The 72,089-nt window shown below is 39.4% G+C and overlaps 1 pseudogene; it reads right to left on the reverse strand.

Annotated features, from left to right (window-relative positions):
* Positions 1-613: 613 nt before the first annotated feature.
* On the reverse strand, positions 614-39,036 carry LOC127197585 (solute carrier organic anion transporter family member 1A5-like; annotated as a pseudogene).
* Positions 39,037-72,089: the final 33,053 nt, after the last annotated feature.

The raw sequence follows: 72,089 nt of genomic DNA on the forward strand, positions 1-72,089 counted from the left end.
TCCCTTGCTACCTTCCTCCCAAATCAAAATACACACACACACACACACACACACACACACACACACACACAAATAAAACAAAGCATAGGAAACATCTCATCATAAAGCTGTAGTGTATGTATCACAGTATGTCCCACAACCTGATTAAATCGGTCAGTGTTCCTAACAAAACGATCAATTGTATGACAATAGTAATGAAAGAAGGGATTTTCAATGACACATTAATGAGAAGTCTAATCTTGGAAGCATTATGTCTATAATAAAACAAAGAGAGTTAGCAACTCCTAAATAGATAAAGACAGATGCAGATGCTTATTTTCAGCTCTAAATACCTCCACTATCAAACCATAACATCAGTAGAATTAACTGATGTTTTATGAATAGGGAAAATTTAAAGCTCTTTGAAGTTAGGTGAGAAATACAGACTTCCCTTGATTGAGTTAAAAAAGAAAATGGTGTTTGAATAGGAAGGCTGTTTTACAGTACAGTGTGAGGGTCACCATGGAAGTCTTTCCTTAGAAGATCTTAAGTTCTACCCCAAAGTCCCGAAAATGCTATCAGTAACTATTTTATCATGAATAACATAATTTTGAGGTCCTTAAAGAAAAGAAAATATCTCCTATAATATCTCTCATGATTCAAAGCAAGTGAGATGTACATTCTCTTCATGGGTTTGCACAGGTCAATAGAAAACTCACTATAGTTTGGTTTTCAGTTCTCTGACATTCTCAACCTCAGGACTTCTGTGCACATCCATGCTTTCCTTCTCCGTGAGCGTCATCTCTGCAAGTTCAGTTTCTGAAGAGCTGATTTCTCCAGGGAGTTGGAGCTTCCTCATAAATCTTAGGATGAAGAATGCTGGGAGATAGCTTGATCCTGTTAGTGCTGCAGGCACCCCAAAGTAAATGCGCCTGTGGAAAAGAATTAGTTGAGCTGGGCATGGTGGTGGTTTATGACTGTAATCCTAGCAACTGGGGAGGCAGAGGCAGGCAGATTTTTGTGAGTTCAAGGCCAGGCTGATCTACAAAGAGATTCCAGGTCAACCAAGGCTTTACAGAGAAACCCTGTCTCAAAAACAAAGAAACAAACAAACAAACAAAAACCAAGAACAAAACAAAACAACAACAAAAATAACTAATCTGTATTAAATCTTAACGTGTTTAGTGAAAGCTAATTTTGTATATTTTTACAGATCCTTTATTCTTTGAAGAAAAACATCTGGTGATTATTTTTCCCATGTACTTTACATAATCTTTTTTGGAGCGTTAATAATTACGTTTGTTAAAATGCCATAAGATGACTTTTACCAGCAAAGTTTAAATGCATTTTTTCATGTTGGTGATACCAAGTTTCCATTGTTGACCTGACTGAATTTAAGACCATACAGAAATACATCTTGGGTGCATCTAGGAGGATGGTTTAGAAAGGTTTAGTTTTAAAATATGGTCCGATGCGTAGTGCTGTCAATTTCAGACAATCTAGAATTATAGGCCACCAGGTTATGTGACTACCTTAAGGGTGGCAGAGGTGAGAGTCACAAGGCTAGATACAGGCCCATAACATGGAGGGAACAGTTCTATTCCTGACAGTCTCATGACAAGATTTTCAGGTTTGGATACATCTTGAACTCACTCCTGCTCCAGGCCAGCTCCAGCAGTTTCACAGTTCAGCTGTCACAATTTTAGACATACAAGGGTTTCAATATCAAAAAAAAATCTATTCGTGGAACACAGCATATCAATATTTTAAAACATATGTCCTTTTTCTTTATAAGGGAAATGTCCAGCAAAGCACCTAGAATGCCTCTTCATGCAAATGAAACATTCCCAGCACCTTGGTCCCAGCCAATGATGTACCCTCACCTTGAAAACCCCTATCCACTCACCAAGGTTTATAGAATCTTTGTTCTCCCTCCAATAAACAGAGCTGTTTCAGTAAAAACTGTCTCCAGAGGTTATTTCTTCAGCACTCGTGCCAACCAAATCCTGTGTCCACCCACCTGTCCCAGCTACGCTTCAGTGTGCAATGTGCCTGGATACCCTTAGTGGAAAAGCAGACCTGGCCTGCATAAAATATGTCCTATTAGTCACTGTCATATATTAGTAGATTTGAGTTGTTCATTTTCATGTATAATTTTTCATGTTTAAGCATGAAAACTGTACAAGCTTCCTGAAATGAATTAGGTAATTTTTCCTTTTGTGTTTTTTTCAGTTACTTGTATTCTGTTATAAGGTATCTATTCTTTGTAAATTTGATAAAATATGCCTTAATGAGTTTGGAAGTAGTGTGTTTGGAAAATAGGTGTTTTTGACATGTGCACATTTCTAAATAACTATGAAAGTCTTCCTTCATGTTCTCAACATATTTATAATAAAGTATTGTGTGATGTACAGTCCTGTCAATATACAATCTAGAATATCCTGGAAAGGATGTTTCAGTGAAGGCCTGTGTGGATTACCTTGACTTGTGAAAATGACCATGGGACATTTTCTGATTACATTAATTGAGGTGAGAAGATCTAGAACACAGTGAGAGGTAACACTCTTCAGATACAAAATTCAGGACTATATAAGAAGAGAAAATATTCATGGCTATTTTTATGGAAGGAATATATAATTACAATATATATGTATATTGTACTTTAGATATATCAGTCTAGAAATATAATTGTCTTTTTTTCTAGATGTATAATAGATTAGGAAATATCTTAGCTTATTTCCTTGTCACTGTTTTGAAAGACCTTGATAATTTGTCTCACAATTCTGAGACACAGTCCACCATTGTGGGGATGTCAAGGCAGTTGAAACTTTAACACACAGAGATACACTGACTGCACTTGAGTCCTTCTACACTGTTACTATGGGCATACCAGGCCAGGAATGGAACCTCAGCTACTTCCAGACATACACATATTGGAACAGGGTAATAACCAGCACTTTCCCCTCCCCTACCCCCCAGAACTGTTCAGTATAATGCTCACCCTGAAACATCAAGTGGGAAAAATTCCTTTTGGCTGAAGAGGTTATAGAAGCAAAAGGAGTCTTTGCTACAATACACTCTGTAACAAACAAAGTTTCTCTGCTGGCTTCATTGGGAATGCAGCCCTAGAGAGCAACAAGGTAACAGTCTTCTTCAGGATCAGACTGTCATAACCCCTGGAGGTGGGGCAGCAGTGATCCCACACAACTTTTTTAGTGTACTGTTAGTGAGGTCCCTGCTTAGCTTGGAAAGTGGTGGAAACCATGTCAATAATAGTGTTTAGAACAAATAATAGCATGAAAACACCCACAACTGGATGTACCCCAATCTCAAATGGTGGGTACCCATGTGTCTTGGTTCTTCAGGGTAATGGCTCCAGGTATTTCTATCTGTGGCAAACTACTCTTGTGACACTCTCAATGTTTTGTTTCTTGTTCCCACAGTCCCTCTTCTGAGTTAAGTTGTGTTCATAAGCAGCCAACTACTAAGTGCAGTGTAGCATCTATAGATTCACAGAGATGAGACTGTTCGTCAAATATAATAAGTTGCCTTCTCAAGATAGGCTTTGGCTACAGCACCCAGAACAGTTTGTTAAGCTGCATGGCCCTGCACAGATTTTGGGTTCTCATCTAGTTAGGCTGCAAGCATGAGAGGGCTGTGAATTTTCCAGGAACTAGATGCCAGAATCCATGCTGCATGAATCTTCTGAGAGTCTGTCTTCCCAACCCCTGCAGAAGGGAAAAGTCCCTTCTCTCTGTCCATAGGTAAAGGATGGTAGGAAATATGAGATTTTGTTCCTATCTGTATTATCCTTGTCCCAAGTCATGAATCTTGTTCTTCTATTTATTTCTTGTGTTCTGCCATGCTAACTCAGCTCAAGATGTAAATTTCCCTTCTGCTCCAGGGCCTCTATGCTGATATCTGCTCCCTTTCTAAAGTATTCTGAAAGGATTTTAGGAAATCCACCCATGATTAAATGTATTAAGCACCGTAGAAATAATGGGAAAATATTAAAACATAAATAAGGAAGTTATACCATCTATGTACTTTCTGAAAAATAAGTGAAATGTGATTTTATCACTCTAGAAAAGTTTAGATGTGAATAAGGGCATTTTATGCTACAAAACTCCATCTCAGATTTATCATTACCTGAAGCTATTTATATCATACATCCTGCACGCCCCAGGCTCACCACATTTCAGAGTTCCCCAATGTAAACATGTTCTGTCTATCAAAGCACCAATGTAAACAGGTGCAGGAATGCCAGCTGCAATGAAGAGAGAAAAAAGAAATAAACCAAACCCCAAACAATCAACAACAACAACAACAAACTTAGCCTATTTATAAGAAGAAAGAAAGGAGAGACAGAGAGAGAGAGAGAGATGTAATTCTACTTGGAATTACATCACTTTCCATATTTAAAAAGAACAACATAACAGTTTATGAACCAAATGCTGTAAACTTACTTTTAAGAATTATAAATTAAAGGAAAGTTTCTAGATCACAACAAATGAAAGCTATATATAAGTTGAGAAGAATATATTCATTGAGTTCATGATCATGACACTCATGCATTTTCTGAAATGTCTTCTATTGGTTTTCTGTACCTCCAACTAACAAAATCCTTTCCACTCCATTTTACTCTTGAATCCACTAAGAGATGAAAGGCATAATTAGAGTCAAGTAAGGTCTTTAAAGTCAAGGGGAAGTGTTTTTCATCTGTGCAGTTACCTCATTCTCAGACTAATTACAAGAAGCCATTTCCAAACATAAGTGCTTGTACACTGACATTCAGCAAAAACTGGGTAGAAAACACCCTATATTAAAGATGCTACAAGGTTATTGGATCTTCCTGGCTGTGGAAATTGGGATAATGCAGATCCAGAGACAAATTATCTTTACCTCTCATACTGATCATTTATTGCCCCATCCCTGTGTCTGAACACATATCCATGTCACTATCACATGAAGCCTTTGAGAGTGTGTTGACTGAAGAGGTCACTAGCCTCCACCCACACAAACACTAAGAATGCCATCAGATAATGTCTGAACGTACAGCAGAAAATTCCCTGCTTTACAGTAGCCAACCTACCTGATGTACCCACAGATATATTTCAGAAGTGCTTTGTTCTTGAGTTCCTTTGTTCTCTAACTATAAATATCACTAAACAGTTCTCCTATTGTGATATGATATTTTGGTGACCTGAATCTGTGTGCCCATGTCATGGTCCCTCATGTTTGATTCCAGATAAGCCCTTATTCCCTTTAAGGCTAGAGTTGTATTTTGGGTTGACAAGATAGTTGCTTTCTTCTTATTATGAAAAATTAATTGGTTTACTAAACACTTAATATTGGTCTTATATGTTGGAAAATTCTTCATACCAAATACTCTTATGCAAAATGTATGTAATCCAATCCCAAGTGACTTCTCTTCGGACTTGATGCACCTGAAAAATACATATATACATATGAACATACATACGCACACAGACATGCATTCCTACATACATACATAAAAGTTCATGACACAAATACAAATCTGCCTTGTCATCCTCCTATGACAGTGAATGATAGCTCATGATTCCAATGCTTAAGCTTTTCATCCTCACTTGAGACTGGCACAGCTCTACCTCTGTTAAGCCCACATAGAGGAAGGAGAGTAAGGACTTCTGAAAGCTGGCCTCTAACCTTCATATCTGAAGCACGCATAAGCCCATTAACAGCGATTGTTGCTAACCTAGATGAATAGTCTCCTGGTTACCATGACAAACACCATGCCATGCCTACTACGATGGACCAAAACCTCTGAAACCACAAACCAGATAAATCTTTACTCTCGTAGGTTGTTTGCCAGCTTTTTCTCATGTTGATAAAAAAGCAAACACAGGTCACATAACAATTCAAGGTACGGTAAATACAGTCCCATAGATAAACAGAGAATGTACCCCTTATGTATGCTATGAAATTAAGAAAATGACTCTGTTATATGGATTTAACAACTTTAGAATTTGTCTGTTCTATTCCACCTAAAAGAATAGATTTGAGATGGTTTTGATAACTACATACAAAGGGAGGCCTATAAAACCGTAAAGATAAAAACTGAAAAATATGCTATACGTTAGGACTATGAAAGACCTTTTAAAATGTGTTCTTTTTCCTGACCAAATATACCCTTAGGCAAGAAAATAATTATATGTAACTGTTTGGATTTCATTTTAGAAACAATTTCATGAAAAATATTTTAAATGGTCATACATTAAAACCTCATCCAGCCACACTTTCTTAGACCCAGTTGAACAGTCAACTTTAGAAAAGAAGAAACTGAGCAAGTGAGCGTGGGATTGAAGTGGGAGCAGATACACAGCAAACATGAGAGCATCTCTCCAGAGCATGTTGGAGGCTCTAACAGGAGGGTTCAGCTGCTCATCTGCCTTCACCTATGACCATTCTCCTCTATGAGGAAAAGTCCTCCTTACCAACCGAGCATGCGGCTTTGGAACCGAGGCATCAGGAGTAGTGAGGAAGAAAGGGGACACCACTGACCAACAGCAGCTGAATCTGCCTGGCATGTGGGGGTGACAGATGTCCAGCCAAATGTCCCTCACTTGCAAGAACTTAAGATGTAAAAACTAGCAATACTTGGTGCCTTTATCTGTCCATGAACCTATGAACTGAAGCAAAGTATAAACTGCGTCTCCATTTGTATGAATGCAAAATGAATACATAAGGACATATGTTTAGCCTCTTCCACTGAATGTGCACGATGAGTAGAAGCAGATGAAGGAAGTTGAGAGGGGAGGGAAGAGTAGGTAGAGAGGGGAGGAGAGGGGAGAAGAAGGGAGGGGGAGGGAAGGGGAGGTGGAAGGGGAGGAGAGGGGAGAAGGGAGAAGGGAGGGGAGGGAAGGGTAGGTGGAGGGGAGGAGAGGGGGGGAGGGGAGAAGGGAGGGAAGGGAAGGGTAGGTGGAGAGGGGAGGAGAGGGGAGGGAAGAGGAGGGGAGGGGAGGAAAGGGTACGTGGAGAGGGGAGGAGAGGGGAGGAGAGGGAGGGGGGGAAGGGTAGGTGGAGAGGGGAGGAGAGGGGAGAAGAAGGGAGGGGAGGGAAGGGTATGTGGAGAGGGGAGGAGAGGGGAGGAGAAGGGAGGGGTGGGAAGGGTAGGTGGAGAGGGGAGAAGAGGGGAGAAGAAGGGAGGGGAGGGAAGGGTAGGTGGAGAGGGGAGGAGAAGGGAGGGGCAGGAAGGGTAGGTGGAGAGGGGAGGAGAGGGGAGAAGAAGGGAGGGGAGGGGAAGGGTACGTGGAGAGGGGAGGAGGAGGGGAGAGGGAGGGAGGGGAGGGAAGGGTAGGGAGGGGAGGAGAGGGAGAAGAAGGGAGGGGAGGGGGAAGGGTAGGTGGAGAGGAGAGGGGGGAGAGGGGAGGAGAAGGGAGGGGTGGGAAGGGTAGGTGGAGAGGGGAGGAGAGGGGAGAAGAAGGGAGGGGAGGGAAGGGTATGTGGAGAGGGGAGGAGAGGGGAGAAGAAGGGAGGGGAGGGAAGGGTACGTGGAGAGGGGAGGAGAGGGGAAGAAGGGAGGGGAGGGAAGGGTATGTGGGAGGGGAGGAGAGGGGAGAAGGGAGGGGAGGGAAGGGTAGGTGGAGAGGGGAGGAGAGGGGAGAAGAAGGGAGGGGAGGGAAGGGTAGTTGGAGAAGAGAGAAGAGGAGGTGAAGGGTGGGGAGGGAAGGGCAGAGTAGGGGAGGAAAGAGAAAAGAAGAGAAAGAGAAGTGTGAGGGGAGAAGAGGAGGGAAGCAAAGGAGGAGAAAAGGAGGAGGAGGAGAAGGGGCCACAAAGGGCATGTGGGCAAGGAAACAAAAGAGCACAGGAAAGGAAAGGAGACTGGAGAACCTTGGTGCAGTGTATGATGATGATCATAGCGATGCAACTTTACTTCTGAATTCCAATGAGAAAAGAAATGTAGAGTTGAACCTTTTCCCATTGACAGTGTGTGTGAGTTTGCTAGATTGAAAAGAACACATAATAATAATAATAATAATAATAATAATAATAATAATAATAATAATAATAATAATAATAATAATAATAAAAACTTTGAAATGCAACTTCCTCCGTTGTGTTAGGGAGATGAATATCTACACTGCTTTCATGTACTCCTGTTAGAGAGGATCTATTAACGCATTCATGTTTTCTGTTAAAGACAAATTGACAGCAGAATGTCAAGGGGGCCTGGTCCCTTTTTACACCAGAAAGTTTCACACTGCCAGTCAGTTAGCTGAGCCATAGGGACTGAGTGCCAGGCAACTAGTGTCGAGCTGCAAAACGAAGTTTGTTCACTTAGGGGCAATTAGGGAGAAAATGGACAAGGACAGGAAGAAAAATTTCAGTGAACTTTAAATTACTGTTAATTTGGCAATGCTTAGCATAAGAGTCTTGATAAAGGTATCTTAAAGCCCTGATGTTCTAGGAATCATGACTCCAAAGCCTTTATTGGGAAAGGTAATAAAATAAATGGCCAAAACATATCTAAATGACATCTGTGGCATGGCTCAATGGGTAAAGTGCTTACTCCAAAAATTCGATGACTGAGTTCAATCCCCAAAACCAGGAACAGATGTAAAAAAAATAAAACGGAGAAGTCCAAATCAGTGACATGCATCTATAATCCAAACATTCTCACAGTGAAGTAGGAAAGAAAACAGAATTTCTTGGGACCTTGAGGCCCAGATAGGCTGAGTACACAGGCAGCACATCAGCAGAAATAACAAGAGAGACCCTGCCTCAACACTGTCTTTTGAACCAGGAGCCCACATCCACATTCACACACACCACACACACACACACACACACACCACACACACACACACACACACACACACACACACAAACAGGCACACAGGCATGCAGGCACCCACGCAGGCACAAATGCCCGCACGCATGCACACACATTTGCACACTATGAAGAAGGAAAAGAAAAAGCTAAATGAAGGGGCTGGGTTACTTATTACCTCAGGGAGAACCATGTACCCAGGAATGGCCTGCTAGAGAGTAGATGAAATAGAGAATTACTGACAGGATTAAAAAGTACTGCCAGCATCTTAGCACAGTCAGGGCCCTTGTTACACAGCCCGAGGACAGCAGATGAGTTTCCTGATGAGCGAATGCAGCTGCAGTTTTGAAACACCTGTCAAAAAACAAACGAAAGCAAGTGTGCTATGAAGGAAGAAAAATACTGGGACCAAACCGTCATAATTTTCTACACAGCTAGTTAGATTAAATGGAGAGTGTTGTGGCCAATGACACTGTTCAGAGGAGAAGAACACTCATACAGTTCAAATGAGGACCCGTGTTGACCACAAACACCATTAAATAATAATACTGACAAAAAAGGAGGTTCCTTGTTTATTTCTATGTTTCTTCTGCTATCTCAGAAATCATAAAATATAAAAAGGTATATTTTAAAATAGTATTATTCTTCTCTAAATACACTGAAACAAATGTGCAAAAATTCATATTCTGAATTCACGCCTTATTTTAATTTTATTTGTTTACTTGGTTATCTTGTATCTATGTGTGCATATATGTGTAGGCATACATCTGCATGAGTGTGTCTATGTGTGGATATGTGTGTGCCATGGCATGCATGCACAAGTCACAGAATAAGTTATGCGAGTTTAGTATTCTGTTTCTACGAAGTGAGTCCCAGAATATAATTCTGGTGTTAAGGCTTAGTGTCAAATACCTTACCCATTGCTCCAACTTTATAACTGCCACATAATCTTTTTAAAAAGCAAAAAAAATATGCATTTTTAACCTACTACTAAGTACTCAAACAAAATAACTTTCAGAATGTTGATGGAATACTTAGTTGCTTACTAATAAACAAAGTCATGCCAACAAATAAAAGTGTTTATTTAAAAAATAAGACCTGGTGGCACTCAGAGGAAGGACAGCAAGTAGCCAAGAGAGACTTGATACCCTATGAGAATATATAGGGGGACATTAATCCCCCTCAGGAACAGTCATAGGGGAGGGGAATAATGGGAAAATGGGGGGGGAGGAATGGGAGGATACAAGGGATGGGATAAACATGAGATTGTAACAAGAATAAATTAATAAAAAAAATGGAAAAAAAATAAAGTCAATTTTTAAAATATATTTCATGGTCTGATTACCCGCCCAACTGTAAGTATTACAACATGTTTAAGGCAAGAAAACTTGCTTGGCTCTTTATCTTGCTAAACTGTCATGGCGAGCGCCGGACAGGTGGAACAGTCAGTAAAGACCTGCACAAGCATGAGGACCTGAGTTCGCATCCCCGGAAACATGGGAAAATGCATGCACAGAGGATGTGCTTGCAACACTGGTGCACTGAAGGTGAGGACAGGTGACTTCCTGGGCTCAGTTGCCAGATGGTCTAACAGAAGCAGCAAACTCCAGGCCATGAGATCCTGTCTCAAAAGTACCAAGTGCGTGGGGCCTGAGAGTCAACAGCTGAGGTTGCCTTATGGCCTCCATATGCAACAGGCACCTGCACACCACTAAATAAATAAATAATACCTATTGTGATACAAAAGGTAAGTGTTCTGTCCACCTCAACTACACAGCAAGCTTGAGGCCAGCCTGGGCTTCATAAGTTCCTACCACAACAAAGGTTCAAGTTCTGTCCAGAGTAATTTACAGTTTCAACTTTAATGTGGATTTACGTGCATGCTTCTGTATTTGTGTGTACACAAACAGGTACATGTGGGTGCCTGAGGAAGACAGAGGAGGGTGTCAGATGGCCTGGAGCTGGCATTGTGAGCTGCCCCATGTGGGGTGCTGGGAACCAAACATGTCCTCTCAAAGAACAGCAAGTGTTCTTTACAGTGGAGCCATCTCTCCATCCTGTCCAGACATTTTAACTCAGATCACTTGAATAATGTTCTCAACTGCCTTGAAGTCACAAAATGATGCTCAGACTCTGACGAGGCTTTACATACTCTCTAGGAATTGTAGCACCCAGTATGAGTATGTGGATTAAATTGATTTGTTCCCAAAAAATATTAAACTATTTTAGGCATGACTATTTTTGCTTCTTAGCAGATGTAGGCTTAGGTCACAAGCACATGTTAGTGCAGCACACAAACAGCAGCCCAAACACTGAAAGGGGTGTTTACCATGTTGATTCCTGTTCCAGCAGACTTCTCCACAGCCTGCAAGGCAGGCTGACATGTACGCTATGCCATTGTCACCACACACTGGATCCCATGTTTTTGTTAAGCAGCTACACCTGGTGTTGCAATCAGCAAGGACCTTATTCTCCACATATGGAGGCTGCTGAACTCTGAAATGATTTAAAATATTGTTATGGGTACTGAAAACCCATTCAAATCTTTATTTTTTTTCTTCATTCACCATGTACACACCACACACACCACACACACACACACACAACAGGAGAGAGAGAGAGAAAGAGAGAGAGGAGAGAGGAGAGAGAGAGAAAGAGAGAGAGAGAGAGAAGAGAGAGAGAGAGAGAGAGAGAGAGAGAGAGAGAGAGGAGGAGAGAGGGGAGAGAAGAGAAGAGAGGAGGAGAAGGCGAGGAGAGGAGAGAGAGAGAGAGAGAGAGAGAGAGAGAGAGAATCTTATTCTACCCCATAATAGAAACAAAATCATCTGAACAGTAACATGTGGTCTTTGTACTGTTTTTGTCACACAAATTATCTATTTCAGTGGTTGCATGACTCCTTTTTTCAATTTCTTTAAAAGTAAACATTAATTGCTACACTATAAGAAACTTATGATGACATTAAAACTAAATTGAAGCTCATAACACATTGACAGCATGATGGAGAGTAATGAAAGAGCTGGCTGGGACAAAATCTGCAGTTGTCTCATAAATATAAGATAGATGTTCATGTAGCTTCCAAACAGAGTGGTTTAACTGACCAGCCACGCTTTGATGAGATGTAGAAATACCCAGCATTACAGGGGAGTGAACGAAGAATCTGCTGAGTTTCTAGCAGCTGGATTCAAATCCTGTCCCTCAAACACAGTGTGTGGAGAGCATGACTGGAGATGGACACAGTGGCATTAATTCTACCCTGGGGTGTTGAAGCCAGTTACAGTAAACTCACTGATTGCTCCGTAATTTCACTATATACATCCTCTAAAGTGAATGGCAAATTTCTAGATGGCATATAATATTTATGTATATTATTATATAAATATAATTACTTATTTTTATTTGAAATCATTTCAATATTACAGTTCTTAAGAATTTTGAAAATTGTTTTACTTTTAATTTCTTTCTTTCATGTATGTGTTTGTGTAAGCACACTTGTGCAACAGCACACACGTGGACGTCAGAAGATAACCTTCCACCTTGCTGGAGGCAGAGTCCCTTGCTGTTCACTGCTGCAAATGCCAGACTAGCAGGCACATGAACGTTCAGGATTTTCCTGCCTGTGCCCCTCAGGTCACAGTAGGAACACTGGGGTCACATGGACCACACCATGTCAAGCTTTCCATGGGTTCTGAGTATCTGAACCCAGGAGCTCCTGCCAGCTCAGCAAGCACTTTACCACTGAGTCCTCTCCCTTTGAAAGGAACCTCCACATGTATGGTTTATTTCACTTTAATTGATTGTTTGATCTTATAACTATGTCCTATACTGTTTTAACAAATTCATGCTAATACAGAATATGATCAGGGAACCTTTAAAATGTGAAATCTAAGACTACAGAGTACATGAGATATAACTATACCAGTGACATATATGTATATATAGATGTGTGTGCGTGTGTGTGTGTGTGTGTGTGTGTGTGTGTGTGTACACAAGATAGGGGACGGAAGAGATGGCTCAGAGGTAGAGTACTGTCTGTTCTTCCCAGCAATCACAAGGTGGCTCACAACCATCTATAATAAGATCTGGTACCCTCTTCTGGCATGCAGGCACGCATGCAGGTAGAACATTGTATGCTTAAAAAATAAATCTTTAAAAAATGAATACATTAATTGACTTATTATGTATTAGATTCAATTATGCTAAATTTGAGCCTATTGTGGAAACATATGAAGGCCTGCTGACCTCATACTCAACTTATAGTGCTGTTTGTGGGAGTATAAAATTCATGGGTAATGTAGGCTACAAAACCTAATTTTTTACACTTTACTACACTTTTTTTTTACACTTTAAAGCTACCATCTGTATGCCTGTGAAGTCATAAACCTAATCAATAGTAGTTCTTGGAACTTGCCTACATTTGTATGAGCTGGTATAGAGTTTATGAGGGGAAAAAACCTACAAGATAACCATGGATCACTTCCATTAAATCATTATTAAATGATCTCTTGGAGAAAATAGGCTAGCAATTGTGAAAATAATTTGCTCTTTATGATTAAACAACATACCTGTCATAAGAGGTAGTTAGGCCTGCAACAGGGAAATTATCACAGGTCAATATAAAGTTGCAGAATGAGAGAAGAAACTGAGAAAAGGATAAGCAGAACGCTATGCATGCAGCTTTCTTGATAGTAATCTTGAACTTCTTCATAATAAAGCCACCAATTAAATATCCAATACATACTGGAGGTAATGTGTAAACACCTGTAAATGCAAGCAAAATTGTATTCAGAAAACGCGTCAGAAAATAAACATGTTATACATTTGCTCATGACATCTTAGGAAACTGTTCATCTTGAGTATACACTGATTATAACCCCTACTCCCTCACATATATATAAAAAGTTTTCAAATGCCCATAACCTCACTTTAAAAAACTGCTTAGCATCTGATTAGTCAATTGCAGTAGGTCATAAACACCTATTGAGTATTTTACACACACACACACACACACACACACACACACACACACACACACATTTCATTTATTTCTTTCTACTCTGTTTATTGGGAATTTGACTTAGCTCCAGGTGATTTTAAAGGTTGTTGCCGAGTCCACGCGTATAGTGCAGAACCATGTTTGTCCATTGTTAATGTTGACCAGCACTCTGCCTCCCTGACCCTCTTTCCCCAGCTAAGATCAAAGGAGAATAAGGAAAGGGAAGAGAAAATCTTGGCCAGGTTGCATTCACACATGTCAGCACCAAGATTGGAAGAAGGTAACCATGCTTTGCAGCTCTACACCTTGACATTTAACTTTACATATCTGAGTGTGAGGACTGGGATTCAGACTTTCAGGAAACTTTATACAACAGGGTTTCTGGCAACAGGTGACTCTCATTTTTCAAGAGTACAATGAACCCAGGAAAATTCCAAAGTTGCTTATAATCCCTGAGTTTAGTGCGCTAACAAGAAGAGCAGACTATGGCTACAGAGACTCCTCAGACCCACCAGGGACTGAACAACTGACTGAGGAGGAAGGAGGCGAGCAAGAATGGAAGCCCAGGGGTAAAATCTGGGAGTGAGACAGAGTCACAGGGAGCTGACTCTGTATCCCACTTTGAATTAGTTTATTCCCACTCTGAAAATTGACCCATATGAGCTTCCCTAAGACTTCCATAACTGCAATGATTTTTATTCAGATTGAAGAGAACAGAGAGGGTAGTTCTGGCTTCTTCCCTTCCTTATAGATTCTTGATTTTGCTGGAGACTGAAATGAAAAAAAATTTAAAGACTATCCTAAGATATACCAATTGTACTGTAGTCACCCTGTCACATTATCTTCATGTTTATCAGGTCCTTGGGGATAGTTTTATCATGCTATTGTCTGAGCAGGAAGTGCTACTATGCAAATGATGGACGTACATACCTATGAGAAAGATGGCCTCTGCGGTCGATTTTCCATATTGCTGCTCCAGGAATTTAGGCATGAAGGTCATTATACTGACAAATACGTTGATCTGTATCACACTTGTAAGAACGAAAAGCATGTAAACTGGGTTGCAGATCAGGCTCTTCATGAACGGCAAGAAATCTGAAACAAGGGAATGTAGAGACCGTCAAGCTAACTTGGCCTTGCGTTTAGTGTCCAGTGCTTTTCCAAAATCTTCTCACAGATCCTGTGCTGTAGCACAAATACATTTGACAAATCATTAGCCCTTGGGGATAAAGTTCTATATCATACTTTAAGTCCCTTTGGGAAATTAGTGACACAACTGGCTACAAAAGAACCAGAACCCGGTTGTGTCAGTCAAGCAAAAGTATAAGAAGATAGAATTGTGTCTTTGGCCATACATTTTCATTTCTTTTTCTCTCCTTTCCCTCTATTAGTATCCTACATTCACTAGAAGTGACTAGTCTGTCCTCTGGAATCTGCAAGGGACATGCTTTGATGAAGTCTGAGTTCAGACACTGATGCTATCACTCCTTTGTGCAAAAAATAGAAAGTGTAGGAAGGCCCCAAGAATCATGTTGTAGTGCAGACAACCTCAGCATCTCACCAAGACTTCATGCAGAACAAGCATAAAAAGCACCTAGTGATACTTTTAAACATCTCAATAGGAAGGTCTTACTGTAAAGAATGCCAATCATTTGGTGTATATCAGGAACCTCACAATTCTTCTCTGTTTAGGAAGCCGAAAGTCACGTTTGTAGCCTGTCTCTAGTGATTGGATTAGATCTTACTGAAGATAATTTGGCTGAAATTCACACTTAACAGTCTTTTTCATTTCATGCCTTCATGGTTTTTGCTTTGATTTCTAATTTTAAAATAATCAGAGCACTTTAATGGAAAAAAAAAGGATTCTAATGCTAAAATCCATGTTTATGAGTGAGATGGTTGCAGTCAGAGCTCCCGAGAGCTTTTGAACTCAATCTTGTTTGTTGACTTCCTGTCCTTCTAAATGAGTCTCCACAGTGCTCAGTTACTTTCTGTATGTCTTCTTCTCTGCTCAGCTCTGTCCTAGTTTTAAAATCAGATTGATCTGGCAGACAACAAAGTCACATAGAGGATTGAGTATTGGCCCTTCAGGAGAATCGATAACATGATCATAATTCTACGAACGTTCAAGTCCCTGCAGGGGCTCCTATTGTGACTGGATCCTCAGCCATGGTCTGTAGTGCTCAGGGAAGATTTGTGACTACTCAGTGTACATAGGTGTGTAGGCTGTGAGTGGTGGAGCAAATAGCAATGTCATCAATGAAGTGCCAGGACACTCTGCTGTCCCACCGTAGCTTCTCACAGAGCCATCTCCACTCTGCATCATAGGTTGGTAATATTCCCACTTGTTTAAAACAGTCTGTTCTAAGGGACCAATTCTCCTGTAAACTATCACACAGCTTCAAAGGTAGATGATTATGTCATCTGTCATGATTTCTCTTGAGATCATCTTGAAAGTCAGTCTTGACTTCAAGCATGCTCACAGCTAAACTAACATTCTTCTTATCAAACCAGCTTTTCTTTACCTTTATGTTTAGCTTGAATTTATGATTATTAATATTTTTAACTTGATTATTATTTCTTGTAAAATAGACATTTGAAACAGATGGGTAAATCTGTTTCTTCACTGAGTGCTCAGATTGACATGAAATTTTCATAAAGTCTAATGTAAGGTAAGTCAGGTTCCCTATCATGTCAGTTGTTTCCAAGTGCTAACTGTGGAAGAAGTTTATCACAGCTGATTAGGGACGATTAGTAACAAGCTACCTTAACTCAGCACAGTGTGACAAGTGCCCACTAACCACAGACCATCTAAACCAAATAGAGCTTAAAGTTTTCCTGTTTGCCTTTAGTGATTCCGTGTTTTTCCTCCTTGGCTCTTTTTCTGTGCTTCTCTTCTCTGCCATTTTTAGTCTCATCCACATTATCCTCTAGTCCTTCCTTGGGGAGTGTTTTGGGAAAAAAGAAGAAGGGGACGCTGGTGAGGATGTTCACTCCTGCACAGATCAGAAAGCCCATCCACCAGGCACCGACCCAGCGTGTGTCAGCGGGAGTTATGGTCAGGTTGTCTGTAAAGAAATGTAGATATTGTATTAGCTTGCATAATTCTTTCCTCTCTTAACTGCAGAAAATTATTAACATCCATAAATTCATCTAGACATAAAATTTGTACATCATTTATTTACTATTCACACATTTGTTCTTGTTTGTGTCTTGAATTTGTTATCTTTTATGTCTTCTTCCCAAATTCTGGGATTACAAACATCTAACACACTACTGGACTAGTTCATACTTACAGAAAATCAATTTGGTGAAGTTAAAATTATAAGAAGAGAAGGTTCTAGAGCACTACATGGAGCAATAGTTGAACTTACATTTTAAAAAAGACATATTTAAGAAAATAGCTTTAACCTGATATATTCCTGTCTCAAAGCATCACAGTGGGTGAGGAAGGGCCAGGAGAAACAGTTCAGGGGCCAAGAGGTAGTAATGCTTTTGTAGAGGTCCTGAGTTCTCTGGAACTCACAACTTCTTATAACTATGATTTCAGGATGACTGACACCCTCTCTGACTTCATCAGGCAACCTCTTCTTCCACACAAATACATAAATAAAAATAATTACACAAAGTACCTGATATCCTATTATTTTTTGTTTTGTGTATTTATTAAAAAACTATTTGGGGGAGGAGGTGGGCTTGGGAACAGGAGGCATGAGGTGGGGAGAAGATGGGAGGAGAGACAGTGTAGGGAGAGAGAACTGGATTGGGGGAGTATCTGTGGGACAAGGTAGAAACTAGGACAATGAAAACTCCCAAGAATCTATGAGGGTGATCCTAGCTAAGGTGCCTATAATGGGGCCGAGGGCAGTATGTGGAGCCTCAGCTGGCATCTCCTATAACCAGACAATACTTCTAATAGAGGACACAAATCAAGCCACAAAACCTTAGACTCACAATGTGTCCTGTTTAAAAGATGTACAGGGGTAAAAGATGGGGCAGAATTTGAGAGAATGGCCAATTAATGACTTGCCCATCTTGACAGCCATGCTAGGAGAGGGTGCGCACCCTTGAAACTACTAATGATATTCTGCTATACTTGCAGACAGGATCCTAGCATAACTGTCATCCGAGAGGCTTCACCCAGCAACGGATGGAAACAGATGCAGAGACCCACAGCCAAACATTAAGTGGAGATAGAAGAATACTGTGGAAGAGGGGGAGGAATGGCCAAGGATACAACAAGAAAACCTACAGAACCAACTAATCTGGGCCCATAAAGTCATAGAGACTGAAGTGCCCAGCAGAGAGCATGCAGGGACTGACCCAGGCCCTCTGCACATATGTAACACATGTGCAGTACAGTATTCGTGTGGGAGCTCCTAATGCAGGGGCAGGGCCTTCTCTGGCTACATTGCCTGCCCTTGGATCCCTTTCTCTTAACTGAGATGCCTTGTCTATCCTCAGCATCCTTACGGAAACTTGATATTCCAAAGCTGGATGAAATACGCGGGGAGGAACTCCCCTCTTCTTAGGAGAAGGTGAGGATGGGTGAATGGGGAGTTTGAAAGGGAGGTGAGAGGGAGTGACTGGAAAGAGAGGAGGGAGAGAAATCTGCCATTGGAATGTAAAGTAAATAAATAATAAAACTAAGGAAAATACCTAATTTTATTTATCAGTATGTGGTGAGACATTTTACAACATTAAATGATTTTTTCTGTCTGTCATGTGGAAACTTTATAAATTGATGTCCATTACATAACTGACATATCTGTTTTGTTATCCACAGTGACTGCCTCACTGAAACTAACCTTTGTAAGTAACATTTTTAAACCAAAGCTGTGCCTGAAATGTGGCTTTTGCCACAGAAGGTGGCATTTTATCCTCACCCCTCTTCCCTTAGGTCTGCCATCTGTAAGTGGTGTTTATCTAACTAACAATCAAAGGAAGCAGTGGAATAGCATTCCTGAACATTCTCCCATACTCTAGGGCCTGGAGTGTATAAATAAATTGCATTGTGTTGTTACCTGCATTCACAGAACCAATGTCTACATAAATACTTGCACAGAAAGATCCCAATAAAAGTGCAATTATTGGGCCGAACATCCTTCCCATTTCTAAAATCCCTGGAAGTAAACAAAGACAAACATTTATATAAGTACACATGAGTTTTCTTGCACAAAAGCCTTGAGATTGAATAATTTATAATCTTAGATTTCCTTTCCTTCTTTTTAAGAGCTTGGTCTATCAAATGCAATAGGCTAGGCAAGAGCTCTACTACTGAGCTACATACTCCACTACCTCAGATATTTTTACATATTCAACACATAAAGAAATTAAATTTGGTATCAATATTACATGTACATGTATATGCTATATGTACATATGTATGTTACATGAATATGCACTGGTTTCTATAACTATTGAGAAAGAAGATGATCCTATTGTTTCAATATTGAAAGTTCCCAGAAGACAATATGTTTCAGAGTTGCTTCTCGGGATGGCACCACTGCAGCTGGTAGAACCTTTCCTAAATAGGGCATGGTGCTTGGTCTTTAGGTCACCTGGAGTAGATTCAAGGCCTCTTCCATGCTTTGCATTGCTTTCCCATCACAGGATGAATAGTTTACTACACTCATCCTTACACCATAATAAGCTGCCTCATGAGAAGCCTCCAAACTACACAGTCCAAAGACACAGACTAAAACCTCTGAAGATATGAGTCAAATGAATCCATCATCTCTGGAATTTATTAAAGGGAAAGAAAGTTGACTGACATGGAAGCCTCATTACTTAAAGCCACATTCCAAATTCTCTTTTCTGCTGAGTTAAAGGCAAGGCTATACTCTCACAGGCAGTCCTATCAAAGCTATGATGTGAGAAAGGTCCTTTGATGTATCCACAACTGTGTTTTCAAGTGTCCCTTTGATGATTATCTTTTATTGTCAACTTGACACAACATAAAATAACCTGTGAGGAGAATCTTAATAAAGTACTGTCTACACTGGGTTTACATATGGAAATACCAGTAGAAGATTTTTTTAATAAGGAAATTGATGGTAGAACACCCAGCCCACTGTGGGCAGCACCATTCCCTAGTCAGGGAGTCCTGAACTGTGGAAGAATGTAAGAAACAGCTGAGCACAACCATGCAAGCAAAGCATATCATGCACTCACTCTCTCTGCTCTTGTGGGGTGTGACCAGCTTGCTTCAAGCTCCTGTTAATGCAACTACTTTGTTGTGATGGAATTGTAAGCCAAATGAGCCCCTTTCCCTCCAAAGTTGCATTTTCTCATAGTAACAACATGAAATAACCACAGTTTCTAAAGGAATGTGTGCTTTAATGGATTTCTTTTAATGCATCCTCATCACGAGGCTCCACCCTTGGAACTTCTTTCATGGAAAGAATGTGTCTCCATTATAGCTCTTTTCTTTCATATTATCCTGGTCTTCATTCTTATCTTAATTATTTTACTTTTCTTGGTTCTAACCACACCTTGTTTCTTTGAAACCACCTTCAACACCTCCCAAATTATCTGCAGTTCATAGTCTCGCCTGAGTCATCATTACTCACATAAAGCCCAGATATGAACAACTTCAACTTCCTTCCTCTCTCCACTTTAAATTTTGTCTTTTCCTTTCTCCATGGTTTTTTGGGTTAGTCTCCCTTGTTCCTTCAAACACTCCCTTCTGTTTGATGCTCTGTTGTCAGATACATAAAGAAAAGTCATGGAGGCTTTGCTTGACAAAGTTTCAAAGATCTTTGACTGCCCTGCATGAGATTTAGACATCTAGAACAGCTGTTGAAGCTTTGCTTGACAAAGTTCCAAAGAGCTACAGCAGATCATCACTGCTCTTAAATATTATCTATAGTACAGGTCTAATTTTGCCTAAAAACTACTTTGAAATCTGGTTTTTCAACTAAAACTGCCTTCCTGTTTATTTTCAGCCCAAATGAAATTTAGACTGGAAATTTTTTTTCCCACAGAAAAACTTGAAAGAAGGCATTTGGTGAAAGGCATGAGACAATGAGAGAGTTTTGGCTCTGACTACTGTGAGCTCCCAGGCAGAAACTGTTTGAAAAGAAAGTTGGGACTTTGACATACAGTACCTGGTTAGATATTGTTAGCTGTAGAAAATTTAAACTTGTTTTTTAAGAATCTGCTTTGAGAGCAATAGAAAGTGGTCATGGAAGGTCACAATTTACAAATATTTTACAGTAGAACACCCCTTAGCTTAGGCTTTGATAAAGATGAACAGCACACTTGTTGGTTTGGGATGGGAAGTAAATTAAGTTGTTTTTTTTTTGTTTTTTTTTTTTTTTTTTTTTTTTTTTTTTTTTCTGTTAAGCACATTTAGTTTCAAGCTATGTGGCTATGACAGTCATCTAAACACAATTGCTTTAGCCTGGGGAAATTGTGATTGAACTTTCATGAGTATTGTTTTAGAAATAATAATCAGGTCATGTTCACCATTATCGCAGTTTATATAGAACCTTTTAGATTTTTTTGTTAGATTATTTTCTTGCTCTGTTGATTTTTAAATGCTCTACTGATTATAAAAGAAAAAAATGGCATAATCTGTAATGAAAAAAACTGAACTTCACTTTAAATAAAGTACTGGAGTTGGCCCAAGGAAGATAGCAGAAGGAAAATAAAGTTCTCCTGAGCTAGAAGACCCTCCAGTTTTGCACACAATTTATTTCTGGTCATCAATATTTCTTCTTAATCTCCCCTCAACAATTAATTTCTCTGACAAATTGTTCAGCAACAGTTGTTCTCTTTGGCCAGCTGTTCCCTGCCTGATCAATTCTCCCTGCTGCAGAGCCACCAGGAATTTCTCTACTTTCTTCCTGAAGCTGGTCTATGGGATCCTGTATTCAATGCTTCCTACAAGATCTCCAACCTCTACTGGGTTCTTTCCTGTCCTACATTGTCTACCTGGACTCCTTGGCTCTCATTATATACAGACAGATGCTTTCTGATTCTAAGATGCTTTCTTGGTACAACCTGTGAATTCTATCGTAAATCACTTTCTCTATTTTTGATATTTATTCTCTTAACATATTTAACATTGCTGGCCAACTTCTCTTCTGTCAGCTTCCTCCTAACACCTTCTCCAAACTATATGTTTACACTTCATTTTGTTCCCATAGATACACCTTGTTGATTTTCCTCCTCTTACTCTACCAACTAAATAGAACAATCCCCCAGTGTGTGGATCTATGGATTCTCAGCACTTATATGTCTTACCAAGGCAACCTCATTTCTTATTTCTTTAACTTATTGTCTAACATAAATAACTCTTAGTTTTCATATTTGGCATCTATATCTCTTTAACTATAGCACCATATATCTTAATTTAATTGTTTTATGGTTTTTTGATTATGTACACATACATGTAATATCTATAATATATATAATTTATAGTTATTCACTTTAGAAAACTATGCTATTATGTACTAAACATAAGATACACAAATCATGTATCTTATTTACCTTAATATAGTTTTATGTTTAATCTGTTTATATAAGTAATTTGGCTCTAGATTTTTGATAAAGGGATCCATATTTTAAGGTCTCATTGTAGAAAAGTGCTTGTATTTTTCTCCTTAGATGTCTGTGAAAGGATCTAAAGAGAACAAAGGAACAAAAACTATTTTTAAAATTTAATTAATCTTCATTAATCCTAAGCCTCTTCTTGTTTTCTCTTAGCCTCTTTGGTTTTGTTTTTGTTTTGTTGTTTGTTTTTCTGTCTTCATTAATTAAAAAAATCCCATATACAGGTGCTTACAACTTTTCTTATGCTGCAATCCTTTAATACCATTCCTCCATAAAATTATTTTGTTGCTACTTAAAAATGGTAATTTTCTATGAATCATAATGTAAATTTTACTTACATTATGTGTTTTATTATAGTTTTATATTACCCCTGTGAACACTCCACTCCCAAAAGAGTTGCCAATCATAGGTTGAAAATCGCTGCATATACAAAATTATGGATTTATAATCAACTACAGATTGAACATGAACACATTATTCATTATAAATTCAGATCCTTTAGGAGAAAACATAAGAAGATGGATACTAAATTTCCCCTACTCTGGAAGATGCACAGATTTTTTTTAAAGATAATTTCAAGGAATATTGTAGTGAAAGTTTTGGCTTTTTTTATGTAATTTTTTTTTGTTTTGGTCCCAAATGTGGAATGTGTAAATGTTTTTAGTTCATCCTCAGTTGAAAACCAACTCATGAGGGGGCACATGATCTTGGTCAGCTAAAAACAGACTAACGAGAGGCATGTGACCTTTGTTAGCTGAAAACAGACCCGTGAGAGACATGTGATGTTTTGCTGGAAGCTGTCTTGTGAGGTTGCATGCGATGTTTGCTGAAACCAGACACGTAAGAGTACATATGATGTTTTAGAAATAATATAAATAGAAGCCCACCAACAGTGAGACAAATGGCATTGCTTCAGTGATCTTCACTTTGCAGAGACAAACGTGCCGGACAGTTTCTTTTGGTACTCCAGCTGATTCTGCCCGCTTAGGCGCACTGGTGCCAATTTGGCAGAGTCTAGCTGTTTCTGCTGGATCATGCCGCTGCTGCTGATTTGTGTTTCTGGTTGGTGTTTCTATTTTACTCTACTGACAAGGAAGAAGTAATTGCTCCAAGGAACTACTTCTAAAAAGGTTCACAATCCCCCCATTTCCTACTAACCTTCTTTGTCCTCTATATCTGGTCAGCAGGTTAGAAGAGAGAGAGAAGTATTTGAGAACCCTGAATAAAGTAGGTTTTTGAAAAATCTAAGCCTATGGAATAGACCAAGAGAATGAATCCAGATATTTGTTAAAGTGATGATAAAACCTCTCTTGGCTGCAGGGTCATATGGAAGGACACTGTACCATTAACTTCATAGAGAAGCAGGGTGCAGAGCCCTGAGTGGGAAAATAGAGCACATGGTAAATAGAAAAAACAGTTGGTATGGTGAACATGATAAAGAAGACATAACTAAAAGAGTGTTTATTAAGGCTTACACTGCAATGTTTATGAGAACATTAGTAGAGAAAACTACAGGGCCAGTCAGATTGTTCAGCAGATAAAATCACTTGTTCACCAAATATGGTCCAAGGACCCCAGTTCAATCCCCAGGCCAGCTCCCAAAAGCTATCTTCTCACCACCACATAGACATGCAAGTGCACACATATGTGCGTGTGTGTGTGTGCGCGCACACACACACACACCACACCACACAGAGAGCGAGAGAGCGAGAGAGCGGAGAGAGAGGAGAGGAGAGAGAGAGAGGCGCGAGGAGAGAGACTATTTTTTAATAAATTATACAGGACACAAATGGCCAATAATGAAGCTTCAATAATTATAGGTGAAAGAATGAGAACCTAATATCTACAAAAAAAAAAGAAGAGAAGAAGAAGAGAAGAAAGAAGAAAGAGAAGAAGACGAAGGAAGAGAAGAGAGAAGAAGAAAGAGAAAGAAAGAAAAAAGAAAAAAAAAAAAAAAAAAAAACAAAAAACAAAACAAAACAAAAAAAAAACCAGAAAACAAAACCCCAATTATATCTAAGGAATAATTTTCAGGAAATGTTGGTGATTCTCTTAATGGTTTAGAGACAGTGTGACAGCATCAAAGGCCTGGTGACATAAAGATCAGAGGGCTCTCCAACAGTGAGATGCTGCTTGATGAAGTGGCCTGTCTGGAGCTATTTGTCATTCCTCTATTGAGCAATTTTATGACCAATAGTGCTGTAGCACTCTGCTCACTCTTGTGAATACCACAAGCATCAAATAAATCATTGGTTTCTATCTTCCTAAGGCTTAATTTCACACTTACCAATATATAAAGGGGAATTTCCGATTTGGCAAAATCTCTATGTAGGAGATACCCAGGGTATGATGGGAGTTTCACCTATTCCACGTATGACATTTCCTACCATTACATAGATCCACATTAATGATTTAATTTTTTCGTGCACTCTGCATTAAAAAAGAAAAAAAAAAACACATGAGTATTTGACAGTCAAGTGTTACTAACAATTAATTCAAAAATTTCTGTAAATGACTTCTCAGGTCAGTGTTTATACAGCAACAGAAAACTAAACTAGACAATCACATAGATGACATTGTGTCTAAATCCATCTAAGCCCTTTTCCTTGTGAGACTAGCTCTGCAATGTGTTGGAGTGGCTGTCTTTGGCTTATTTTTTTAATACCCACTTTAAGAAAGAAACTCTTTAGGAAAGAAATTCTTAAAATTTATATTCACATTCAGGTTGAGAGCATTTTAGGTTATTAGATAACTCCCTTCCCTGAAGGAGAAAATATATTTTGCTTATTTGTCTTCCTACTAAACCCTGTGTCATAGTCAAAGCCCTTATAAAAGAGTATTTCTGTGGCCAAGTCTCTGAGCAAAAAGCAATGTGAATCACTGATCAACCTGCTGGGTCCTGCGTTGGCTTTACGGTCTGAGTTCTGTTTTCCACACACAAGAAGCTGTCTGAGGACAAGTTGATTGCAGGTGAAATCGTTGTTTCATATTCATATCTGTGTGGACACAGGAACACACTCACTGTGATGGGCTGAGTGCAAAGGGAGCATTTGCAGATGGATGATTGCCTGGTTCCCTGAAAGAACGCCATCCAGAGCCAGTAAAAACTTGGTTTCATCAGCAGTTACTTCAGTTATCATCAATAATATGATAGGGGCAGAGCTCAATCCAGTAACCCACATGCAAACACAAATGTGACACTCATGCATATGCACACATACACACAGGTATACACATGTGTACACACACACAAGTAAGTAAGTAAGTAAGTAAGTAGATAGAAACAGGAATCTGTATCACTAGGCTGGACATGCAACTCTAGATTTAAGGTCTAGAATACATGAACTAAGTATGGTGGCCCATGCCTGTTCACTAGAATGTACACTGAGAATACAGAGGCCAAAAGAAAGGTCATTATGTTTTTAAATAACTCAGCATACTAAAAGGCTATAGTCTCCCTTTTTCCTGGCTTTGTAAGCCAAGTTTCTACTCCTTAGCAAGAGCATAGAATTCTTGCCTAGAACCATAAGTAATACTTATTTTTCAAGGTAGCTCAGAAGTAGCCAGTCCTGCACAATCGTTTCAGTCCCTACTCAATCACCTGTTGCTCATTCGATCCTCTCTTAAATATTATATTCCACCTTAAGTATGAATAAATAACCAAGGCCATCAGGGGAACACTTTATTACAGTGACGCCAAGGACAAACAAAAGCTACATTTAAAGGAGCCAGAGACAATGGAGGCAGATGAAAGCCACACAGGAAAAGACACTGAATTCTTAAGAAAATAAGATTTTCTTCAGAAGAGACATTTTAGGTAGAGAGGTGTCCTTGACAATGAAAGACTTAAATATGATATATGAGTGACAAGCCCGTTCAAGAGACTGGATGACAAAGTTATCTCCAGGAAATACCAAGGAGATGAGAAGACATGGAGTTAGAAAACAAAGATGGCAAGAGATGAATGAAAACTATGATACGAGTGCTGAAGTAGCAGCAGCAAAAGGATGAAGGAAGAGATGTCAAGGGAAAACAGTGTGTAAGACACATAACAAAATGTCCTGCCTGAGGTGGCAGAGAACGAACATAAATCATCATTCAGGCTGTGGATCTAGAAGAAAAAAGAAAAAGAAAAGAAACTGGCCACAGAAGTTAGAATACTAATTCTCATTCCAAAGAGATCAACTTTGAGAATGTCTTCACAGTCTACAGGGAAATTTTCCTCTACAGCATGAATCCCGGGAGAGTAGAGGATAGGCTACTCTTCCAGTGGGTATTTAACAGCAAGGTAGAGACAAAGGAAGGGGGTTGTGGAGGCTCGTACTTATAGCAGCAACACTTTCAAAGCTGAAGCAGGAGAATCTCCAAGAGCCGGTACATATTAAATTCCAGACAAGACTCGGCTCTATAGCAAGACCCTGTCTCCAAAAGAAAAGCAAAAACCAGTCTGGAGAAATGACTAAGTGGTTAAGGACACTTGTTGCTCTTGAAGAGGACTTAGATTCATTTTTCAGCACCAACGTAATAGCTGACATTCTTCTGTAACTCCAGGCTCAGGAAATCCAAGCCCTTCTTCTTATCCCTGTTTGCACTAGACACACACACAGTACACACACACGCACACACACACACACACACACACACACACACACCACACACACACACACCTAAAAGAGATGAAAGATATTTTAAAAAAGAAAAGGAAGAAGAAAGAAATAGTGAAAAGAGGAGGGGAGACAGGAGGAAGAAAATGATGAGGGAAAGAAGTAAAACAAATTCATAGTGACTTCTACAATAAAGAATAATGCTGGGTGGTACTTTTAATCCCAGCACTTGGGAGGAGGGACAGGCAGATCTCTGGGAGTTTGAGGCCAGCCTGGTCTATAAAGCAGTCTAGGACAAACAAAACAAAAAACAAAAACAAATTAATAAAAAACCCAAAACCAAACCAAAACAAAAACCCAAAAACAACAAGAAAAAAGATTATTGTATTATAGAAACAATTTTTATAGTCATGCTAATGTAAAGATTACATTTTATATATATTTTGACACAAAAAAAGGTACTCAGGCAAAAAGAGGAAAGAATTGAAAACTGTCCCAAAAAGCAGGAAAGGAAGTAAGAGATAAATCAACATATTTATAATTTTCTGTATTTTGGTAAGCATGAAAATAAAAATCAGCCTTGACATTGTTCTATTTCTTGGTAAACCAATGATTCTATTAAACTATAGGCCACTTGTAACAAAAATATCAAAATATTTCTGATGAAGGACCCAGCACGAGGGTTGACAGATACAGAGAATTACTTCTTATGTCTCAACTTCTTGAAACAGGTGTCTCATGTCCCCACTTTACAAATGGACTGGATGGGACCTTAAATGGACGTGAGGCCACAAGAGTCACAAATCATAATGGCAGACCAGACACCACATCTTCTAATTTCCATATTAGCCTTCTGTGCTTTAGAGAGCATTGTTCCTCCCAGAGAAGAATTCTGGGGCTCATTTCTTTTAGGTGAAAGCTGAACCTAAAATATTATCAAGGACAGGAATACTCACCGGCCCATGAGGAAATGAGGTAGAGACATTATGAAACACCCTAGGCCCATAAGTGCACATCCAGCACCAATCATGATAGGTCTGTGCATTTTTCTTCCAAAATAACTCACAAATATAATCAACAAAAGGTTTCCTGGGAGGAGGAAAAAGAATATTTGTTTCAGTACAGTATTAGCAGCTCTTAGTCAATAGCCTCTTCAGCATTTGGACTTAAGGGATCATTGCTTAACAACCACCTTAATATAGGGATGAGTGCTTAGAATGTTTTGTGTATTGTTTTAATATGTAAAGCAATTATGACCCTGATAGAAGCTTCTCCTCCACTCTGGAGAATATTAAACAGTCTATTCAGAGTTATCTTGTTTTTGAGATTAAATACAAAAGCTGGTGTCATCCTGCCCTCTCCTGTCATGCCTACTATATGAAGAAGCAAATGGATTAATTTTTTTTAAACTTACAATTTAAAAACACCTTTAGTGCTCAGTGTGGCCAAGCTGTATTTTTGCTTCTTTTGTTATGTCTTTCCTTAAACAAGGTGATACTGTTAGCAGAGATAAGAGTCCTAATCCTCCAGCTAGTTCATAGGTCTACATTGCAGGAGTCTACCCAAAATTTCATCCTTGTATTTTAGGAGAAAGCTTTGGTGTAAAGCAGGAAGCCCTGTTCTGACAGAGAGGCCTTTGACAAACATGTTTGAGACTTGAAAGAAAAACAGGGGCCTAAAGCCACAGACCTGTCATCCCCAGCTTCTGGGAGGTCAAGAGAGGCAGATGGCAAGGTCCAAGTTGACCTGGGCTACAGAATGAGTTCAAGACCATTCTGGACAACTTAGTGAAAATTCCTTTAAAAAATTAGTTAATGGGCTGAATACAGAGCGAGAGAATGCTTGACTAATGTGTGCGAGGCCCTAGATTCAATCACTAGTACTATTCACACAGAAACAAGATTGAAAAGAACCAAATATATAAGTAAGTTCTCTACAAACTACATAAGTTTAGTTTGATGAGAATGGTTACCCTGCTCATGTTATACATAAAGGAAAGATTAAAAAAATCCAAATGCTTTTCTTTGATGACTTAGCAAATGTCTAAATAATCTTAGCTATTTGTAAGCTATTTGAAGATTTTGTGTTTCTTCCAGTTTTATTTCTCTCTAGTCTGCTGTCTAAGTAGAAGAAATGTGTTGATATTTTGAATGCCTTGTGCTTCTCCTCTCTATTCTTATTATCCTTACTGCAGCCTGTTTTTGCTTCCAAAGACCTTGTCATAGATTTCATGATGCAGAATACTCATTGTTTGAACTAGCTCTGGATCTTTCTAGCCTATGGCTGTGCACCCCTGAATGTACATGATCTTGTCTGAAACAGTTACTGGGAAGAAAAACATTCTCTCTTCACATTAGGGTGATTTCATCTTTTCCATTGCCTTGTTATATTTCTCAAATAATCAGTGGGTGAGAGGTAAGGTGCTGTTCAGGCTAGTGGGAAGTCACTTGCAAAACAATTAGGGAAATGCCTACCAAATGTTGTTTTCATCAGCCAAGGTGAATTCCTTTCTCTCAAAACTTTTTCTACTTAAGACATCCCCTTAGTCACCTGCCATGGCCAGTGGTAGTAAAAAGATTTATTTTTTCTTTGAACAGGAATTTCTAACCTTTAGTCTAAAATCCATGGAGTTCAGAGAAACTAGATTTTAAAATTTTGTTTATTTTGCATGAGCATGTGTGTGTGTGAACTTGAGTGATAATTATTTCTAATAATCATTAACTTTACATTAGCATTTCTGTCCTTAGTAAAGTAGGAAGCAGTAGTGACTTGAGCAGCCATGATTCTGTCACCATTAAAAGTATAAGCAGTGGCTTAGGACATCATGGTTGTTGTAATGCTGCAAAATGACATGGAGACAATAATTACTTGAAAATAAGATTAGTTAATATTTACCTTGTTGTTAAAAAGTACAAATATTTCTGCCTGATGGGCTGTTTAAATGTTCTGATAATTTTACTTCAGTGTAATCAGCTTATTCTTTGCCTATATGGTTTAATTTTTGCAAGTAAAATATTATCCTGAAATCAAATATCATTGGGTTTTCAATATGAGTCCTCAGCACAGTCAGATCAATATTCTATTCCAACCTCATAATGGCTCTCAGCCACCTGAGAGGTAAAATACATAGTCCAGAGCAAGCTACAGTCTCTATCCATTTCTCATCTTTGCACATCTCTCTAGGTTCATGTTATAACAATTTCCTATAAACTGGAATGGCTCAATGCCCACACAAAATCTTTGATGTTTCACCCTCTGTATAAATCTATCCTTCACATTAACCTGTCCATTTCATTGCCTGGGAAACCTTTAACTCTTCAGGGCCATACTTGCTGCACATAACATATAGAGCATTAATAGAATATGTGTAATGTCTATGAAAGGCATTCATCCTGACTCCAGTTAAGGCCTAGACATGACTGGAATAATATGCACTAAAGATCTTGACCCTGGGAGACAGAATGGAGCATCCTCAGTGTGGGTGAGCTTCTTCTCAATCTTGATTTTCTTTGTCAGTTTGATTAAATACATCAAAGGCAATTTCACCATGAAAGAAGGAAAAATTATGATTAAGCTAGAGAAGAGAGACACCAAGGCTTCCAGAGCACTCTGTTTATAAAGAAAATATTTTCCTCTTTCACCCTTTGTACACGCATATCCTATATCATCACCCAAAAGCAGATTAAACTTCATCTATTCTTCTTAGAAATTGTGTATGACACACTGAGATACAGGAAAGCTCCCTCATCTTCCGTAGTGACTGAGAGTGGAGAGCCGTCAGCCTCACAGACACAGAATGGGAACAGCAGCATTTGCTCTCTCCTTTGAATACAATTTCCTCTAGGCCCCCACAGCAACATTCTAAAATTCCAAGGAAAGTCCCTTAGCTTCTCTTTGATTTATCAAATGATGGAATTAGATGTTGATACTTTAAATTTTCTGCAACTCCCCAGGAAAAAAAGATAGTGTCAGGCCATGTGGCAATAGTTAGGGGCTATCAGGAAGATATTTAAATAATTGGCTCCTTTACATCACAATAGGCTCTTCAATCAACACCTGGAAGTATGTAACTCAGTAAGATTAAAATGTGAAAATATAAATATATAAAGGTAAGTATCTGTAAAAATAACTCACCAATCTCAAAGCTTCCAGAGATAAATCCAACTATATATGTGGGAATATCGAATTGTCTCTCTATTTGTGTGAACATAGAATTCATGTAAGCTCCCGATAGTGCTTTGGAGAGATATGCCCATGTTAATGCAAACAGAAATATCTAGGAAGAGAAATGTTTAAGAAGAACAAATGAGAACTTTGTTTTCTGATTATATATCTGTCATCTAATGACCAAGCAGCCAGTTCCATGAGGTGGAGAATTGTACCCAACATAAACAGCCTTTGAACATACAATAAATTTTAAAGTGTAATCTCTCTTCTGTTTGTCACCATCTCCTCACTCTGAACATGCAGTTAGAATATTTTGTTAGCAGTGATGAATTTTGTTGATAGTTATGGGTTTACTCTCTTATTGGTATACCTTACTCACACAGAAAGATATCACAGCTATTTGTGTTTTATTTGAGACAAGATTTCTCTGCGGCATTATATTCTTATCTGCAGAACAAATGTTGTTCTCTTTAAAGAAGAGAAGGGACAGAGCACAGAATTACACAAAGGCATTGTTTCTTCAGCAAGCCTATTGTGCCTTCTCTGCAGAAATGACAGGTCTCTGGATGTCCTGGGCCAAATCAATACCCTGTCTTCTTTTTCTACATTCTTGGACACAACAAATATGTTCTCACCACTGGAGGCAATGGCCACAGCAAAGTGGCCTACATATTTTTTGTCTTCATGGTGCAGTATTCTTTGTAATACTTTATCTCAGCAGTCCAAGTACCTGCCTGTGACTAAATAACTCTCTCTCTTTTTTTTTTTCTACCTACAAAAATTTATGTTCACTTCCAGAGATAATTGGAAAGATAGGCAGGTGGAATAGAAACATCTATACACAGCAACAGCAACAGCAACACAAATATGTAAAGCAATGCAAAACAACAGGAAAAACATAAATATATAGGAAATGATAAGTATAACTTTTCACTGATGAACAAACATGTATGTAGTGAATTGAATTCCAGCACTATTTCTTACTGTTAAGTGGAGAAGGAGATCTGACTTTTACACAAACTCTGGTGCCCCATATTTGACCATGTCCCTTGGATGGGACGCCTGGTGGCACTTAGAGGAAGGATAATAGGTCACCAAGAAGAGACTAGATACCCTATGAGCATATACAGGGGGAGGAGGTCCCCCTCAATCACAGACATAGGGGAGGGGAACAAGGGGGGAAGCAGGAGGGAGGGAGGAATGGGAGGATACAAGGGATGAGCTAACAACTGAGATGTAATATGAATAAATTAATAATAAAAAAGAGAAAAAAATAACTCTCTTTTGAGTGATGTAGTGATTGAGCTTCCTGCTTCCCTCAACTTATCTTCCAGCAGCTGGTTGATAGTAAATGTCATCATCTCAGCTTCTCGATCTTCTGTACTATTTCAGCCAAAGAAGACAAAATTATACCATGTTACATTAGTATTTTCTGCTTATGAATTTATTGTTACAATTACCAATTAATTTGGATAAGCCAGATAGAAAATATATACAAGGAAGGAAGAAAGGCAGACAGAACGAAGGAAGGAAAAAAGAAAGAGAGAAAGGAAGGAAGAAAAAATGTAATAGAAAATTTGGCATCTTTAAAAACTTATGTAAACATGTTTTTTGTTTTTTCATTTTTTAAAATCCTAGGTGTAGGATATGAGACTGATTCAGATTGTCCACAGCAAAAAACTATCTGCTTCATGTGGGCTCTCTGAGGGGCTCATTGACAGCTGCAGATAGTTTAATTATGAGGACTCTCAGGAGAAATAATAAAATCCAGATTCCAGAGAGAGGGAAAAGGGGACAGAAACGTTCCAAGGAAAAAGAACACTGACGCTGCTCCTTCTGATGCTCCTGGTTGCTATTGTTGTGATTTGAAAAGATGAACAAGTTGAAGATATTCTGAAACAAAGATTAGACTTGCCCCAAAGAACCAGATGACCCTATACAGAAGGAAGTAGCAAATGAGACCTATGCTTCCTTGTCACACTACTCTTCTTTGTCTTCCAGCTGGTGATGGGGGTTTAAAGGTTTAGAGTGGATGAGGGTGGAAAGGGAGAAGGGAATAAGAGATATAAGAAACACAAATATAACAAATAAAGATGCCTACAAGTGGCGACCAGATGTCTTTAGGTATAATGGGAAGCTTGGTGTTTAATGCTGTAGGGGAGATATCAGAGCATGAAGGAGTGAAAATACTGTTTCTGCATGTCAGCTAAAAGTCCATGGTGGGTGCTGCTGTGTTTTCTCCCAGAGGAGATTTTCTGGTTTTGCTTTGTAATCTTCCTACATGTTGTTTTACAAAAGATTGGGAGAATTGCTGAAAAACCAGAAGTGTCACTCATTACTCTTGTTTGTGAAAGGATTGCAGATTGGATGTGCAATGAGAGAGTTTCTAGATAGGGATGGGAGTGCTTGGAAAGCAAAACCTGTCAGAGAGAGGAGAACAAAAGGGTTGACACCTACTAACTGAGAGCCAGAGTGTCTCACAGTAGCCACCCGACCCTGTTCCATGCGCTTTTGCTTTCAGGTTCCTGCAGCCCCTTCATGAAGTAAGGGACCAGGAAGAGCAGAGGCTGTGCAGACAAAAAAGGGTTAATCGTGAGCCAGGCACACTGCCAGAGGAGTTACCTAGAATAGCAAAGTCACATCAGTTTCCTCAGTAATTGTGCAGCACATGCCTGCTAATGATGTTGACCATGAAGATAATGAGGTAACATGATGTCCAATAGCTATGTCAGATCTAAGGCAGTTTAAAGAACCTATTGTTTCCTATATGATGCATTCCCCTTTCATTAAACAAATATTAAGTAACTAAGCTACCCAAAACATAATTATTCTCCAAGATTGGAAGGGCTTTGTTTCAGCTATGCTAGAAGCTGGTTAGCAGTCAGGGTGGTTATCACCATGAATGGAAGAAAATAGAACACTAGAATAATACAAGAGGGATAAATGTGGCTAAAGATCAATTACTTGGTAAAGAGTTATAAGACCTACAAGAAGAAATTCTATCTGATAGTGTTGCTTAAAAAAAAACGCTGCTTGGCAGCATTAAGAGCTTGGGCTATGGCTGAGGAGCCTGGGGAAATATCTACTTCATAGCTGGGAGATGGTGGCATACCCCTTTAATCCTAGCACCCATGAGGCAGAGTCAGGTGGATTTCTGTGAGTTCGAGGCCATCCTTGTCTACAGAGTGAGTTCCAGGACAGCGAAGGCTACACAGAGAAACTCTGTCTCAAAAACAACCAACCAACCAAAAAGATCTACTTCATTTATTAAGATAATACAAGGCTCTAGAGAAACCTTCACAGACTTCTTGCAGAGATTGGTTTGAGCTGTAAACAAAGCCATACCAAACCCTAATGCCAGACAGGTGTCAATAGGGACCATAGCATTTGAGAATGCAAATGTTGAATGTACAAGAATAATTAGACCATTAAAGGTCCAAGCAGCCCCAATAGATGAATGGATAAGAGACACAACTGATATTGGCTCTCAGGAGTATCATGCCACTATCATGGGACAAACCATAGCTAGAGGTCTCAGGTATCAAAATACTTGGTACTTCAATTGCAGTGAATTTGGCCATTTACAAAGAAATTGTGAGGATGAAACCTCGGAGCTCAAAGTGGCAGCGGCATTATCTCTAGGGAATTATGACACTCTCACTCTTAGATGAGAACAAGCAGTTTCTGGCTATAATGGAATATCCAGGCTCCCCAGGGTTTGTAGATACTGCGCTTAAAGGCATCATTTGACTAGTGAATGTATGTACAAAAGGAATAAACGAGGTGACCTCTTGCTGTCAGGAAACAGCCCTGGAGACCTAGCTCAAGGCTCTGCAGCAAAAATTATGAACCAGTCCAGATAAAGGCAGTTGAGAATTACTGGGTTACAGAAGAAACTATTGATCAAAATGTGTTTGGTTTGTTGATAATCTCCTTTTAAGAAAGGAAGAACAAGTCAGTCTCATTCATATTAGAGAAAAAGTCATTTTTAAAACTAAAAGGGGGAAATATAGTGAAAGGTTTGAGATCTTTAAGAACTCAGTTATCTTATGTAAACATGTTTTTGCTTTAATCTCAGATGTGGGATATGGGACTGATTTATATTATCCACAGCAACAAATTATTTGCCTCGTGTGGGCTCTGAGAGGGGCTTTTTGACAGCTGCAGATAATTTAATTCTGAGGACTGTGAAAGGCAATAAATTCTAGAGCCCAGAGGTTGGGGGCTGGCACAGAAAGTCTCCGAGGAAGAATAACACTGCTTCTGCTGCCCTCTGCTGCTCCTGATTGCTGTTGTTGCAATTTGACAAGAAGAAATTGGAGACATTCTGAAATGAAGATTGGACTTGTCCCAAGAAACCAGATGACCCTAACCAGCAGGAAGTAGCAAAAGTGACCTACAGCACCTTTCCACATTAACCTTCTTTCTCTCCAACCTAGTGTTGGGGGATTAGAAGGTATTAGGGTGGATAATGATTGGAATGGAGTTTGAGACATAAGAAACCCTGATAAAATAGATTTAAAAAAATAACAGCACTGACAAAGAAAGAAAGAATTGGATGGGAAATATGAAAACCAATTTAGTATAGATCAAAAGTATAAACATTTTGTTCTTTCTTCCCACAGTAATTCTTTCAGAGGATGTGATCGGCATTTCAATGATTTTAAAATTAGTTTTATAATTCAGGTCCTGTATTTAATATCAAAGTTTACCAAATTAAAAAAAAAAATCAGATTTGGAAAGATCATTTATTCCATCTGTATTTTGAAGAAGAAATATAAATAGGCATTGAGCAACTGATCTTTCTATAAAATATTTGGTTCTGTGGAGAAAGTAAAAGAAACAATGATCATGCTGATTCAGGTCTACTGCTATAACAACTGTATTTATAAAGCTAATCCTATTGACTTTTTCCTTCAACATTCTAGAGTCTCCAGAGAACTCCTTTTGAGCAGTCTTTTATGCTTCCTTAAGGAATTTTCTTTTTTTTGTTTGTTTGTTTGTTTGTTGTTTCTTTTGAAAAATTTCACCCATTCTTTCTCTGTATATGTGTGCAGACTCATGTGGGATGAGTTCATGTATAAATATGTTTGTGGAGAGATCAAAAGACAATCTAAGGTGCAATTATTCAAGACTTATACATTAAAGAAAAACATGGATTCACCCAGGAGGCAAGGCTGGCTCATTAGTGAGCCCCAAGTCTCTGCTTGAATCTATCTCCCCATGCTGGGATTACAGTTATAAGTTGACATGCCTAGTTTTTATATAGGCTTTAGGGACTGAACTCGGGCTCCCCTGTTTTAAAAACAAATGCTTTACTGATTGAAGTGTCTCCCTAGTTCCCTTGATACATTTTCTTTAATAATTCTTGTTGAGTACATTACTGTTTGATTATTTTATACAGGCATGTGTACTTGGATTATCACTTTCTTCTTCTCTCTTGCTCATCAAAATCTTTGTTCCTAGCAGTCCTTTTTCAGGGCTCATGAGTTTTGGTTTGGTTTTGTTGATCCTTGTAGCTTAACCATGACCATCTGTGTGGCTACTGGATTAGAACCAATCATTGGTGCCATGGCATGTATGATTGAAGGCAATGGAGTCCATGATTTCCCTGTCCTGGAAACTTTGTCTTAATGATTATATGTCTAAACTCAAGAAGCAGAATCTTTAGTCTGGCAATGTAGACCTTTTGATCATCTCAACTTCCTATATAGTTCTAAATTCAGAGGAGAGGAATATAATTATTTTCAAACAGTTACCACTAAATGTTGACATATGAATTAGTGGTTTGAACATTTTCCAAAACATCCACACTGATACATGTAACTAATAAACTCCAAAGTAACTGTGATGGTTTGAATAAAAATGGCCCTCATAAGATCATAGATTTGAGTGCTTTGCCACCAGGAACTGGCACAATTAGGTGTGGCCTTGCTGTGTCATTGTGGATGGCCTTTGAGGTTTCAGAAACCCCAGCCAAGCCCAGTAACATACACTTCTTGCTGTCTGTCAATCTTGATGTAGAATTCTCAACTCCTTTTCTGTCACCAAGTCTGCCTACATGCCACCATTATTCCAGCCATGGTGAACCAAAATTCTGAACCTGTGAGCCAGGCCCAATTAAGTATCTTTTTTATAAGAGTTTCAGTGATCATGGTGTTTCTTCATAGCAATAAAAACTCTAAAACAGTTAAGAAAGATAAACATCTTTTCTCTACAAATGTTCTCTAGTAATCACAATAGTAGTCGTTCTTATCTGAAGACTTGAAACTGGAGACGTGGTGCACTGGTTAATAGCCCTGGCTGCTCTTCTTGAGGACCTGTGTCCAGTTCCCAGCACCTACGTGGTGGCTCAGAACCACCTGTTCACTCTAGTTTCAGGTGATCCAACACCTTCGTTTTTCCTCCAAAATTACAAGACACACAGATGGTGTACCAGCACACATGAGGGCAAAGCACACATATAAATAAAATAAAACATTTATTTAAAGAAATTAAAGCATTCTAAAGGTATAGAAGGAGTTACAGATCAGAGAAAGAGAAGTTGCCTGGTGCAGATGAGTGCCTTGGATAAATCTCTCATATCAGCAATATTAGGTAGCCTAAAGGTGAGCACACACACACACATACAGAGACAGACACAGACACAGACATAGAAAGACAGATATACATAGAGAGAGAGGGATCAGACTGATTTTTTAAAATATTAAAATGTAATACTACTATTACCATTTTCAAATAAAACCTGAAATATAAACAGGTTGTACAAAGTGTGCAAAATGGCACATTTAGAAAGTATCTGGAGAAGGTTAGGATCCAGGGAACCTGGGCTCCTCAGAACTGAAGGAAAACTTGGAAGGTTTTGCACAAATTCTGGGGGCTGAGTATGAAGTCTTTTTTACATTAATATATACTTTCCAGTAAATGTGAATAAACACTAAAATGAACATTTAAAAGGGTGACTTAGAAGGCAGCATCTTAGAAATGAATATTTGAGGGACTGGACTGTGCAGAAACTAGGCCAGTGCTCTAATTTCTTGCATTCATATTTTGTGATGTACACATGGCGTTGGAGCTATGAGAACAATAGTTGTCTCTAACATACTAAAAATCAACCAAATAGCTAACAGAATGGACTCGTTTCTTACAAACAATGAATATTACATTTTCAATGTTTGAAAAAATATCTTTCCAGACAAGTCATAAAGTCACCACTGCATATTAGTAAATGGAGCACTCCTGTTGGTGGAACTGATTTCTAGTTCTGTCAGGAACCTGAAGGCTGAGCACTAGATTGACCTCTGTCCTCAGATGAAACTCTACTGTAACATAATACACACCAAAAACATTTAAAACCCATTCCTCTTCTAGAACCTCTAGAGTAGTTCTCAACCTTCCTTGTGCTGTGATTGCAATCCCTTAATACAGTTCCTCATGTTGTGTTGACCCAGCCATAAAATTATTTTGTTGCTACTTTGTAACGTTAATTTTGCTACTGTCATGAGTCATAATTTACATACTTGATATGTAAGATATCTGACATGCAACTTCTGTGAAATACTCATTAGACCTATAAAAGAGTCTTGACTGACAGATTGAGAACCATTGCTCTGAATCATTCTAAGTTTCTGGAATGAATAATCCTCGATAGACATCCATAATTATAAATTCAACTTTTTAAGGCAAGAAATTAACAACACATTGGGTAAAATGGCATTTGTATTGGAAAACTTCCTGTAAGATGAGCAATATTACAAACACTTTCAGTGCTTGTTTGAAAGACTTTCCTGTGTATATACTTGCATACATGAAAGCAATCCCTACCTTGATACTGGAAAAGCATCTGACCCCATGGGTTGCAACCCTTTTCTCAGGTTCTTCCATGTTGTTCTTCTGATTGTTTCCAGATGTCTATGCTTTAAATATCTTGCTGCTATCTTTGTAAGAAAACAAAAAAATGTTAAATAAACTATTTTCTGAACTGTAAGAAGCTATCCAAAGAATCTGTCTTAGGGATAGGGTATCTTAGGCAGAGTTTCTATTGCTGTGATAAAATACCAGGACCAAAAGCAAATTAAATGGAAAAGGTTTATTTTATCTCATAATGCTACATCACAGTTCATCACTGAAAGAAATCAGGTCAGGAACTCAAGGCAGGCACCTAGATTCAGGAGACAGTGCAGAAGCCATGTAGGAATGCTGCTTATTGCTTTGCTCCTGAAGGCTTCCTTAACCTGCTTTCTTATACAGCCTAGGACTACCTTCCAGGCATAGCCACTCTTCCAGTGAGCTGAGCCTTCCCAGATCGACAATCAATTAAGAATATGCACCATAGGCTAGACTGTAAGAATATCCTTGGACCATTTTCTCAATTGAAGTTCTCTCTTCCCAAATGACTCTAACTGGTGTTGACGTCATATATAACTGTGCAGCACCACTGGGGAGGTGTCCCAGTGGGTAAAGAGTTTGATTACTAAGCTTCCGTTCCTGAGTTTGAATTCTTAGTAACTATGGATAAAGTTGGGCTTCTATGTACCTGCCTGTAACCCCAATACAGGGAGACCTCAGACAGCAAGATCAGTGCAATGTGACAACCTGGCACTCTAATTTAATGAACCACTAAGTTGACTGAAGGGACCCCATCATAAGAGATAAAGTAGAACATTCTACAGGAAGACATTCAGCATTGACTTCTAGCTTCCATTAAATGCACATGTGTACATACTTAGGTAAACACATACATACAAACCCATAAATACATAAATTCTGCACACACACACACACACACACACACACACACACACACACACACACACACACACTTGAATAGGAACAATTTTACCTGTATCGGGAATACTATAAAAATACCTAGAAAGATTTTTACTTTGATTGACCTTGTAAATAACTTCATAGGATAGGATTGGGTTTGTTTGAAATCTATTGAAAAAGCCAGTACAAATAACTATACCTATTCTTTGGTGATATTAAAGATAACCTTGGAGGAGAGATTTAAGCTGGTGGCGCTGAACATGCGTGATATCTGATCTGCAGGACAAATACTGGGAACTCTGTTGGGAGCTACAGACTGAAAGACCTGGGGAACCCTAAGTGAGAGGGGGTCTACACAGTGCAGAGCACAGGTGGTTTTGGCCTCAGGCTATCCAACTGGCCCACAGAAGATGGGTGCCCAGTCCCTAGTATCTGGACCCATACCCACCTGCAAGCTGCAGCTGTGCTTTATACATGGACTCAGTATCGGCGACTGAACTGTGGATTATGAAGCACAAGAGTCTGGATATTATGGCCTTGGGAGAACCCAAGAAAATGGGTGGCTCTGATCTCAGACCACCCCAAAAATCCACAGAAAGCCCCAGGGGCTGGTGACAATGCTGGAGCAGTATCTAAAGCCCAGCACCCATGTGGGGGGCCCAGGTGGCTAAGGACACATTCGCCAGCAACAGTTCTATAGCTTCCCTCTCCAGTTGACTGATATAAGGTGGCAAGACCTGAATGGATTGGTCAGAAACCTAGCCAGCCGCTCCAACTAAGTGGGGGTTCCAGTGCCCTCAGGCAGGACTGAACTGGCCTAAGTGGATCAAACAGAAGCCTAGCCAGCCTCCTCCACAATCCATTGGGGGATCTGGCGCTCTAGGGAAGACTGAGCCCAGGCCCCCAAAGCCCCAGTACCTGAGGGCAGGGTTTTCAAAGCCCAGCCAAAGACAGGATAACCAGGTATGCTTACACTACCTCATACTGATCCTTGGGCTGCAGAGGAGGAGCACTGGCCTCTGATGACCCAGTGGGGAGCCCAAGGTGTGGAGCAAAGCCCCTGGAGATAAAACCAGGTAACCTGCCTGATCCAGAGAAGAGTTTCCTGAGGATTCTCGACCTATAGACATTCACTAACGAACTGCTCTCAACAACCAGTGAAGGACACCAAAAACTACCTCCCAACATCAGCGGCAGCAAGATGACTAAAGACCAGTGTAAAAATACAAACAACAACAACAACAAAAACAAAAAACAAACAAACAAAGAAAGAAAAAATGATATGGCATCTCTAGAACCCAACTATCCCAAAGAATTCAATCCTGGGAACTCAAACCCAACTGAAGCACAAGAAAATTACTTCAAGTCCTTGGTAATGAGGATGATAATGGAGGAAAGTAGTAATATCTGTAAATAAATGCAGGAAAATGCAGCCAAACAGATTGAGGACAGGAAAGAGGCCTATAGAAAGGAAATTAAGAAATCACAGGAAGAAATTCAGGAAAACAAAAACAATCAGATGAAGTAAATCAATAAAATAGTTCATGATCAGAAGATGAAAATGGAAACAATGATAAAAACACAGACAGAGGAAGACCAGGAATGAGAGAACTTAGAGAAGAAAGCAGGAAATACAGAGGTAAGCTTCTCTAACAGATTTTAAGAGACGGAGGAAAGAATCTCAGGCGTAGAAGATACAATTGAAAAACTTGATGCAACTATAAAAGAAAATATTAAATCTGAAAAACTACTGACACAGAACATACAGGAAAACAAGAACACCATGAAAAGACAAAGCCTGAGGGTAATAGTCATTGAGAAAAGAGAAGATGCCTGACTCCAAAGCCAGGAAAATATTTTAAACATAATCATAGAAGAATATTTTCCCAATTTAAAGAAGAAGATGCTTATAAACATACAAGAGGCCCACAGAACACCAAATAGAACAGACAAGAAAAGAAAATCCTCCCACCACGTAATAATTAAAACACAAAATGTACAGAAGAAAGAAAAATATTAAAAGCAGCAAGGGGAAAAGGCTCAGTAACATATCATGGCAAACCTATAAGAATTGTACCCATTTTCTCAGCAGAGACCATAGAAGCCAGAAGGGCCTGGGGGCAGAGGTCATGAAAACTCTAAGAGATCACAGATGCCAGTCCAGACTACTATACCCAGTGAAACTTTCAATAACCATTGATGAAGAAAACAAGATATTCTATGACAAAAACAAATTCAAACAGTATCTATCCAAAAGTCAAGCCCTATAGAAGTTACTAGAATGAAAATTCCAACCCAAAGTGACAAACTACAACCAAAATAACACAGGAAATAGATATCTTCACTGTTGCAAAACATAACCACACAAACACTATATTGCAATCATCATCAAAATCAAAAGACTTAACAGTCACTGGTCATTAATATCTCTCAACATCAATGGTTCAATTCTTTAATTAAAAGACACAGAAAAGTCTTCAGAGCTTGAACCGTTTTGGGACAGAGGGGAAGGCATCCTATTGGGACTCTAAATGAGAGACGCATGGGAGAACAGCAAAATAAAAGGATCCAGAGGGTCCTAGAAATCTACAAGTAGAACAATATGATAGGCAGATTTGGGCCCAGGGGTCCCGCTCAAACTAAGGCACCAGCCAAGGACAATACAGGAGGTAAACTTTAAACCCCTTCCCAGATCTAGCCAATGGTCAGAATATTCTCCACAGTTGAGTGGAGAGTGTGATACGACTTTCTCACATACTCTGGTGCCTCACATTTGACCATGTCCCCTGGAGGGGGAGACCTGGTGGCACTCAGAGGAAGGACAGCAAGTAGCCAAGAAGAGACTTGATACCCTATGAGAATATATAGGGGGACATAATCCCCCTCAGGAACAGTCATAGGGGAGGGGAATAATGGGAAAATGGGGGGGGGGAGGAATGGGAGGATACAAGGGATGGGATAAACATTGAGATGTAACAAGAATAAAATAATAAAAAAAAATTAAAAAATAAATTATAAAAAAAAAAGACACAGAAAAACTAAATGGATGCATAGACAACACTCAATATTCTTCTGCATTCAGGAAACACATTTCATCCATAATGATAGACGTTACCTTGGGGTAAAAGGTTGAAAAAAAGGTATTCTCAGCAAACAGACACAAGAAGCAAGCAGATATAGACATTTTAATATCTAATAAAATAGACTTTCAACCAAAATTAATCAAAAGCAATAAAGAAGGACACTTTATATTCATCAAAAGTAAAGTCAACCAAGATGATATTACAATTCTGAACATCTATGCTTCCAATACAAGGGTACCCACATTTGTAAAAGGAATATTAACAAAGCTTAAACCACACGTCGATCCCCACAAATTAGTAGTGGAAGACTTCAACACTCCACTTTGACCAAAGAATAGGCCAACAAAACAGAAAATAAACCTAGAAATGATGACACTAGCTGAGGTCATGAATCAAATGGATCTAACAGATATCTACAAAACTTTTCACCCAAACACAAAAGATTATACCTTTATTCTCAACACCTCATGGAACTTTCTCCAAAATTGATCATATAGTAGGTTACAAAGCAAGCATCAACAGATATAAGAAGATTGAAATAATACCTTGTATTCTATCAGAACACCATGGACTAATGCTGGACTTCAACAACAACAGAAATAACATAAAACCTGCACAAACATGGAAACCAAACAACTCTCTACTTAATGACAACTGCATCAGGGAAGAAATAAAGAAAGAAATTAAGGACTTACTAAAATTCAATGGAAATGAAGATACAACATACCCAAGTTTGTGTCATACATTGAAAGCAGTGCTAAGAGGTAAATTCATAGCACTAAGACCTTCATAAAGAAATTGGAAGCATTTTATATAGGCAACTTAACAACATATCTGGAAGCGCTAGGGTAAAAAGAATCAGAAACTCCCAAGAGGAGTAGATGGCTTGAAATAATCAAACTTAAGACTGAAAACAATAAATTAGAAATAAAGAGAACAATTCAAAGAATCAACAAAACCAGGAGCTGGTTCATGAAGAAATCAGCATGATAGACAAACTATTAACCAAACTAACTAAAAGATAGAGAGACACTATCCAAATCAACAAATTCAGAAATGAAAAGGGAGACATAAAAACAGACACTGAAGGAATACAAAGAATCATTAGGTCCTATTTGCCACAAAATTTGAAAATCTAAAGGAAATGTACAATTTTCTTGATGGATTTCACTTGCCAAAGTTGAATCAATGTCAGACAAATAAATTAAATTGTCCTATTTCTCCTACAGAAATAGAAACAGTCATTAAAAGTCTCTCAACCAAAAAAGCCCAGGGCTGGATCGTTTCAGCATAGAATTCTACCAGACATTCAAAGAAGAGCTAATACCAATACTCTCCAAGTTGCTTCACAAAATAGAAATTGATAGAATATTACTAAACTCATTCTATGGGGCCAGAGTCACTTTGATACATAAACCTCACAAAGATCCAATTCTTTTTCTGACCAATTCTTCTTATGAATATTGTTGCACAAATACACAATAAAATACTCACAAACTGAACCCGCAACACATCAAAGATATCATTCACCATGGCCAAATAGGCTTCATTCAAGGTGTGCAGGAATAGTTCAATATATAGAATTCCATCAATGTAATGCACTATATAAACAAACTGAAAGAAAAACACATGATAATCTCCTTAGAGACCAAAAAAGCATTTGACTAAGTTTAGCACCCATTCTTGTTTAAATTTTGGGAGAGATCAGGCATACAAGGAACATAATAATGTAATAAAGGTTATATATAACAAGACAATAGCCAACCTCAAATTAAATGGAGAGAAACTCAAGGAAATTCCTCTAAAATCAGAGGCCAGACAAGGCTGCTCACTTAAAGTTCTAGCCAGAGCAATAAGACAACAAAAGGAGATCAAGGAGATCCAAATGGGAAAGGAGTAAGTCAAATTATCCCTGTTTGCAGATGATATGATAGTGTACATAAGTGACCTCCAAAATTCCACCAGAGAACTCCTATATCTGATAAACACCTTCAGCAAAGTGGCTGGATTAAAAAAAAAAGTCAAAAAAGTCATTAGCCTTCCTCTATACAAATGGCAATCATGGTAAGAAAGACATTAGGAAAACTACACCCTTCATGATAGCCACAAGTAATATTAAGTATCTAGGAGTAACTCCAACCAAGCAAGTAAAGGACTTGTTTGAAAAAACTTCAGTCTGAAGAAGGAGATTGAATATGACATCAGAAGATGGAAAGATCTCCCTTGTCCATGCATCAAGAGAATTAACATAGAAAATATGGCCATCTTACCAAAAGCAATTTACAGATTCAATGCAATCCCTATGAAAGTACCTACACAATTTTTTAAGACGTTGAAAGATCAATTCTCAACTTCATATGGAAAAACAAAAAGACCAGAATAGCTAAAACAATCCTGCACAATAAAAGCTCCTCTGGAGTAATCTCCATACCTGATCTCAAGCTGTACTATAAAAAAACAGTAATTAAAACAGCATGATACTGGCACAGCAACAGGCTGGTTGATCAATGGAATTGAATCAAAGACCCAGAAGTAAACCCACACACCTATGGACACTTGATTTTTGACGAAGAAGCCAAATATATTCAATGGAAGAAGGATAGCATCTTCAACAAATGGTGCTGGTCTAACTGGATGTCTAAATGTAGAAAAATGGAAGTAGACCCATATTTATCACCATGCACAAAACTCAAGTCCAAGTGGATTAAAAACCTCAACATAAAACCAGAGACACTAAATCGGTTAGAAGAAAAAGTAGGGAAGACCCTGAAACTCATTGGTATACAAGACAACTTCCTGAACAGAGCACCAACAGCCCAGGATCTAAGGTCAACAATTAATAAATGAGACCCAATAAGGTTGAGAAGCATCTGTAAGGCAGAAGACACTGTCAATAGAACAAAGTGACAGCCTACAGACTGGGAAAAAATCTTCACCAATCCTACATCTGGCAAAGGACTAATATCCAAAATATATAAAGAGCTCAAGAAATTAAACACCACCAAACCCAATAACCCAATTAAGAAATGGGGCTCACAACTAAACAGAGAATTTTCGACAGAGGAATATTGAATGGCTGAGAAACACTTTAAAAATGTTCAATGTCCTTAGTCATCAGAAAAATGCAAATCAAAATTACTCTGAGATTCCATCTTATACCCATCAGAATTGCTAAGATTAAAAAAACTCAAGTGACAGCACATGCTGGTGAGGATATGGAGAAATGGGAACACTCCTTCATTGCTGGTGGTAGTGCAAACTAGTATAGCCACTTTGGAAATTAATCTGCCACTCTCTCAAAGAAACTGCAAATAGGGCTACCTCAAGACCCAGCTATTCCACTCCTTGGAATATACTCAAAAGATGCTCCACCATACAACAAGGTCATATGCTTAACCATGTTCATAGCAGCCTTATTCGTAATAGCTAGAATCTGGAAACAATCTAGATGTCCCTCAATCAAAGAATGGATAAAGAAACTGTAATGCATTTACACTATGGAGTACTACTCAGCTATTAAAAACAAGGAAATCATGAAATGTGAAGGGAAGTGGATGGAACTAGAAATGATCATCCTGAGTGAATTAACCCAGACTCAGAAAGATACACATGGTATATACTCACTTCTAATTGGACACTAGCCCAACAGGGATGTTCCCTGAAAATCTTCACTTACCAGGAGATTGGGATAGATACCGGGACTTCCTATTTGGACTCCATGTGAGACAGGTATTGTACAATGGGGAAATAGAAGGATCCAGAGGGTCCTAGAATCCTACAAGAAGACCATCAAAGCTGGCGAATCTGGACTTGGGGGGGGCTGCTCAAATTACTGTACCAACCAAGGACAATACTTGCAGTAAACCTAGAACCCCTATTCAGATATAGCACATTCTCCATGGTTGTGTGGAGAGAGGGAAATGTCCCTGCCATGAACACCGGTGCCCCCTGTTTGACCATTTCCCCTTGGTGGGAGGTCTGCTGGCACACAGAGGAAGGGTAAGCAGTCTACCAGGATGAGACCTGATAGGCTGTGATCATATTTTGAGGGAGGAGGTCCTCTTCTGTCACAGACCTAGGGGAGTGAAATTGGGTGAAAGAGGCAGGGAGGAGGAAATGGGAAGATACAAGTGAGGGGATAACAACTGAAATGCAATCTGAATAAACTACTTAAATAAAAAAATAGCCTTGGAACCTGTTAGTCTCTGTCCTTAAGCTAATGACTATGTGGTTAAAATAAAGCCTAAAATTCTTTAACCAAAGCAAAAGAGACCAAGGTGGTCTCTTTTTGAACTCACTTGAAGGCTGCTGTGTTTGTAGTAACCTCTGTCTCAGTGAAGTACAGGCTGTCTGACCAGGCTTCCTTCTTAAGCTCTTTGAATTTCAAAACTTCCCTGGAATTTCAAGAAGAGAAACATTTTCTGGGGCACTGCTGATTCACAGAAACCTTGGAAGACTCAGAATCATTTTAATCATTAAAATAACATAAGTAACAATAACAAGTCTATGATTTGTGGAAGAATATAATTCCAGGTTTGAAAATGTAGCATTTATGGAAAGACCAGACACATAAATAAAGGCCTACCCATAGTTATTTATGACCTACATATGATGCATGGGCAAACATGTCCGTCTCTGTATAGGTAATATGTCAGTGTAAGTATGTATATGCAATGGAGGAAAATGAAAAATTCTATCGAACTGTACCAGCTTCATTAAACTATCTATTGTGTATCTTGAAAATAGGATATTTTTTGTATTTACCCTAGGAAATCTACTTCAACATGCCTGTATGACTTCTCAGGGTATCTACAGCACTAATTTGTGAAAGTCCTCTGAACAGCATCCATTTAACAAGCAATTTAGATTGGCTATAAGTTTCTAAAACATTTAAATATTTACCACAATTCTAAATCCCTGTTACCTCTTAGTGATTACGTATGATCCTAGTTCTCTTTACTGCCTTGAAATTACACAAATACTTATCAAATTCCTACTATGTGCCAGTCACTGCATGTAGCGCCAACATCAAACAACAGCAACAAAAAAATGCAAGCTTGCTGTTCTATAGAAAAGTGAAGTAATTTATGACACTTTAGTAGCAGATCAAGTCACTTGGACTCAGATTCCTAGGAACCTATGGTTCTCCTGGGAAAGCTAAAATTTCTTTAAAATAGATAGCAGATAGCTGATATTTGACAGACAGGTAAAGATAGATCAAACTACACTGGCATAGCATTGGGCCATGTAGGCTCAGGTACAACTTACTTATTGTGTAAATAGGGCTGAAGATACACAGGATATTGATGAAAATTATAGGGAATCTCTTGGCAGTTCTTAACAGACAAACCAATATAACCCCAAGACTCATGGCTCCCACATAAAACTTCAAGTCCAATTAAGTTCCTGAGAGGACCATTGGGAAGAATGGTAGAATGGCATGATTTCCAGGAGAGAATGCTCACAATCTAAATCTACACCAAATATAGATGAAACATCAAATCCTCAACTCTCCTCACATGCCTCTATTTAGTGCAATCTCTTGTTGACCTTTTTTCCCTTTTGTTTCTCCTTCCCCATGCCTGAGCTGGCCATGGTCACCCTGCAAGCCCCTTGAGACATGAAAGTGGCCAAGACCCGCCCCCCCATGGGGACCTCCAGTCACAGAACATTCTAACTAACCTAACAGCTGGACCCAGCTCCTGCCTTACAGAGTAAAAAGCCCAGGCTCTGGACTTGAAATTCCACAAATTCCCACCCTGGAATGTTCCTACAACAAATAAATCCTATACAATCCCTTCTTTCTCCTCACTTCTCTGCTGCTTCTCTTCTGAGCCACACTCCTGGATTGTTTACTTCCGAACAAATCTCTTGGGTGAGATTTGGTGTGTGATGTGACTTTGTGGTATTCCTTGGCTCTCACCTGCCAGGACACCTTTCCCCTCAGAACTGCAAAACTTACATTGGTCTGTGACTCTGATAGGCTCTCCTGGCACCTGCTTATCCCTTGGGTTCTAAGCTGATCTCCACCTCACCAACTGCAAATTCACCTCCCAGCACACCAAATGCTCAGCATCCCATTGGCCAGTTTCTTCTTTGGTCTGTGTAAATGTTTCCCTGAGTACAAGGATGTGGCCATTGGACATCTGGCTCCATTATGGTACTCTTGGTGATGAAGTCACCCATAGCCACCATCTTTGTGCTTTGGCTGGCCCTCTTCACCCGACCCCATCTCCCTAGCCTTGGAGCTCCAATGTTGCAGTTTCCTTAAGTCCAACCAGACTGTTGGCCAACTTACTGCCTTCTTCTCCTACCCTCCCTTTGAAGCTGCCTACAATCCTAGATCTCCTCTATGATCTCTTCGCTTTTGTGATACTATTCCCATGGTTGAGATGCCTCCTCCTAGAGCTTGGTTTTTGTCCTTGCCATCTGGCCTCTTCATCTTCTGACATATGCAGAAACTCTAGTACCAGACACTGAGTCTCTCCTTGGACTTAGCAAGGCTAAAGCCCTGACCCCCATGGAGTGGAGTGATGACCCACTGAACAGCTGTATCTTCCTCCATTGCTCTCTGAGTTCTGGGGACATTCATGCCTACAGGTTGAGTGACATTTTCCCCTGCCTTTCTCATCCATGAGAACACTTTCTTCCATAGTCTCTCACTCCCCTTTGGGATGCCTTCTAGGAAATCCCCAGTCTCTCCATCTCACAACTGACCTGAAGAGCCATACATAAGATTTGGCCTCAATTCCCATTAGATAGTCAATCCAAGGAGCTACCTAACTGCACCCTGGATCCTAACATTATTCCTGACCTTCACAAATACTGGGAGCAATCATGAAAATGGAAAGAGATTCCCGATTCCCTATTTCTGTTTTCTCCTCTCCAAGCCCTGACCCCCACACAATGTAAACAAACTGTCTTTTACGTTACCTGTGATGAAGCTGTAAGTTTGCAAAGTGGGAGCGTGAAGGTGGCACTAGCACAAGACAGAGAAAGCAAAGGAGTAGGCCAACTGCAGCTCACACACCCCTATGCACATATTCTTCACTGGCTGCTTTGTTTCTCTTCTCCATTCTGCAGTGCCTTCTGTCTATATCCAGGGCTCAGACTTTCATATCTCCAAGCCATCTTTCTTCTCAGCTTTAAGTATTCTCAAAGCCCAAGAGCCTCCTTGTCACTGTTTCAGATGCAGTTGGGAGAGTCACTAGGCCCTGGGCCTGTCCAAACTCTCATAAACTAGTCCAACCATGCCTGTGGTGACATCAAGTGGTACTTTGGGTGACTGACTGTCCTCCCATCTTTCAAGGCATGAGGACATCAAGCCCAGATCATCCTCCAACCCTCTTAGGTCTGACCATGGACAACTGAGGAATCCCAGGTCTCCTTGGTCCAACCACGTGCATATCTAACAGGAAGCCCCAGGTAGCCATCACAGTATCAGTATCTCCTTTCCTTGGGAAACTGGGGCCTCTTTTTCTGTCCTAACAGAGTTTTGGGCATCCACCTCTCCTTCTACTTTGTCTTTTGCTAGATTAGGGGTATAGCCTTAACAAACCTCACCACTTAGATGTATTTTGGGGGGCATTCTCTTTACCCACTCTTTCCAAGTGGTACCAATGTGTCTTGTCCCCTTGCTGGGAAAGGACCTCTTAGCTGAAGTAGCAGCCTCTGTACCTCCTGTCTTTTGCTCCATGCGTCCTCTTGACTCCAGGCTTGCTACTTGTCCTCCTATTCTTCCTCCTCCAAACCACACGATCTGCAACAATCTTTTCCCTTAACAGCTTCCTAGGTTGAGTCTCAGATATAGGGTGCACACAACCCCTCTATAGCCAAACATCATTCCCCTCTTATTCTATTATAAAACTCTTTCACTCTTATCCAGGGCAAAAGGTGAGATGTAGCCTACCTCCCTGCTCCTGATTGTTTGGAAAGTTGTGTCTTTTTTTTTTTCTTTCTGCAGATGGGTCTGTTTTCTGGTGTACCTATAATTTTCATTGTTAATAATGGAGCTGAGATGGAAATCAATTCAGGGTCAGTTGAATATGTGAGTGATAGTGGTCCCTGCATCCTTTGTTTCTGACTGGTCTTTGAGTGTGTGACTTTTCTGTTATGTGTTTATTGGTTTTGTTTTTTACTTTCCTTGCTGCTGTACACAGCCAGCCACTACTTTCTATGGCTGCTATGATGGCCAGAGCTCAAAATTTATCTCTGGAATTTCTGGTTACTGGACTCAGTTTATGAAAGACAGGCTGTCAAAGGCCAATTCAATCCCCTACAGCTCCCTTATCTATCTATCCTTCATATTTTTCTTTTTTCTATGACCAAAAAGATTGCTATAAAAAGTGGCAATAAACTTAAATAGGTTACCTACCTCGTTTCTGAAAATACCATTGGACAAATTTTGGCCATCCTAGTTGCATATCAGCTACTGAATAACACTCTTTCTGGTCACTTTGGAGAGTTTTGGTTCAGTCTGTGTCAAATTAATGACCACTATAGCTTTACCCATTGGATTAGTATACTCTTTCACCTCACCTCTCATTACCATTGGTTTTCATAAAAGTTCCTTTAGGATCTCCAATGGGTGGCTATTCTCCAGGAAGAAATAGGCTGCAAATAGTGCTACAGAATCAGTGATGATTGAATTTATTAACAGCAAAGAGGGGTGGTCTTTATCTCTTCCTTTGGTAGGAATATTGCTTCTATGTCAACCAGTCAGGTATTGTAAAAGACAAGATTCAACAATGTCAGACAGATCTCCAAAACTGTAAGAAATCTCCATGCCTCTGGCCAGTGGCTCAATGAAAGTCCAACAGGGAGTTGGATAATACTTTTCTTACCCTTCTTCTCCTTTTCTTAATCCTACTAGCCACATCCTGCATTATAAACCTCTTGTCTAGATTTCTTCAATAATAAATCCAAAAGCTTTCTAACCAGACCTTTAATTATTTGCTATTTCAGGTTTGACAGTCAGTAGCTATCAGAGGCTGGGGACTCCCAATTATATTCTGGTGATGAAGGTCAAGTTTGTCCCAAGGACTTTGATGTCCCCATTCAGCAGGAAGTAGTCTAATGATAATTTCTCCATACCATTTGCTGACTCTCTGATTGTTTAATTATAGTAAATGCAAAAAGGAATAATTTAAGCCCTAACAAATCCATTTGTGATGTGTGTTGAGCAGTGTAAAGTGTTGGTATTCCTTGGCTCTCAACTTTCTCCTCAAAGATGTAACATTTATACACACTTCTCATCAGCAAGACAGGGCTTACTCTTCTATGATGTCAAAGCTGTCTTCACTTTCTTTAGTGGCTAAAAATATCTAAAGTTTATTTTTTAGCCAAGAGAAACTAGAGGCAGTCCCCAGATACTTCTGAATATTTCTTTTTATGAGTACTAAGTAACCATCTGGGTAGTGTTTATCACCATCTTGATGATTTCTTTCAAAACACTTTTGCTATGTCAGAATTTTTTTAAACAAAAGCCTTAACTGTAAACAAAACATACAAAACAAGGCACTTGAAAATAGATTAAATGTTAATAATTTAGCCCCCACCTTCCTCTAATGTGACAACCTTTTCTGTAGAAAACAGTTTATCTTTCAGAAGCATCACAAGCATATCCGTAGAGGAAAAGAGGCAAAGCAACATCTAGTTCACTGATTCAACAAAACCTTGTACAACCTGCACAACCCAAATACTGATTGTCACACTCCTCTGTTTAGCACTTTGAACCTAAATGAGAAATGCATACAGAATAAGTGACAGCCAAGTGCACAGTGTTCCTGTTAGCACATGATTGTTTAGGACCCTGCAAGGATCACACAGTATGTGGACAAATCCATATCAATCATCAGTGATCATGAAAACAGCTCATTGCACTTTTACTAAGTAGACAAAAATGTCATATGTCTGTTGTTTAGCATTCATATGAAGAGTAGAAGTATACCCAGCTACAACTCTAAACTATTTTGCACTGTTTGTTTTATTTTAAAGATGTATGGTTAAATGTCTGCTCAGTAGGTGGGTGAGCATACTACAAAGAAGATCTCTAGAGCAATAACTACATTACAGTACTGACACTCTATACACACTGAGCATAAACCCTTGCAGGGGGAACCACTTTGGTTGGTGGTTCTTTTTTTTTTTTAAATGCATATATTTTACTAATTTCTTCATATTACATCTCAATTGTTATCCCATCCCTTGGTGGTTCTTAATGACATCTCAGTCACAGAACACAGCTCTGCACACAGTGAACATGCACTAACTATCCACAGCTTGTGATCGTCAGAAAATGCATGCTGTTCACTCCACCTACTCTGTACAACTGAGTTAAGGAAACATAGGCTTTGCTTCACCTTGGCCAAGCAAGAAGAACATATGTGAAGAAGCCTTAGAAGAAGGTCCTCTCTTTGGTAATGGAAAAAGAGTCACATCAGCAAGAATCTTATGAAAAGCACTTATTTCCCACATCCCCAAATTGCTGTATCAAAGACAGCCTATTGGGTGTCTTCCAGCTGAAAAGCTTCCAACCAATACCAGGCAAAGGAAGAACATGGAAAATCAACAGTGACTTGTTTGATTCTGGGAATCTTATTTTACTTTGACCAGTTTCTTGCAATCAGAAATCAGGAGACAATACTAAATTTCACATTTTTAGCCTGAATACACACACACACACACACACACACACACACACACACACACACACTTTTATTTCCTATATTTGAAGTACGGTATGTAGAATATGCCTTTCTGGGGAAATTCAGACATCAAAAATGCTACCCCTTTGTGTACTTTTGCTATGCAAAACAAGACAAGAACACAGACAAACCCTTCACCAGCAATCTAGCCAGTTTGTGAGTTTGGATGCATTTTAAGTATAGACTGAGAAGCTGAACAAGAGGTTCAAATCATGAGTTATGCCTTTAACAGAGTCAGCTGTGAATAGCATCAGTGTCACTTCCTGTACCAACATATCTAGAGAATGTGGAGATGATTACAGAAGAATCAGTTTTCCACACTTGAGATACTTGCCTTGACTTAAGCCTTTCCAGAAAGTTTTAAGCTCTCTAATATTCAGTCCTGTTGAAATTCTGTTTGTTCCTCTTTATCTTCGCTGTGCACTTTGTCCTCTGACTGCTTGCTTCTGTGTTTACTAGATTGCCACACAGGAGAAATACCTGCTTAATTTCTTGCTTGATGTTGCTTCATTTGGTTTGGGCATTGTTTTCCTATCTGCTTTTGGCCAGAACTTTAGCTAGACTGGTTTCAGTGAAACACTGTCCTTCCATTTAGTAGAAACATGGAGACTCTTACATCCTCTCCCAGCCATTAAACCCCCTCTCTAGGAACAGACATAGATGGTTTGCTGTTTAAATCTGTCATATTTTAGTAAGATAATCTATAGATACACAGCTATTTATATGTTCCCAGGCATAGTTCTTATATAAGAAGGGGTAGTGGGCTATGTCAAAGAAAGGAAAGCTGAGGCCAGAAAGATGGCTCAGTGGCTAAGAGAACAGCTGAGCTTGCAGAGTACGTGTGTTCAATTTCCAACATGGAATATCATAACCACCTATAACTCTTGTTTCAGGGGATCCAACACCCACTTCTGTTCTCTGAGGTCACTATACACACATGACAGACAGACAGACATGCAGGCAAAATAACCATACATGTAAAAGAAATAACAACTTTACAAATAACAGTAAGGGAACAATGAAGAAAATTTGAGGTAAAGGGATGTAAGAGAACATGCTCATGGCATCGTTCTTTCACTGAAAGGGACAAAATGACCAACAGAAACTAAAGTGAGCAAGGCATTGTGGACCAATCAAGGAAAATGAAAAACACTAAACAGTCACCATGAAGATTAAAAAAAAAAAAAAGATGTTAAATAGAAGAGAGTGAAGAATCAAGGAATTCAATTGACTTTCAAGTCTGAGATTATGGATGAGATTTGTTTGCAAAGCAGTTAATCAAGAATATAAGTGTACAAGAAGTATTTAGCTGACTGGAAAGGAGGAGATGGGTGAATGCAGGTGTCCACCTTAATCTACAAACTAACAACTTTGGTTTAGCATGGAAACACAGAATAAAAAAAAAAAATCTATGTATGGGCCCAGTAAATAAAACTTCAAAATATCACCTGTTAAGTCAATTGTCTTTGTTTTGTTTTGTTTTTCATTTTTGTTTTTGTTTTTTGAGACAGACTTTCTCTGTGTAGCCTTGGCTCCCCTGGACTTTCATTGTAGACCAGGCTGGTCTCAAACTCACAGAGTTTCACCAGCCTCTGCCTCTGTAGTGCTGGGATTACAGGCATATACCACTACACCACCATGGCACATGGCTAAGAGTCAACTGTTAATGTAGGAATAAAAAAAAGTTATTTAAAAATCACAGGGAGTTCATGGCAGATATGACACCTATGATAAGCTGATTAATTAAGGATATTGAAGAATTACATTAATACATTAGAATCCTACAGAAATATATGAGGAAGAATTTCCTCATAGAAGATAGTAAAGGAAAGTAAAGTGTGTGTGTGTATGTGTTTAAGTGTGATCACATTTCTAAAATCACATGTGTAGGCATGTGATTGTGTTGCATGTGTGTGTGTTTTATCATTCATACTTTGTATACTGAGACAGATTCTCTCTAGTTTAGTTAGCCATCTCTAGTATAGTTAGCCAGTATGCCAGTGAAATTCTCTGTATCAGGGATTATGTGCCATCACACCTGCCCTGCTTTTACACTCATTCATGCTTGCTTGGAAAGCACTTTATCTACTTGTTTGTTTCCCTAGCTCAAAAGCAGCAATTGTTTAAGATAAAAAGGCCAATGAAAGTTCTTACATGTTTGTTGGTTGGTTTGTTTGTGTTCATTTAAAGTGACAGTGAGAACACAGTGAAGTAGAAACTTCAACACTGATAGTGAGTGAATGGTTGTTTCACAATGTATGTCATCTTTTCAAGCAAAACAAAACAGTTTCCAAGCAGGCTTTCTGGAAAATTTGCATTATAAAGTTAGTATTTGCAAAATATAGTTAGCATTTGACAAGCTGCATACTCACCTGTCCTTTACAAAACCCACATTTTATACTGCCTTAATACTCACCTTACCCTACCCCCACCATGCCTGTCATACAAGAGTCAATCAAAGTTTAATATTTAGCCATAGTAAAGCTAGCATCCTTCTGGTATAGCTCTTGAAAGCTCAGGAAGGCAACAGTTCACACTAAATAAAATGTGAAGTTCAAAAATTTCAAGGGAGATAATAGAGAAGGGACCATTTTAAAAATGCAAAGAAGTGGACCTTATCCAGAGGACATACAAACAAGATCTGACAGCCCACCCTCTGTCACTGTCACTGTGACAATTACACAGACATTTGTTCTCAGACTTGGGTTTGGTTCCCAGTACCCATGTGGTGGCTCATAATTGCTCGTAACTCCAGTTCCAGATGACACAGTGTCTTCTTCAGACCCCCACAGGTACTGTGTATGCATGGTGCACAAACATACATTCAAGCAGAATACCCACATACATACATAAATAAAATATTGAAAAAATATTTTAGGGCAAGGCTCTATGAAATTCAAGTGCAGATTTAACTCTGAAAAACAGTAGAAGATAGTGGGCAGCTTAGGTAGCACAAAGAACTTGCCAGAATTGTAACAAACATCAAGTTTAACATCCTCGTACATCTACTGCTGCCAATGAAGCAGTGCTAATGAGTATCTGATTACATTTTTAATGTTTATTTGAACTCACTCTTTTCATTCAAGGCTGTTGGATTTCACCAAGGAAATGGTCTTTTTGCTATTGGAGTGCTGGAAGAACAGGGCCCCACACAGTGAGAAATATGAAGGCATAAGAGACCTAGTTAAAGTAGTTTTTATAACACAATCACATGAGATAACTCCCATTAATTAGAGTGATAAATTGCTCCATTCATATAGGAGGAATCCAATTTAGTGACTCCTCTCAGATCAGTTATCTCCTACTATCTCACGATGGAGATTAAGTTTTCATATAAGACGTGAAGGGGACAAACCATGTTCAAAACCCTTCCAGTTAGTGTATTCACCAGTGGAATGTGAATTTCAGAAAGTTATAGAGGCAGGTTGTCAAATGTAAATGCGTACCAAATTACTACATCTGTGCCATCAAGATACTAAAGATGGGTTATCAGGATGCTAGAAACACCATTTCTAATAGTGTTAAGGAACTTTGTCCAGTTTCCCTGTCCGAGTCATCATTTAAACTGTAAAGTGTAGAAAAGACAGCAGGCTTATGTTTTTCAGTTATGGTAAAAGATTGGCGACCCAAACAATAGCATAGAGAGAAGGATAGGAATCTGAAACAAGTTTCATTTTCTGTTTTCCACTTATTTATTTATTTACTCACTTTACAGCCCGATTCCAGCCCCCTCTCTTTTCTCCTTCCAGTTCCATTCTCACATCCGTACCCCCAGTTTCCCTCTCTCATACTTCTCAGAGAAGGAAGGACCCCATGGGGTACCAACAACCCTGGCACCCCAAATTGCAATAGGACTAATCATATTCCCACATCCCCTCCCACTGAGGCCAGACAAGGCAGGCCAGCTAGAGGAAAGTCATCCAAAGGCAGATAACAGGGTCAGGGAAAGCCTCTACTCCCATTGTTAGGGGACACACATGATGACCAAGCTACACATCTGCTACATATGTGTAGGGAGTATAATTATAGCCTGACCATGCTATTTGATTGGTGGTTCAGTCTCTGAGACTTTTTTGTCAATAGAACAATGGAAAAAGATCTTCACCAACCCTGTGGGGAAATGCAGCTGTGCTGGTACTGACCATTACTTGTTTTTCTCTGCAATTGAAACATTACTTGTTTTTCTCTGCAGTTGAAACATTGTGCTCCACTGGTTGCCTTCATTTTCCTTGTTTTGCGTTTCATTATTATGCCCTTGGTTTGCTTTTTCTTGGGGACTTTGCACAGTGCTGTTTGATTGCTGGTTCCTCCCCTATATAAGCAGTTCTGTTACTCCCAATAAACGGTGTTCTCTTAGCATGAATGACCCATTGTTGTGTCATCTTTTCAATCTGCAGACCCTTGCAGTAGCCTAGACAAGCAGCGCAGGCACTGCACAACCCTATATCTGACAGAGGACTAATATCCAATATATATAAATAATTCAAGAAATTAAACATAAAAAAACAAATAATCCAGTCAAAAATGGGGTACAGAGATAAACAAGATTCTCAAGGTAAGAGGCAGATGACTTAAAGAAAAGCTCAAGCCATTAGGGAGATGCAAACCAAAAAGACTCTGAGATTCAATCTAACACCAATAAGAATGGACTACAGTTGCTATTGAGTCCCATAGACCAACTTTGGGATCAGAGACAAGAGAGAAAAAGTGGTTCCACAGTAGAAAAAATTGAACAGAAGAGGAACAGCTGACTATAGAGACCAACTACTGCTGAACAATTAGTTAAAGGAACTAATTGTTGAAGAGAGATTGAGAAACAGAGGAGAAAAGAAATATTAAGGACCAGACATAAATTGTGGTGCAAAACTGAAAGGTCTTTTAGTCCAGAGAACTTTATTTTTCTTCTATCTCTTTCTGTCCTGGGCCAACCTTAGTATTTTATTTAAAGTGAACTTCAATTTTTTTATTACAGATTACATCATGATTTTTTTCATCTTTTACATCAATAGAGAATTTAAAAATAAACAAAACAAGAAAACAGTCCAACAAAGAAATACACATGGTTTGGTATAACCTACAATAAAGCATACAGCAAAAACCAATCAATATCTAGCAATGGTCAGCATGACCTGATTATCATTTCTTAAACAATACTTGGGAAAGCTTAATAATAAATGGGCTTTAAGACATTGTGCTTACAGGATTGGCATATCGATATGATTTGAAACTAAATATTCTTAACACAGAAAAAATGACTTTCTTCTCACCCCAAACTAATAGGTGTGGCATCCATATTTATCTAAGCTTATGTTAACTGCCAAGGGATCCTCCATTGTAAAATATCTGTAAAGCATGATCATCCAAGCCTATGTTCTGTTGCTCTTAAAGCAGAGTCTAAAGAAACTTTTGATTTATTATAAGAACAAGTTTTACTTTTCTACGGCTAACAGTAACTAACCAAGTACCTTTATGACAGTTTTAACTTTCTTTTCAAGCAATTTCTGTCTGGCTGCTTAATTTAGTAAGAGTCAAATCTCTCTCATTGCTCAAGCCTGTGGCCAGATACTCTCTTTCAACATTCTTTGTGGGAAAAAGTTTTCCAGTGTAAATTTCATTAGGCCTGAAAAATGGAGAGAAAGGTAGTTTTAGAAGAAAAAGTATATTTCAAAGTAGTTTTTAGGAAAATTAGACCTGAATCATAGATAATATTTGAAGGCAGTGATGATCACCTGGAGATCTTTTAAACTTCATCAATCAAAATCTCAACAGCTGTTCTGGATGTCTAGAGATAATGCTGGGTAGTTGGAGGTCTTTAGAACTTTATCAAGCAAAGCCACTATAATTTGTCCTTATGTCTCTGAGAGATGAAGATCTGAAACAAGGGGTATGCTCTTCCCTTGCTAGTGGGAATGCAAATTTGTACAACCCCTGTGGAAGTCAATATGGAAGTTTCTTAGAAAACTGGAAATAGATCTACCTCAAGACCCAGCTATACCACTAGTGGAAATACACCCAAAAGATGCTCCATCATTTATAAGGACACTAGTTCATCTATGGTCATAGCACCCTAATGTATATGTCCCTCAGCTGAAGAATGAATAGAGAAAATTTGGTGCATTTGCACAATAGAATACTACTCAGATATTTAAAAAAAAAAAGACATCATTGCAATTTCAGGCAAATGGATGGAACTAGAAAAGATCATCCTGCATGAGGCAACTCAGACCCAGAAAGGCACACATGGTATGCACTCATAAGTGGATTTTAGCTATCGAGTATAGCAGAACCACACTATAATCCACAGACCCAAAAAAGTCAAGGAAGGCCCAAGGAAGGATACTTAAATCTTACTCAGAAAGGGAAAAATGGACATCTGAAGTAGATTAAACAAGCTTTTATATGTCTTAAGCTACTTTCTTAGACCCAAAACTCACTTTCTCACACCCTCATAACTTACTTAAGCTTTTATGTAGTCTCAGACCTTATAATATATTCTTATAACTTGCACTTACGAATTGTAAGTTTAAGTTCTATTTTGTACAAATGTCTTATCTGATGGGTGAGAGTGAAGTGTGTTCGGATGAAGGATAGATAGGATTTAGTATTAGAGTTAAATACTTGATGTAAGTAGCAGATAAAGTCCTGTGTTGAATGAAGGTTAGACATGTTGTTATATGGGCTATGTAGTAGGGTACCTGAGTGCCACACCCACTCCGCTAGAGTCTGTGTGACATGCTACCTTATCGGCTTGGAGGATGCTCTGACATTGGTCAGGTGATGGGCAACCAGATTTGCAAGGGTCCCTGGTAGAAGCCCAGGTATTTGTTGAGACGAGCATCCTGAGTCCTGGGTGTACAGAGCCTGGTTATTGGCCTACTTCTGCTTTTCCTCCTTCCTTGCTTTATAATCACTCATGCATTCTTATTAAGTCCACCTCCAGGGCAAGGCCATTCTTACCCTCTGAACATCTCAGTAACTGAGAAACCTGATGTCAGTCCATCGGGAAATGAACCAATGGTGGCCGTGGATGAAGTAGTTCCGCAGAAAGCTGAATGTCTCATATTAAACAGTACCAGAAGCATGACTGTAAATGAAACTACACCTTGGGGGTGAAGGTGTTTGTGCAGTTGATACAGAAAGAAAATGCAACTGTACAGGAGGCACTTGACAAATGGCAACAGCTGGAGTATAGGCTAAAGAATTCTAGGAAGAGAAGGCATATCCAGGAATGTGAGGATAGCGAGGAGAGTGAAGCAGTCCCGGGAGTTGCCAGTAAAACAGAAAATGGGACAACTTAGGACTGGATTGAAGGGAAATGGTGGCAGGGACCCAAATACAGAGGACCATAGCTCTAAGAACCACTCTCCACCCTCCATTACCATATATAGGAGTGTAGGATGAGGATTTAACATGAGGGGTTACTATGGATGGTAAAAAGATAAGATATTAGGATCTGAGTCCCTGGGAAAGAATCTTGAGGGCCAGACCTCCATGGTGCACTTTAACTGCAACAGAGAAAAATGACATAATTACACAACTCACCAAGGTGGTAATAAAGAATGGCACCCCATGGGATTGTTTTGGTTTACAATGTATGAGACTATTAGAAATGTTAAGATGTGTAAAAGAATATAACAACTTTATCTAAGTATGGGCTGCAGACATGCAGACTTGTACTTCTCTCATGGGTAAAAGCTGTTGATAATAACATGCCTGAGAAAGGAGCCAGCTTCGCCTGGCTGACTGCGAATTCTAAGAAAAGCTCATGCCACCTTCTGAAGTGATTAACCGCAGTCTATCTCTGGCCCTTGTGCATAGCCAGAGGACCTTGTTGTACTTTTAGTTTCTGATTATGGCTGTACTTTGCACTTTGTAACCTGATCTGTATCTCTTAAACTGTGGTTTGCAGCTAGCAGAAGTTCCTGTCATGACTGTATAAACCACTGAGCTCAAGTAAAGATTTTGGCAACAGCATTGAACCCCCCCTTGTGTTCGTGTCTGTCTGTCATGCCGAACCCGTCCCCACCTGATATCCTAGGACCCTTGCTCTCCATGGCTAGAAGCCCCCTCGGTGGTCCGTGGCACCTGAGAGCAAAGTGGAATTATTTGTAAAGAATGAAAGGAAGCTTGAAAGGCTGTCATGTTGTGATGAGTTTTTGAAAAGAGTGGGGGGATTGATTGTGAATGGGTCAGAATTGATTGGGATTAATTTGTTAGATTTAGTGATGAGCAGAGAGGCTGAGACAAGAATGAATAGACAAGTCACTTGTGGATGGTGTTGTTTAGAGTTTTGGTGAAATAGGCAACAAGAGCAAACATGAGTCCTAGAAAGTGTTTATGTGTTTTTGAAGTAAAAATTTGGAAATGTCTATAGATATTGAGACAAAGGGCTGAGACAGAAATGAGAACATTTTAATTTTAAAAGCTTGGATTTTGTTCAGGAAAGGTGAAAGAATGGACATGGGCAAGGTGGTTTAAACTGAGATGTTTATGGGTTGTGTGAAAGAACATCTAAGTAGATTATTTGGTGGGGCAGAGTTGGGCTTCTTAAGGTGAGATTTGGTAACTTGTGGAGCTGAGAAAATTGAGTAATGAGGCCTCTTGGCAACTGAAGAGGGAAGGACTAAAAAGGGGGAAGGAAAGACTGGTGCATAGTCAGTGCCTGAAAGGCAATTATATGAAGGGGATCATAGAGCAGAGAGGGACAATGGGAACGCTAGCAGAGAGAAAGTCTTGAAGCAAACATAAAAGTTTTACTAGTTTTTTTTTTTTTGACTACCAATAAGGGAGAATTGTAGAGTGAAGAGGTTACCCATAGAAACAGTTTGGATAAAAGGTGTTGACTAACGGGTTTGAAGCCTCAGAGGCTGGCTAAGGGTAGGGAGGGTTAGGGTTTAGAGATGTAGGCAAAGGGTCTTTGAGTATAATAGAAAGAGGTGCATGATGTGCAGCATGGGAAGGAGATATAGTGTGGGTTTTGGTTGCTCATTCAATATCACATCTTGAAAGGATATATATTATAGTAGGAGGTATGATCTGAAAGGAATATGTATGAATTAAAATGCCAAAGACTTTTTCATTATCCAGACAGTTGTCCTAGGATCCTGTGGTCTTGATGGCTGGACAGTGGTCATAGGTCTTCAGCTCCTACACAGAGCAGTGATTCCTTGGCTCTAGGACCCATGTCTGAAAGAATTTTTTTTTCTATAGGGGAGAAACTTGGGAAAATTGTCCTTAATTTGACAAGGCAGAGTATGGGAATCAAGACAAAAGTGTTTACAGTTTGAACTGAGCCCTGAAGCAGGCAAGGCATGAGGCAGTTTTACTTGGTGGTTACCATTACCATAATCTAGATGAAGTAATTACAGTGCCCTATCTGTCTTCTTTGGAGACCCTAGGGTTTATATTAGGCATGAATAAATCTCTCTAATGGGAGGATGATCATTTAAAATATTATATTAAGGAGATATCTGAAGAGTGTGAGGTTCATTTGTCTAGTATGATTTTAGGCTTAGCTTTGTAGGGTTTGTCTAGTCCAAGGAAGGAGAGAAAGTGTGGAAAAAATGAAACTCCACTGAACAAAGTAAGGACATGAGGTAGCCTTGGAAGTGTAGAGCAGAATTAAGATATAAGAGATTTGGGATCCTGTGTTTGTGTAAGCTGTAAGGGGAGTTTTGTCAGAGGAAAAGATGAAGCAGGAAGTTTAGGATAGGTAAGGGTTAAGATGAGTGAGTAGCTGAAGAGGAGAGAGAAGGCAGAGGTAGGTTTGGTATAACAAGACCATAAAGCTGAATGGCCACCAGAGAAAGGAAAACTGCCAGTCAACCTGACCCAGACAGAATGTGCTAACAGTGGTCCACAGGAGTCCACCATGGCTGCTGTGGTGTGATGCATTGCTCCACCTCCAAAAGACATGACAGGGACACTCAACTCTCATCATTTTATGTCTTGGGGAGTGGTTAGGATGGTAACTAAGGGGAAACCTCACCAATTAGCCACGATTGGACGAAGTGAACCAGTATCAGCAGTATGGAAAGTGTAAAAGCTGTTTTGGGGATACTGTGGACCTTTTCAAGTTATTACCCAAGTCACAGAAGCACTGAAAGTGAGATCAACCCCCAAGAACCAGCACCACACATACACAGATGCCGAATTCTGAGCACAAAGAAGGTTTATTACCTCTGAGTTGTAGAGAGTGGTGGAGCTGCAAAGGAAGCAGCAGCAGCAGCAGCAACAGCAGCAGCAGCAACAGCACGACCAGCAGCAGCAACAGCAGCAGCAGCAGCAGCAGCAGCAGCAGCAGCAAGAACAAGAAAAACAAAAGAGCATTAGAGACAGTTTCTGTAGGAGTGCTCTTTAAAAGGGGAGAAGAGGGATTGGGTGTTAGGGTGAGGACCTTAACCTTGAGGACATATTAACCAAACAATGAGATTTTGACTCATGGACCTTGGTGTTTGTTCATAATTGAGTCAGTGGACAAATAAGGGAACAGACCTTTTAGACAAGTGTTAGGAATATAGTGGTTTTATGCTAGGGAGAGGAAAGGGTTAAAGGGGCAAAATCCATCTGCAATGTTTGCCCTGCTTGGGCCAGGGCTTGTACTCTTAGCCCATTGTATGCCATGATTGGGGCTACTTAGTGCTCCTTCACTTCTCTGTGCATTTTGACTGCTTTTAATAAACTTGAAGGAAGTCAGCATTGACTAATAATTTTCAGTATTTTACAACTTTAAAAATATACAACTACAAATAATTAAAACACAACAACTGCAAACAAACAAAAAACAGTTCTTATGGAACATGCCTGTAATTCCAGTACTCCAGAAGCAAATACAAAAAGATTCCAGGAATATCAAGCCTTGCCTGCTCTATTTAGTGAGTTCCTGATTACCTCGGGTTAGCAGGACTTTATATTTTTAAATGGGTAAATTCATACAATCAAATGTCAATAATAAAACTACATCTTTATACAAAACAAGAATTGAAAAGGAACCCTGTGTCTTGCACAAACCAGAGAAACTTCTGCAAAACCAATTAACTAATTAGAACTGATTAGATCATTGGTCAGTGACTGTGGGAGGTTTGAATGTTGCAGGACAAGATACAAATTATCTTAGGACATGTTTTTACCCTCTTGATACACATTTTTTTAAGAGCAATGGGTTATTTTTCTCTTTATTTCTCTTCCTATTTTTTTCCAATTTGTTGACAATGAGCATTTATTATACTATTTTTTAAGTTAAAAAAACTTTTTAAAAAATTAACATTTATTTATTTGGGAGTAGGGACCTACAGTATGGAGGTCAAAAAGCAACTTTCAGGGACTGGTATTCTCCTCCTATTATGTGGATTCCAAGGGGTGAACTCAGGTCATCAGGCTTGGCTCCAACCACTTTTCCCCCACAGTAAAAAGTTTTTCAAGTCTTTTATTATACTTTTAAGTTGAAAAGCAAAGGCTGCTTCAAAAAACATGGAGATTTCCATAATGCACCACCTTTCTCCTGTCTCAAATATATACAGACCTCCCCCCCCCCCCCGTACTCCTGCCAGAATGCTGTTTTCCATTCCTCTGGGGGAACTGCAGCTGTGCTGGTACTGACCGTTACTTGTTTTTGTCTGCAGTTGAAACATTACTTGTTTTTGTCTGCAGTGGAAATATTACTTGTTTTTTTCTGCAGTTGAAACATTGTGCTAAATCTTTCTGAATGGGACCAGGTAAAGTCAGACTTGCAAAAGACCTTACATAAGGAAGGCCCAGAGATGATTCTTATAGCTACCTTTTCTCTCTGGAGGTTAGTGAGAGACACTTTACTTAGCAAAGACAGGAAAGTGAAAGAGAACCTTGGGAAGGCTGAAGCAGTTTTAAATGAAGTCCAGGAAAATCCCCTGCAAGGAAATGGGAACCGGGGCCTGCTCCATGCCTTACAGGGGCAGGTGTATAGAGCCTTGCAGGCACCTGCCAAAGAGAATGTTCAAAGAGTCACCCCTTCTATCCAATTTGTCTTGCAAAAAAAATTCCTTTTGTCTGAGACCTCACCCAAGGCACCCCAGGAAACACAGGATTGGACCTCTGTGCCTCCTCCTGAGTCATACCAACTCCTCAAATGGGACCCCTGGCTATAGGCATGGGAGTCCTGGGGCCCCTACCGTCAGGAACCTTTGGACTGTTACTTGGAAAAAGCAATGCTGTCATGAGAAGGGTACAGGTGATTTCTGGGACGATAGATAAAGATAGCATGGGAGAGATTAAAATTATGCTGGAAGCAATTAAAGGGGGCAGAAGTACTTTGACATGTTGTAGGACGTGCACATGGTTACTCGCTCCCCTGTGTACTCCCATACTTGTGTCACCCCTGTTCCAGCCACTAATGCTTCCCATCACCTGCACACACTCAATCAATATTTGGATGGACCTTGGGATGTAAATTTTACAAATTATACAGAGCAATTGGCTTCCCAATTTGTTAAAATTAATGGGACTCAGATTCCCCCTATTACGGGAGGCACATTTTTGCAGGATTGCAGACTTTTGGAAACCTGATAAAGGAGTGGGATGGAACCTTGGCCATTGGTATTATTTTGTGACAAATGGGGGGTTTCTCCCTTATGCGTCTATGTCAACTACACACAACACGCTGCTCAACAATTCAGGCTAAAACGAGCAGTCTTGTCCCTAGCTATGGACAATCCCACTTCCCAAATCTGGATAAATGAGTCTTCAATGACGGGTAAGTTCCAGGGAATGTATGATCAACCTCAGACAGGAAGTTCATGATATACATGGGCTTTCCCATGACAGGTGAGACATACATTGACATCCTGGATGACATAAGACCGGAGCTCCTTTTAGATACAGAAGGAGGACCTGTGGGGAACCCTGAGTTCTATTCCTGGGAACCAGACACTGGGAGGAGAGGGATGATTCCTTTGGGTCACACACATGTCATATATGTGCCACTAATATAAATGCCCACAAGCAAATACAGATAAATAAATACATAATAATCAATATAAAAAGGTATAATAACTAAAAGTTTAGTCAAAAAATAAACATGTCAGATTTACCATATTGAAAAATATGGTAGGCACTGCCATGTGAGATCCAAAATCATAGCACTGACCTAATTAAAACAGCATCTTTTGAGCACAAAGACAAGCAGGATGCTGAGATAAGGCTGGATTCAACCAGAACCAGGACTGATGGGCACATAATATGTACATATAACTCAACATGAAAAGTAAAGCTTATTAATAAGTGATATTGTCCTTACATCTAGGCCCCATCTGGCAAAATCAGAATAGAAAGCCCTGGCCAATATGATGCTCTGCAGTTCCAGTGGTTGGTGGTGAGCAGCCATGTGGATGCTAGGAACCAAATCCTGCTAATTGGAAAGAGCAACCAGTGCTTTTCTGAATAATCTCCCCACACCACATGAATCACTTTGAAAGCTCATTTATTTACAGTAGGGATTCAAGCTGCAATGTTCTTTGAAAAATTCTAGAAAGAATTAATTAACACAAACCTGCATGGGTGCATAATAAAGATTATGAAATATTGAGAATAGGTTCTCCAAGATGGTGGCAGCATGGACCGTGTTTAGAAGGAGCTCCAGTAAACTATTCAGGGAATGTCATGGAATTCTTAACCAGGAACACCAAGCTCCCTACCGCACTACAGCAGGAGTATTCTACAGTTTGAAAGGATCAAAATACAGAAAACCTGTGTGCCTCTAAACATAGGAGGAGTGCAGATGCTCTAGGACCATAGCGGCAGCAGTGGCAGCTGAGGTTGGCAGCTGGGAACCCTCTGGCAGAGGCAATTGGCATGGTGACCAGTGGGAATTGCTGCAGGAGAGGGGACTCAGTGCAAGATTTGGGCCCTGTGACCCAAGCGCAACTCGGCTCGCGGCTCGTGCTCTGAGACCCAAACTGGACTCAACGCGCAGTTAGGCCCCTGAGACTCTAGCTGAGCTCAGAGCGCAGTTTGGGCCCAGAGTCCTTAGCTGAATTTGGCATGTGGTTTGGGTCCAGAGAACCTAGCTGAACTTGGCTGGTGGTTTGGGCCCAGAGACTCTGCCTGAGCTTGGTGTGTGGTTTGGGCCCAGTGACCCAAACAGGACTTGGTGTGTGGTTTGGCCCCTGAGACTCTGGCTAAGCTCAGTGTATGGTTCAGCCCCTGAGACTCTAGCTGAGCTCGGAGCGCAGTCTGGGACCAGAGACTCCAGCTGAATTCAGCACAGGGTTTGGGCCCAGAGAACCTAGCTGAACATGATGGGAAGTGTGGGTCCAGAGACTCTAGCTGAACTTGGTGAGCTTAGTGTATAGTTTGGGCCCAAGACCCTGGTTGGACACAGCGCTAACTGGACTAAATGCATGGATTGGGCCCGGAGACCCATTGGAGTCCAGAGGTGAGAACTAGACTCAACGCTCACGTTGGGTCCATAGACGCTAACTGGACTGAGTGTGTGTGCGGTTTGGGCCCCATGACACTAACCTGGACTATGCGAGCAGTCTGGGTCACAAAATGCTACCAGGAACCACAGACCAGAGGAGCATCAGAGCTCCAGAACTAAGGAAATCTCAGGGAGACAGGGAGTTGAGTGACCATCAGACCCCCTGCCACCTGAACTGTGTCAGTCCCTAGAGAGCTCCAGTGCAACAAGGGAACCCAGAAGGCTGTGGATAAGTTGGCCTGACCCAGCATGCATTCTGAGACCACAGATAATTACAGCACACACAGTACAGGGGAGCTGGGGATCACTGGCTGTTAGAGACTCAAACTACGGGGATGGCTTCCTGCCATCCAGAGCAGTGAAGCATCGGAGCTTCCAACCTAGGGAAATAATGAGAAAATGGGTGAATCTTTTCTCAGACTCCCTCCACCCAACTCTGGAAGCTACCTCCCCAAAACAGAAATGACAAGATGACTAAAGAACAGAGTAAAATCATACAAAAAAAAAACAAAAACAAAAAACAAAAACCAAAATAAAAAACAAAACAATATGTTGTCTCCAGATCCCAGCTATCCCAAAGAAAACAACACAGAGGACCCAAACATAATGGAAACACAAGAAAATGACCTCAAATCCTTAGTAATGAGAATGATAATGGAGGAAACAAATACAATTCATAATCAAATGCAGGAAGACATAGCCAACAACTAAGACATAAAAGAGGCCTATAGAGAGGCATGGGAACAAATTAAGAAAAATGCAAACAACCAGATGAAGAAAATCAATAAAACTATTCAAGCTCTGAAGGCCTATAAAGAGGCAATGGGAGAATCTGAGGAATATACAAACAATCAGATGAAAGAAATCAATGAAACAGTCCAATATCTAAAGATGAAAATAGATTCAATGATAAACACACAGACAGATGAAAAAGGGGAATGTGAGAGCTCAGAGAGGAAGATGAGCAACACAGAGGCAAGCCTGTCTAACAGCATCCGAAAGATGGAGGAATGAATCTCAAGTCTAGAAGACACAATCATGGATCTTGAAGCAACTATTAAAGAAAATGCTAAATCTGGAAAAATCCTGACACAAAACATCCAAGAAATCAACGACACCATGAAAAGAAGAAATCTGAGGATAATAGACATTAAGAAAAGAGAAGATGACAGACTTCAATGCCCAGAGAATACTCTCAACAAAATCATAAAAGAAAACTTCCCCAACCTAAAGAAAAAGATGCCTATAAACATAAAAGATGCATACAGAACACCAAATAGAATAGACCAGAAAAGAAAAACTTCCCATCACATAATAATCAAAACACAAAATATACAGAACAAAGAAAAATATTAAAAGCTGCGAGAGAAAAGAGCCAAATAACATTTAATGGCAAACCTATCAGAATACACTGGACTTCTCAGCAGAGACCATAAAAGACAGAAGGGCCTGGACAGAGATCCTACAAACCCTAAAATACCACAGATGCCAGGCCAGATTACTTTATCCAGCAAAACTATAAATAACTATAGATGGAGAAAACAAAATATTCCATGACAAAAACAAATTCAAACAGTACCTATCCACAAATCTGGCTTTACAGAAGGTACTAGAAGGGAAACTTCACCTGAAAGGTATAAGCTACAACCAAAAATACAGAGGAAATAAATAACTACACCATTGCAGAAACACAACCACACAAATGCTCTACTAGAACTAACATCAAAATTAAGACTCTTAACAGTCATTGGTCGTTAATATCTCTCAACTTCAATGGTCTCAATTCTCCAATAAAAAGACACAGACCAACTGAATGGATGCATAAAGAAGATCCAACATTCTTCTGCATTCAAGAAAGACATCTCACCCATAAAGATAGACATTGCCTCAGGGTAAAAGACTGGAAAAAATATTACAAGAAAATGATCACAAGATGCAAGCAAGTGTAGCCATTTCAATATCTAACAAAATAGACTTTCAACCAAAATTAATCAAAAGGGATGAGGAAGGACACTTCATACTTATCAAAGGTAAAGTCAACCAAAATGACATTACAATTTTGAACATCTATGCTCCCAATACAAGGGCACCCACATTTGTAAAGATCTATTAATGAAGCTTAAACCACACATCGATCCCCACACAGTAATAGTGGGAGACTTCAACACCCCACTCTCACTGAATGATAGGTCATTGAAACAGATACTAAGATGAGATATAACATCATTAACCAATGTCATGAATAAAATGAACCTAACAGATATCTACAGAATTCTTCACCCAAACAAAAAGGAATATACCTTCTTCTCTGCACCCCATGGAACCTTCTCCAAAATTGGTCACATAGTAGGTCACAAAGCAAGCCTCAACAGACACAAGAGGACTGAAATAATATCTTGTATCACATCAGATCACCATGGTCTTAGGCTGCACTTCAACAATGACAGAGCTAACAAAAAGCCACATATACAAGGAAACTAAACAACTCTCTACTTAGTGACACCTAGGTCAGGGAAGAAATGAAGAAAGAAATTTAAGACTTCCTGAAATTCAATGAAAATGAAGTACATACCTAATTTGTGGGATACATCAAAAGCAGTGCTTAGAGGAAAATTCATAGCACTAAGTGCCTTTAAAAAGAAATTGAAAACATCCCACATAAGCAACTTAAAGACACAGCTGGAAACCCTAGAAAAAATAGAGGCAGAAACACCCAAGAGGAATAGATGTCTGGAAATAATCAAACTCAGGGCTGAAATCAGTAAATTAGAAACAAAGAGAACAGTCCAAAGAATCAACAAAACCAAGAGCTGGTTCATTGAGAAAATCAACAAGCTAGACAAACCATCAGCCAAACTAACTAAAAGGCAGAGAGACAGTACCCAAATCCACAAAACCGGAAATGAAAAGGGAGACATAACAACAGACACTGAAGAAATACAAAGAATCATAAGATCCTACTTTGAAGGCATATGTGCCACAAAATTTGAAAATCTAAGGGAAATGGACAATTTCTTGATCGATTCCACTTGCCAAAATTGAGTGAAGAACAGACAAACAGTCCCATTTCTCCTGTAGAAATAGAAGCAATTATTGATAGTCTCCCAACCAAAAAAAGCCCAGGGCCAGATGGTTTCAGTGCAGAATTCTACCAGACCTTCAAGGGTGAGCTAATACTGATACTCTTCAAGCTACTACAAAAGATAGAAATGGATGGAAAATTACCAAATTCATTCTATGAGGCCATAGTCACATTGATACCTAAACCTCACAAACACCCAACAAAGAAAGAGAATTTCAGACCAATTTCTCTTATGAACATTGATGCAAAAATACTCAATAAAATACTTGCAAAACAAATACAAGAACACATCAAAGATATCATTCATCATGACCAAGTAGGCTTCATTCCAGGCATGCAGGGATAGTTTAATATACAGAAATCCAACAATTTAATCCACCATATAAACAAACTGAAAAAAACCACATGATCATCTCCTTAGATGCAGAGAAAGCATTTGATAAAATCCAACACCCATTCATGTTTAAAGTTTTGAAGATATCAGGCATACAAAGCACATACCTCAACATAATAAAGGCTATATACAGCAAGCCAATAGCCAAAATCAAATTACGTGGTGAGATACTCAAGGAAATTCCTCTAAAATTGGGAACAAGGCAAGGCTACCCACTCTCTCCATATCTCTTCAACATAGTACTCGAAGTTCTAGCCAGAGCAATAAGACAACAAAAAGACACAAGGGGATCCAAATGGGAACGGAGGAAGTCAAATTTTCCCTATTTGCAGATGATATGATAGTGTACATAGGTGACCCCCAAAATTCACTAGAGAACTCCTACAGCTGATAAACACCTTCAGCAAATTGGCTGGATACAAAATTAACTCAAAAAAGTCTGTAGCCTTCCTGATACAAATGACAATCATGCAGAGGACAAAATTAGGA

Source organism: Acomys russatus, chromosome 13 (genome assembly GCF_903995435.1).
Source record: "Acomys russatus chromosome 13, mAcoRus1.1, whole genome shotgun sequence".
Classification (NCBI taxonomy): domain Eukaryota; kingdom Metazoa; phylum Chordata; class Mammalia; order Rodentia; family Muridae; genus Acomys; species Acomys russatus.